The sequence below is a fragment of the Seriola aureovittata genome, chromosome 15, assembly GCF_021018895.1.
Source record: "Seriola aureovittata isolate HTS-2021-v1 ecotype China chromosome 15, ASM2101889v1, whole genome shotgun sequence".
Lineage (NCBI taxonomy): Eukaryota > Metazoa > Chordata > Actinopteri > Carangiformes > Carangidae > Seriola > Seriola aureovittata.
The window spans coordinates 20,923,082-20,991,841 of NC_079378.1; the positions used below are offsets into that span (position 1 = coordinate 20,923,082).

The 68,760-nt window shown below is 40.3% G+C and overlaps 1 protein-coding gene and 1 long non-coding RNA gene across 2 annotated transcripts; one reads left to right on the forward strand and one right to left on the reverse strand.

Moving 5' to 3' along the window:
• The first annotated feature begins 29,166 nt into the window (after positions 1-29,166).
• On the forward strand, positions 29,167-45,976 carry wscd1b (WSC domain containing 1b). The gene is made up of 9 exons (XM_056398125.1): positions 29,167-29,421; positions 30,753-31,391; positions 36,763-36,877; positions 38,034-38,218; positions 41,202-41,323; positions 41,947-42,136; positions 42,566-42,730; positions 42,837-43,037; positions 44,918-45,976. Exons 2-9 carry the CDS (start codon positions 31,001-31,003, stop codon positions 45,268-45,270), a joined length of 1,722 nt encoding a protein of 573 aa, XP_056254100.1. The 5' UTR covers positions 29,167-29,421; positions 30,753-31,000; the 3' UTR covers positions 45,271-45,976.
• Positions 36,871-54,880, reverse strand: LOC130182918 (uncharacterized). The gene is made up of 4 exons (XR_008829761.1): positions 54,728-54,880; positions 53,245-53,356; positions 38,041-38,199; positions 36,871-37,080 (listed from the first exon to the last, which is right to left on the reverse strand). It is a non-coding gene; the product is annotated as an uncharacterized LOC130182918 (long non-coding RNA).
• Positions 54,881-68,760: the final 13,880 nt, after the last annotated feature.

The window sequence follows — 68,760 nt, forward strand, 5'->3', positions numbered from 1 at the left end:
TCGACTGTGGTACTGTCTAAATCTGGAGAATGATCTGATCCACCCTATAGTTCTAGATCCAAAGCATGTACTGAATTAGTTGCTCATCCAACAGGTGGACAGTGACCTGAAAAACCCAGGTGCAGAGCAGCTCTTCCTGGGCTGAGGAGGAAATTCTGGATTTATCGTGGCGTGGAGGCCGTAAGAAGGGAACAGCATGCCTGCCCGGAGTGTCAAAGATGGAGAGCCCAACCTGTCAACCGCATAATGGCAGACCTGCCATCTGCTCGGCTTCAGCTACACCAGCCAACCTTCTCAACAGGGATTGACTGCTTTGGTCCAATGTAGGTCAAAGTTTGACATCGAGGTGAGAAGCTCTAGGGCTTGCTCTTCAAATGTGTAACTACAGTGGAGTGGTCCATATTGAAGTGCTGTCCAGCATCAATACATACTCATTCCTAATGGTGCTAAGGAGATTCATCTCCCATCGCGGGAAACCAGCAGAGTTGCTGTCTGACCAGTGCATCAATTTCGGAGGTGGGGACAGGGACTTGCAAGAAACTTTTAAGGCCTCACATTCTTCACTACGAGCTCAACTAGCAAAGCATCACATAAAGTTCCACTTCAACCCACCCAGTGCTCCCCACTTTGGAAGCTCCTGGGAGTGGGAGATCAGGTCTATTAAAGCTGCTCTGACTGCCACTCTGGGTTCACAAGTTATCAGTGGAAAAGTGCTGACCACTATCCTGGTAGAGATTGAGAGCGTTCTCAATTCCAAGCCCTTTGGTTATGTTTCATCTGACGTGGCAGACCCAGATCCAGTTACACCCAATTTGCTTCTCATGGGGCAGCCAGCCTTCATTACCACTGTGTACCATGATTCAGAGTTGCTTGGTCGTCGTTGCTGGAGAAACCTGTCAAGTGCTGGCTGATCATTCCTGGGTCACTGTTTGCCCACACTTCAGTTTTAGTTCAGTTGGTGTAAGTTGAGTATTATTCAGTTAATTGTCCATCATCCACCACTTGTGTTCCTGTGTGTGCTTCCAGAGAAGTTTATGTTTACTGATTACTCACAAGTAATATTAATATGCGGCATGTAACGATGCGGTCGGCACGGTGTTATTCAGCCACGTGTCACCAGACAGATTGTTTGCAATGTGCATTTAGTGACGCTGATGCTGCATATGGTTTAAGTTGGTTTTTATGTTTATTGAAGAATCTCTGAGATATTACAGTGTTATAGCTAATTGTGAGCTATTGGATACTTGTATAATAGGTGTTTATTACTGCTGTTCAGTGAGTTGTTACTCATAAGTATTCTGTATTGCTTATCTTGCAGAACCACACACACTTTGTCATACTTTAGCAGGTGTTAACATGTCTTTCTGTCTGTGGACAGATTTTGTCACTGCGATAGCGTCCAAACTGTGAAAGATGCAGTAACAAAAGTTCACAGGTGTGTAGTTGAGATCAAAATGAAGGGCAATTTTTAATATAGGTGTAGTCCAACCCATGAATTACTGAGTATTTGTGAAATAATGTAGTAATGAGCAGGGTTGTGCATGAACAGGCTAAAAGAACGTTTATTGAACATGCTCATGTTTTTGGTGAACTGAGAGCTAACACCATTCACGCACTAGTAAGTTGCAATAACGCACCAAAAAGCTGTTTGCCAACTGCCCAAAAACGAAAATCAGAAGAAGAAGACCTGTGTTTACATAACTGTGCACCTGATAATTTGTGGTGCCTGGCATGCAAACAGAAATCATAGCACATCAACTAGTGACTGCAATGAAGCCAGTGGTGGATCATGGACCATCTATCTTGTTTTTGAATTGCTACAGGCTAAATGAAGTTTCCATTGCATCTACAGTAAACCTTTACTGCACCTCTCTTGTCACTGTCTGCATAATAACAAAATGTATACAGAGCTGAGTTACATTTGGTCTGTTTTGAGTTGTCCTGCTTTATGACCCATTCGGTCGTTTGCATTTTCCTATGCCGATTTTCTAGATATTTGTGCTCCTTCCAAAAGCTTGGACGGACATATAATTTAATTTGTGTAGCACTTCTTAAATGTTACAAATTGCTTCACATAAAACAGACAATAAATAACTATTAGAGAAAAATTAAAAGAGAATCTCCAATAAGGCTATATAAGAATAAGAAAGAATAAGAAACGCAAACCTCTCGTTATGTTGCATGTTGCTTTCATAATGAACACTGCAGCCCCAAGGAGCTGCTACAGTGAGGTTTTAGACTTCTATTACTTTCCAATTATATAAAATCTTTAGACCCATAATTTAATGTGTCATGAAAAAGCAAAGATTCTTACCTGACCTATCAGAATTTTTGATCAACTAGAATCACATCTGAAATAAAACATCTTTTTAAATTAAAGACTGACTGAAGATTGATTAAAGATGATTTGTTAATTAATGTCCTGGACATAAAACAGAGAAACAGCACTTTGTTATCAGATAAGCATTCATCTTAATCTCAGTTAAGGGCAACTATACCCTTCATTTACTTTTGAAATAGGTATTTAATCGTCTTGTTAATTATGTCTTTTAATCTAATGATATTCCCCTTATATTAATACTTCAAATTTGAAATTCTAATATAATCTAATCTAATTCTATATAATATATCTAAATTCAGATACACTGTAACCTTTTCATGGCACCACATCAGGATTTTCTCTTCTGGCCTTTACTAAACCTTTTCTGAATACACCACTGATTGCAGTCAGTGACATTCTCACAAGAGGTCTGTGGTTCATAATCAGAACAAGTGTGGAGGCTTGAGTGGGGCTTAACAAGCTAATGGTATATAATGGAAGGAGAAAAAAGTCACAGACTTTACACTTAAAAGCTTATATCACTTCATGTGAATCGTAAACCGGTTAGAACAGTTAAATATGCACACCTCTAATGGGCATCAGTGTCACTTGACAGGTTTTAATGTTAATTTGATAAATGATCACTCATCAACACTGTATACTTGTCATAACTTCTCATAATGGTGAGGAATTTGGAAAGATTTTAGGATATAACAATGAAATTGACTGAACATGACATACAAGTACATTAAAGAGGCTATTTGAAAGTTTTCTCTGCCGCCGAACATGGTTTCTTGCCGGGGGCAGGTGGTGATGATTGATGCTTGACGAGCTTCAGCCATCATAGCGTTTACAAGACAAGCTTAGCAGCACTACTTCTTTGGGGCAGATTGGAGGCTACAGTGAGTCAGAAAGTGACGAGATGGGCCGGGGCTAGCTGGTTAGCGTGCAAACTTCAAGGACAAGAAGATGAGAGAGAGAAAATAGTTGACACTGACGTTGCTTTCCACCTCTGGAGACAGCTCTTGGTGTGAGTAAAGGAAAGTTTGATGTTGACCTTGCAACATTCCTTCTAGACTGGTAAGTAAACAGCTGTTAATGCTAACTTTGGCTGTGTAGCAATAGCAAGACTTACAAATAGCTCTTTTAAAATCGTTTTGAGATTGATAGGGAGGAAGAATCTGCAGCTCACTGCTATATATTGTTTGCAGATTAAGCTGAGTCAGCTTTAACTGCACAGCAGAGAGGCAGAGTTGTCTTTGTGTGAACATGTAAATGTGGATGTATTGTGGTCTTTGCTGCAGTATATGTTTTTAAATTGTTTTTTTTATTAAGATGGTATTAATAAAACTGCATTAAGAAGCATTTCATAAACCTGTATGAGAGAAAAATTATCAACATTTATAACTGAGCAGATTTCCTACTTGGTATACTTTACATAGCCATGAAGATAATAAGAGGCTAGTAAAATTTAAAGTTTACCTTTTCTCACAGTGTACAGTCTTGTACTAATAAAGTGGTTTTATAGGAATAGATTTTGTCTGGATATTTCATAGATCAGACAAGATAAAGTATCTGCTGTTTCACTTGCACTGTAGTACACTAGTGCCTCAAGAAACAGCATTTCTGTAGCAATTGTTTGGCTTTTGTTTGAAAATAAAAATGACCAATTAGACCAGAATTATGAGGGAGTAAATAAGACTTTCTTTTCTGTTTTGTATCTGTTTTTGTCACTCACTAATGAGGAAAGTACTTAGTACTAAGAGGGGATTTATCCATTGTAGAGGTACCTTTTATTTTGAACATTTATGCTGCAAAAGCTGTACTGCAGGAGGTTTTTAGTTTTTTCAAATAATGTGTAAAAAGACATTGTAACACAAAAGTTCAGTTTTTTTTTTTTTACTGAAAAACACTCAATTTGTGAGTCCGTCTAGACAACTGTCTATGCAAAGACAAAGAGATTACTGTAAGCATGATACGTACAGTAAGTCCTATTTTCAGTGAAACACAGCCGGCGGATGTCTACAAGTATCAGTGCTCACCACCAACACAAAAACAGCTTTTCATTGACTTTCACCAAGCAGTTTATTGATTTAACACAGATGTGTTTTTTTCTTCTTTTATCACCCAGTGCTTGTGAGATGGATTTACTGTGAGATTTATTGGAGGCTGCGGCTCCTCAGAACACAGAAAGTGAATTAGACACAATAATCACAGGTTACAGTAATTATGTAGAGTTTGTCCTCTTACTTGTCCTCTGTTCTAACAAGATACCATGGGAAGAAAACATCCTGAAACATCAGCCTCTGATATAAAGCACTATTTAAAGAAGAGGAAAGTGGCTGGGTGGGGGGGAGCAGAAAAAAGGAATAATGGCACTTGTCATATGCTCTGAATCAAGGTGCACGCCAAAATCACAAAGCGTATGGAAGAAATACAGTTTTAATAAACTCCCCTTCCCACATAATCAGATGTGTTTTATTAAATACCACCTGGGACCCATTGAAGTTATTTATGACGGTGAAGATGACATTAAAACAGAATTGAGTTTGTGTGCTGAGGGCATGGAGAGTGAGCTCTGCGTCTGCACTGCTTGCTTGTTTACTTACCCTGATGAGTAGACGAAGAGACTCAGATGACTGTGGGCCAGTGGAGATTGCTGTCTGAGAGCCTATCCATTAGTTGACATTTAGTTCAGCCCAACAACAATGCTCATTAGAGGATAGGTTTCAAATTGAAAGCATGCTCCAAAAGTGGGTTCCCTCTTGTTCCCCTTATCTAGTGATGCTTATCGTGGAGCAGACAGACAAAGAGCATGGTATATCCAGGGGATGTAACTTTATTTAATTTGCCACTAACGCAAAAAATAACCAGCGCACTTGTGCTTTCACTGGCACAAAACATCATTAATGGACCTTTTCCATGACAACAGTGAAAGGTGTTCTTGTTTGAGGTACAGATTTCATCATCAATGTGTGTGACTGATTCAAGCCACACTATTCTATTTATACATATGAGACATTTGCTTACTTCTATAATTAAAGTATCTGTACACATTCCTTTTTAATTTAAAAGGTCACATAACTATCTGTGTTCCCCGTTGGCAAGATATTAAGCTATATCTAGTCAATGAAAACTTTGACATTTGCAAGTGCTGCAATTGTACACGGTGAGCAAAAAACTCTGATGCACAGGAGTCAGTTTTATGATCATGATTTACTTGGAATAAATAAAAGAACTGCTGCTCTCTCTGCATGAGTTACAACAAGACTAGTTTCAGTCCTCATCTGTTTGCTTCTCTCCTCCTCTCTGTGCTCACATATACAGTATTTTAATAAAGCTGAATTCCCAACAAAGCTACAGGTTAACCAGTAGTCCAAGCTGCTGCTCTGCACTGCTGAACTCATGATTTTAAAAAACAATAACATCATCTGACAAAATCACCCAGGCATGTGCAGAATGTGAACCTTAACTGTGCACACACCAGCCTTTTTGTGTGTGATTTGTTAAGTAATTTTTCCGTTTGTGTGTATGGCATGATGTGAGGCAGTACTTTATCACAACCACACAACAATGAAAAAAGAAGTGATAGAAAAAGAAGCAAAACAAGAGTTAACATTGTTGTTGTTTGCTTGTCGCAAAGTTAGCAAGTAAACAGCTGTTAATGCTAACATTTGCTATGTAGCAATAACAAAAATAAAAATACTTTTTATGGCTTATCCTTTTATATAGAGCGGCTGGAACCAATACCAGCTGACATTGGGCGAGAACGGGGTACACTGTGGACAGGTCACATAGAGACAAACAACCATTCACATTGCAGGCAATTTGGAGTCACCAATTAACCTGCATGACTTTGGACTGTGGGAGGAAGCCGGAGTACCTGGAAGAAACCTTCCTTAAGCCTTAAATAAGCATCATTAAAAAAGTGACAACAGGATCACACCAGCCACAAGCCCATCAACATGTTGACATCCTGACCCCTTAGTACTCAGTGGTCATGCCTACATTATTGCAGGAGGACTAAGTAAGTACTTACGGGTCAGACCCAACCCATATTTGAACTTGGTCTTAACTTTGAAGTCAACTACACATCTGCAAAGTTTCTCAACTGTATCTTGCACAGTTGTGATGCTATAGCTGTGACAAAACAGATATATTAACAACTTCCAAGGTAATCAAACCACCTCTGTAGTGGTTCAAGCTAGAGTAGATGTCTCCAGGACCACATTGTGTCATAATGAGCAGACTCACAAGGTGAAAACAATACCAGCAATGCTGCCGTGGCTGGTAATCACAGATCAACCAGGCATCACACACAGCAGAGCCTGAGGCTGAGTGAACAACCTGACCCTGGCCATAGTTTTTAAGGTTTTAAAGTAATGTTTCTAGTTGAGTCATATATAGAGCATTTTATTTCCCTGAAAACTCTCCAAGGCAGCTGCTGTCTACAAGCAGAACTAAAGTAAAGAGCTATCATTTAACAATAGGGTGCAGCTTTTGTGAAAATAAAATGATATAAAATGAATAACATTAGGATGCCTTGAAAATACAAGGTGGAATTTTATTTGCCATTTGCCGTTTTTTCAATGAATGATAGAAGAGCAATAAAAATACAAAATTAGGCAAACATCTGGTATATAAAACAACTTCACCAGCTTGAAGATTGAAATGTGGAGTTTCACACATGCTCTTTTTCATCATAATTCTAACTGTAGGCCTAGTATAATTCAGCAATTATGAACATTTTAAATGAGTAAGACCCTTTTACACCCTCAAGTATTACTTGATGGTACACTGTTTCATCATTAGCATTCACCACTCTGCCATTACAAATTGGGCCTTAAAGGCTCTCTATTAAAAGAAAACTTTTAAAAGAAAAGCAGCAGTAATGTCATTCAGGCTGATTTCATCTCTTTGTTTCTTGGATGTATGTTTCCTTTTGTCTAACATTGTCAGAGAATGCCATTAAGGAAAAAGCTGAGGCCACTTCACAGAGCAGGTCCAGGACCATTTGCCTCCCAGTGGATTGTAGTCACTTAGCTCACCATTTATCACTTCAGAAATTAGCTTGGCCTCCTGTCATTACATTGAACTCGTGAAAGGTAATCAATCTGTGGGCGATGCCCAAGGAAAGGGAGGGCTGAGTGATTGATGCAGGAATGAAACAAGACATTACAAAAGGTGGAATTGGATGAGTGCAAATAAACATGTGAGCCAAGGAAGGTGTTCTGTGGGAGGCCGGAAAGCAAGAACTGGACTCACCACTGCTCCTTAAAAGGATGAAATCAGTGCATTTCTCATCTCAAGTCTGCGTGAAAGAACAAAGGGAACAGAGTACATGCAGTGTTTGGCTGTCATGTATGACAGCACAGAAGGCAGGATGAGACTGGGAGAGATAAGCCTATTGTGTGATTTGGAATTGAAACCACCCAAACAGACATGCACACAGTCTGCACGGCTCCATCTCCAAAACTGGCCCTCTGAGACTTGTCTTTGAAGCTGGCAGGTGGAACGGGAGCTTCAGCAGCACAGCGTTGCATTCACTGCCATCGCTACACGGCACAAATAATAAGTGTTGACATAGGCGAGCAGACTGATTCTGAGTATAAGAAAATGGTTGTGAAAACAAGTTAGGGTCTTCAATAAAAGTGTAAAATGTTTCATAATGCTCCAGAAATGGGTGAGTGTTGGTTCAGTCCAGCGATATTTCTTTGCTAAAAACATCACTTTGTAGCAACCACACCGCTATTATGCTTTAAGAGCAGTCAGCCTCCAAATTGCATGCCCTTAAGATCCGCTATTACTACCAGCAATCTCACTCTTTTTCTCCCCCACATCAATAACTGCAAACTGGAAAGATTGCACCCTGAAAAGAATGACCCTGGAATTAAAAATTAAAACATATAATCAGACTTAATAGTTCCTTGCTTTTTATTTAGCTATGTATTGTACTTTGCCCTATTTTTGTATCAACTACAGAGGAAGTGCATTGGATGTATTTATCTCCATCCTGGACAAACAAATAAAGTGCCCATGAGCAAGGCACTGAGTACTGTTCGGATTGGCATTGTGGTCAAGTCAGTGGGAACGCGCAGTAAATGATAAAATGTTCTACCGCAGTGAAACATCTCTTTAAATGCACCTGGGAGACCAGATTAGATAAGTTTTCCTGCAGTCTTTGTATTCCGATGAGTGAATGCGACGCTGGTGAAGGGATGACCTTTGATGGTGCCAGCAGGAGCAGTAGATGGTGAGTCATTATACCCTTGAATGACAAGAAACGCACTGCGTTTGCACAGGCGGATTCAGCCCAACGATGAAGAAAACACTGCATGAATAGATGAAAGAAAATGTCTGTGAATTACATCAAGGCCTTTTCTTCATGACACTGCCCACAGTAACAAGAATGTCCCCATCATAATTTAGAACTGAATTCTTCAGCTTCCATACAGGATCTTTTGAATCGTGTATCGGCTTTCATGTAGTCACGGCAACAGGACAGCAAACTTATACAAGGTGGCTCCTCAGTAACACCCCGTTTGTCTCTGATACTCTGAAATGATGAAGTGATGGAGGCAAACTTAAACAGTGAGCACCTTACCCTACGCCCATCCCTCCTCCTGTGCACTGGAGCCTGACTGATTAATTGAAATGTCTATTGGAGGAAAAAAGCTGCTGTAGGCCAAGATCATAGGCTGATTTAGCGACAGCCATAAAATCCAGCCTCGGTCATAAAAATAGACTTTTGTCTTGCCCACTCCTTCACATTGCTGTTTTTTTCCTATCCTCATAGTAGTAATTGTTCCTCTCTAACCTTTGTGTTTAATCTTTTGTCCTTCCAACAAAGGAAAACCTTAACTGGCCATTTTGAGGTGCACATGGTGTCAAAATAAAAGAGGAAAAACATGCTGAGCCGCTCTTTCTGGCTGTTTCTGAAACTGAAAACAATTTATATATTAGCTAGCTTCTATGTGTTACATGCCAATATTACACTTATCTGACCCTCTGCTTACAAGTTGTGGTCACCCACCTTTGTTTTGAAAGAATCTGCTTTCCTTGTAACTATTTCCTGTCTCACTCCTGTTTTGCTATTAGTAAAAAAAAAAAAGAAGACATAATCAAAGTTCACCTTAGTCCTCAGGAGAATCAGTGCAGGAGCCACAAACCAAATATTTTTGTCCACACTACAGCTTACTGATAATGCTAATAACAGATGTCCTTATTAAGTCTTTCTGGCCTTGATTCCAGTCTGAGTCCTTTAATATTGGGCACCTGTCGAGTCCTGAAATTGATGTGAAGTGATCAGCTGGCAACTCTGTTGGTGTTGTGGAAACAAGAGAAACACTCAGTCCACTGGAGGTTACGCTCTCACAAACGATCTTTGGCTGAGTTCAGGCATCGGCGGCAGATGGCACAATATCCAGATGATACACAAGTTTCATTTTGTTCTGTCATTTACATTAATTAGCTACAGCATTTATCACCTGCCACCGGTGGATTGTGTCATTTCAACTGATGAAAACAAAGGACAGTAGCAGCTAATGAACAGTTGCGCTTTGTGAATAAGTACACGGACAACTGCGGACAACGTGGACACATAATTGTTTCCTTTTGGAGGACGCGTTCCACACGTATGCAATATTCTGCACATGCCTTCTACACACTACCAAAGTCTGGGACATTTCCCTTAATGAATTACAACACATTTGGTTGTCTTTGCATTCTGTTAAAGATGAGTTGTACAGGTACATCCTCATACATGTTTTCCAGGTCAAGTGCACTTGGTACCCGTGTAGCTTACTGGCTGTAAGAAATTGGTGGGTATGTGGATGTCTGCACCAGAGCCTTGTGTACACACTCTGATGATGAAATTTACATCATGCGGTCCTTCACATACCTGCAGTATAAAACTGACTTAAGAAAGAGATGACATTTTTTTAATCAGCATAGTGTAGTGTACAATCAAGAAAGGCTCAGATTTTGATCTTCATTTTAGCCAATATGAACCATTAAAATATGTCCAGTTTGGTGTGGATTGGACTCCTCAGGATTGGCTTGGGACATCGCCACTAATAATGTAAAATCTATAAACTGTAGATAGAAACAAACTTAAATTTCCAGGCTTCTGGAGGACCGTCCCCCATGTTGGGGCACTGGATCCTTAATTCAATTATTATCCTCACTAAGATGTCCCTGCTCTCATACATGCTGCAAATCTACAAAAGCATGTTTTTTTCCCCACTGTTCAAGAAAAAGAAATTGTTCTATGTCTGCAGCTATTCTCAGGTCAAAAGGTGAAGACAAGAGAAAGAGTGTGGAAGACAGGCTGGAGTACCATCTAATCATCTGAGTTTGTCAATCATCATGCATTGTGTTCTGGCAAAATGCTCACGCTGTGGCCTGTATCATATCCAGAAGCGTGAATCAGACTACTGATATAAAAGACCTTAATAACCCCTCCCATGCTCAGGCCATGGCCCCATCAGATATACCATCTGGTATTCATCACAGGAAGCCTGCAGATAAAAATAGCCACGCTGAAATCATGCATGAGCTCCCCACACAGGTATGAAAGCAATTCTCAAGAGGGCAGCTAATGACAGCCGAAAGTGAGTACATTTTGGGCCCAGTTTCTCCTTACACGTCAAGGGAAATTCAGTCTGTAGTTTTCATAGGCACAATAATACAGAGCTGTCATCAGACTGAGCGGTGAGCGGACTCCTCGGCTCAGCACAAAACACTGACAGCGCTGTGAGTTTATCAAAAAATAACCGTGGATGTTCAGGAAATGAGACTCTGGGACAAATATCCGTTCTTGCACTTATCTGAGTGGATGCTTGCTCTTTAGTTTCAAAGCTGTATGAATTAAAACCTGGTTTCTGCTTTAAAAGGCCTCTGACACCAAAGTATACCCCTGTAACATTTTCAACCACTGAGCACCTCCACAGTCTTTAATTGACCACAAGCCCATTAAAGCAGCATAACAGCATGTTGGGGGAGGAGAGGGTTGAGTCAGATTACGTTTCACCAGCTGAGATCACAGTCAGGCTACTTTGTGTGTTGTCTAATTACTGACACTGATGATGTAAATCGGGACCTGTACTTCCTCATTAAGTTAATAATAATATAGGGGGAGACTGGGGACGGTGGCAACAAGGGATGATTGCAACAAGTCTTATTCCTCCAATCAGAAACGTGCTAAAGTGATGTCACTCATACTGCACATGCTCAGGTAGACCCTTGTTTTGGAGGTGAGAAAGTCATTTTTTCATGAGCTGTATTTTTGTCAAACTGTCCTGATCTTTTGTATGAACCTTATGTAGCAGGTAGTGGGTGATCCCTTCCAGGTCACCATGGGGTTTAGTCACGCCCACTTCCTGGTTTTAATTGTTTGGGGAAGGCTATATATTCATCTTGATGCTGCTGCTCTCTCTGCCTGTGGTGTGCTGTCTCTGCGCTGTTTGTTTTGTTGGTTTAGTTATTGTGTTTTGGTTAACTGTCTGTTTAGTTGTTTCATTGTTTGCACACTGTTGGCCCTGGTATTGGTTTGGTTATTTCCCCCAAGAAATTGTACCTGTCTTGAGTTCTAATACCTGTTCTTTTTCTGCAGTGCTGTAGGTGCGGCAGCGAGCGTGGCCGGCCCGAAGGTGGAGGGTTTGGTGGTAGAATTCCTCACCTGTGCTTATTTTCTACTGTTGTTTTTTTCTCAACTTTAATAAATTGTTGTTGATTTTATATATTGACCTTTTAAATAAATTTGTAATCTTGGGGGAAATCCTTGTCTCAGTCCATCTTTTGTCATCTGTATCAATCAAATAAATTGTGCCTATTTTGAATCAAGGTAGGTCTATGTTGTATGCAAAATAAAACTCAATAACTTTGATAGACATTACCAAATAAATGAATAATACTATAATACTATTGTAAAACAATGTATTTTCAGAATACTATGCTTATTGAGACAAATGGTAAAAGTTAATTAGTGAATTTTAATGTGTTTCTCTATATGTTGAAACCATTCCTGATCTGTGTTGCAACTGACCTAAAACCCTGCAGTCCAGTTGCAACACAGATCTGAATTCTTCCATTCAAATAAATATTGTGAATGATATGTCATATGTAATTATCTTTGGATAATAAGCAGACAGATGTAAGTTAATATATAAAAGTTTGGTTGGTCTAGTCCAAATAGTTTCTGAGAGGAATGTGACTAGTGTTTCAACCGGTCTTTCATCTCTTTTTTTCTATATATATCCTCTAAGAGATTAACAACAACACAAAAGACCATTGACAATGGATGTTTTCTTAGTCTGAAGTGTAGCATTCCCTCTTCATAATAAATATAATCTGGCAACATGCTACTCATCCAAGCAGTTTATTATGTTAATTATTAAATTATATAACATGTGAGAATTAAAGAATGGTGCATTTGGGAGAGCGCTACGAATTTTTTCCATTAGAGGTCTTGTTTAGCTCTCTGCAACAGGGATTGCAATTAATGACAGTGTACCGGTAAACAAACATGTCAGATAGAACAGACATGATGAGTCATGTCACACTTGAAACCATGTGAATAATGGTTTCTGTGCATAAGCCAGATACAGAAAGTCTATGGCTCCGTCAGGTATTTTTAGTTATAGTAAGCATGGATATGAAGCACAGTGACAGGAGAAGAATACAAATAGTCAGCAGACATAACCAGATATGGGACCTCAACAGGTGAGTGCATATTGCTACCCTGGAGGAAAATTTTTGTCACATATCTCTCAAATGCCAGAGGGATAAATGGCATTTTTTTTTTAGGGTACTTTCAGTATGACTATGCTTGACACAGTGTGCGTTTTATACAAAAGAATCACGCATAGTGTGACAGTTTGAATTAATTTTTTTTATTTTAAAGCTTTTGTGAGACAAATCACTGTTGAAGAAAACAATTTAAAACTGATCTGTATTGATACACATGAGACAAGCTCTCACAGCTGCAACTGCCTAACATAAATCAAAGATAAATATGCATGTGTTTGGGTGTGAGTAAGTAAGATAAGTCTGTATGTCTAAGTGAAAATATTACCATTGCACTTGATGTAATTTCTGAGGTTTAAGACATAATAATTTAATCCTTTTTAAGTACAGAAATGTAAGACAGTATTTTCAGTTGGTGAAAGAATTTCAATCTATTACACCAGCAAGATCCCCCCAAAGATACGCCTACTCACTGTAGAATAATCTAACATTTTCCTCTTTAAATCTTACTAACAAAATGGATTAATGCGAACAAAAATCACATGACAAATGCAGTGTGCTTTGCTCTATTTCATCTTGGGAAAGAGGAAAAGTGAGATAAAATCTAACGACTTAAGACTTAAAGCTACAATGTTGATGAAGTTTGCACAAAAACAGAGAGTTAGATTCCTGAGAAATAAACTGTAATGACTTGTTGATAAAAGACTAGTCTTACTTAATGGTCCTTGAGGTAGAAGATTTTCATAATGCACTCTTCATCAGTAGTCTAAAGGCCTGTATAATGGAAAGCTATTAGGTAAGTGAAAATAATTTCTGTTTACATTGTAATGGATACTTATTATCAAATGTAGTACAGACAGATCAATTACAGCAGTATGCCCAGGGAGAAGAAATAAAAAAATGAACATGCACAAGTTTACAGCCTAGCAGCTGTGTGGTTGTACCTATGCACAGAAGTTCTTTGAGCTAAATCCACTGATGTTAAACAGTTATGTTTACCATGGCCACCATTAATTAAGCTTGTTAGCATGCTAAGATTGACTAAATACTAAACACAAAGTACAGCCGAAGCTAATGGGGGTGTAATAAGTCATGCGATCAACAAAGATACTACAGTTCATCAATCATTCGCAATCCACCCAATAGTTGTTGAGATAGACCTAAAAGTGATTATTGTCTGCCAGAAACTGATTACCTCCCAGTTCCAAAAGTCATGACGTGCAAATACATATAACTTTATGTCCGTCTGTACGAAGAACAAAGGTATGTCTTTGTGAAACTGTAATTGTAACTGAATAATCAAAGCCACAGAAGCATTTAGAGTTTACAGCTTAATCAGACATGACATTTATGTGACCATGGGCAATACTACAATATTGTTTGTTTCCAATGTTTATATGTGTTTTGTATGTCTAATGTCCTTGTTTTGGCTTCCTTTTTTTGGAAACTACACTTAAATTAACATTATTTACAGATGGGTTGTACATAAAATAACACCAGTAACAGTAATGAAAAAATGGTGTGTTATGGATCCTGAGCGATCCTGAGAGTGCAAAATATTGAACTGAAGGTGCAATGCATGCTCTTGCACCCCTGTAGAACATTGGGCCTGGACCAACAGAGCAACAGTAATAGAACCATGAAGCATGTAATGTGAAGAAAAAGAATTAAGTAGTATAAACAAATAGAGTCCTTTTTTATGGCCATGCCAGATCTCAATAAGACCACCAAGTTCATTTATTTTCCCTTAACTTACAAGTTCTCACACACGCACACATACACACACACACACACACACGTTAGAGAAGACAGAGCAGCTGAAGTGATACAGACGGCAGAGAGCCACGCTCACGCAGTGGGAGTCCTGAAGATGAATAAAGAGCAGCCTCTTCATGTATAAGTCATGCAGTATGACACGTAAACACTGGAGGCTATCGTTGCAGCTCGGGAGAGCATGAGAGACGGGCTGAGGAGGATAGTGAGGCAAGGATGAAAGAGCAAAGAGAGATGTAACCTCGTGCTTCAAAACATGTCCTTCAGCATTTATCCCGAGCGGTCAAGGCATGACTCTGAAAGCCAACTAGGTCCCTCTGTCATCACTCCAGAAAGAGGGCTGTTTAAAGGCTCCAATGGGATAAATTGTGCCTTTCAGAAGACTGATTTACTTCAGTTTTACTTGAACAACTTAAAGTCCTGTATGTTGCCCAAACTACTGGTTTTATGTGCTACTGTTGTATCTCTTTGTTGCATAATAATTTACCTTCTATAATTTACCAAGAATTGTTTCCTTCAAGGATAATAACATTAATCAAACTCAAAATTATTCAAGGTGTACACACTTCCCGTTTATTTTTACACTGGGTGTTTGAGATTGATTACAGTGAGATTACAAACTTGAGTTTGGTTGGTTGGTTGAAGACTCTGAAGAGTACTGTCAATATTCCCATATTCAAAATGGTAATAATCAAGCCTAAGAAGCAGCAGACCATTAACTCTCCCCTAACACCACAACTGATTAAAGTCTAAGAGAGCTCTTCCTCCTGAGTGTCAAACTCATAAATAGCTACAGTGCATTTTTATGTGTGTTCAGTTTAAAAAATATTGAATGTGAGATTCACTTATAGCACAGTTACTGGATGTCTACCCAAAAGGTACCAAAAAAAACAAACAAAAACAAAATCATTTAGTAAATCGAGTGAAATCTCAGGGTCTAAACACGCATGTATCAGGATGTTAACATGCTTACAGTGATAATGCTGATGCTTAGCTGAGATGTTAGCCATGTTCAAATGTAACATGTTAGCATGCAAATATTTGCTAATTAGACGTAGCTCTACACACAAGTAAGGCTGATGTGAATGTAGTTATTATGCAGGTATTTGGTCATAAACCAAATTATAAAGTATACACAAATTATTACAATTAATTCTGAGGGGAACATGAATGTCTGCACCAAATTTCATGGCATTTTTCTCAGGTCCCAATCAGAATAAATAGCAAAGAGAAATTAAAAATGCATGCAAGAGTTCGGGTCTTAGGAGGTTAACTAATGGAAATTAGATCACTTAATTCTGTAGGATCCATCCTCTGGCGACCATGAATCTTTGTACTAAAATATGGTGAGACATTTCAATCTGTGGACCATCTGACAGACTGACATTGCCATCCACAGAGCCATGCCACTTTCATAGCTTAACAACGTGGAAATGTCATGTCATAATTAGGGCTGGGTAAGTAACTTCAAAATCTATGTCTACAAAATTGTCTGAAAACTGGCAATTACCAAAAGCTGGCATCAAGTATCTGGCCAGATCTGTAATGTTTATTTATTCCTTGATCAGTCTCTGATTTAATTGAAAAAAATGCCTATTTCAGACCCTTTTCAGGCAAACTGTCGTATGCTTGTCTATAAATAACATTTACTTCTTGGCAGATTGTTTTGTTTTAAGTAGTAAAAGGGTTTTCAGGGAAACAAATATTTATGTTTCTCAAATTAAGGTATTGTTGAGGTATAAGTGCAGAAATTCAGCTCTCATATCAGCACTAGTATCAAAACTGATCATCCTGGTCAGGATATACAGACTACTTTAATGCAGCTGCTATCATATTTGTGCTGAACCTCATGACAGTTCCATTATGTCTGACACCCTAAATGATATTGCAGCCATGTATCTATATATGAGCATTATTGCATAGCTGGTCTATATTGTGCGTCCAAACATGTTTGACATGAACAGTGGAATTTTGACACTTGTGAGCAACAGAGAAGAAAAATGGGTCACCGCTGAGAAGAAAGAAATTTCCAGCACGCAAACAAGGACAGATGAATGAGCCATAGGGGCGTCCTGAAGTTGTATGAACATGCCTCTGTACTTTTGATGACTGCTTTATACTTGGTGGGCAAACCAACTGGATTCCCCCTTGGGAATTTACAAGCTAATTACATTCAGACAACAGTAAAGCTAGCGCTGTGCCAAGCCGTGAAAGTGGGTGAGCATCTAAGTAAACATTGCCACAGCATGAATTTTGCATATAGGCTTTTTTTTTTTTTTTACGTTTTCATTCATGTTGTACAGAAATAACCATGACCCCTCTTTGATTAGAATTTGAAGCTCTCTAAAAAAATTAATTAATGAAAAGGTATTTTACAAAAGTATTCAGAAGAATACATTGAGCAGTATGAATTAATCTTACACTCACCACCGAAAACTGTAGTGGTTCAAATATTCCAACAATGTAATGATCCATGCATGATGTAAAATCACACTTCAAGACTCCCAGCAGATCTGGTTTATGCAGTATTTACATACAGACAACAAGGTTTTGAAGGTGGTATCTTATTACCTTTTATATTTATATGAGTGCCACATTTTGGGTGTTGTTGTTCTGATGTTTAAGGTTTATATCTACTCAGTATCATTATGCAAACTGAGCAGAACAGATGTGAATCCTCACACAGATGCACATGAAGCCCATAAGAGACTTATTACAAGGATCATATCTTTTGCTGTCGCCTCTGCGTTTGATTTGCAAAGAGGATGGGGGTTTCCATTTGTGCCATGATTGCTTGTGGATGATTGAAAGAGGCAAGGCATGTAGAGACATGCTGATTGTGTTTGCCATCTCTAAAGCTTTAACTGTGCGGCCCTCCCAATACCTTAATCCAGTTTATCCCTCTGAGGCAGAGACAGCGAGCTCGCTCATAGTCAATCTCTTGATTGTTCAGTGACCTTGAGCAAGCAAATAATAAGAGTGCTCGGTTAGCACAGACCATTGTTTGGCAGAGCCATGTCAAAGAGATGGACACCTGAGGAAAAAAAATGACTCCCTCATTAAAACTAAAACCTGCAGATTAAATCAGAGAGGAGGCAGACAGGAGCAGGAGCCTTCAGAAGGCAAAACAGATGGAAAACGAACTGCAGCAAATTAGTACAAAGGAACATATTAATTAGCTTGTTGATGTGTGTAGAGTCTGCTGTTTCATAGTTTTAGCCATGTTTGCAGGAGGGCACTACAGCAATTTCTGTCTGTTGGTCAGTGGGTCAGTTCACCACTTTGGTCCAGACTGAAATGCTGTATTTTAACAAATATTGGCTATTGTCTTGAAATCTGTACAGACATTCACAGCCCCCAGAGGATGAATCCCAATCCCTTTGTTGATCCACTGACCTCTCCTTTAGTGCCACCATCAGGTTGACATTTGCAGCATTGAAATGTTACGCCTATGGCTAAACAGCAAAACTTAGCCTCAGCTGTACTTTGTGTTCAGTGTTATTTAGCATATGTTAGCTTGCTCACAGGCTACATGGTAAACCTGCTAAGCATCAACATGATATAATTGTGATTGTTAACATGTTAGCATACTGAGGTTAGCATTTATCTCAAAGCACTGCTGTGCGTACGCCTCACACTCATGAGCGGGGCTGTAGACATGTAGTTGCCAGCATAATCTACCAACAGCAAATGATAAAATAGGCTTCACTGCACTGATGCACTCTTAACCTGAATCTGAACAAAGAGCTACCTGAACAATGGATGCATAAAGACACAGCTTGATTTACAGAGAAATATGCCGATAAACGTGATTTATTAATTAGGGCCCCTCTTATTTCCAGGGTACGGTGAAGCACGAGGAAGAGCTAGTAAATGTGTCCTAAATGAGAGGAATGCTTGTTCAGTTGTTGAACAAAATGGTGAGAAAATCAAAATGCATTCCTTCTTCAATGACTCATTCTCCATCAAAGCAACGGAGAGCTATTGGAATATTTAATAACACAGTCAACAGTGGAAAGATGGAGGAGCCATCTGCATGAAGAACTTGCCAAAGCTGGTTTAGCTTTACAGAGGCACATTGTGCCCACACACAAGAATGCCAAAGCAAGTTGTAGTGGAGAGGCTTAAATGAGTTGTTGGCATAGCAAATAGGTGGGAACATAAAACGCAGTGTTACTGCAAAGTGTTTCATCTCTTAAATTAGGGTGCTCTGCACAGTAATAAGAGTTTGTCTTTTCTGCTAAACACTATACACTGTGAGAGTAGCTACCGATGCAACATACCATCTTAACATAAGCAGATGTGTAGAATAAAAAACGAAAAGCAAAAGTGTTCTTTGAACGATGACTTCATTTAGAGTCCATTTGAAGCTGTGAAATTTGTTCTCTGATATATTTAACTTTAACACAGAGTTTTGCTAGCTGAAGTACTGCTGAGGGATAATTATTCTACAATTAGTCCACATTCTTTAAAAAGCATGCCCCTCCACTATTCATTCTCTCTTGTCGTTTCAGGCTTCACCGCCCCTCTGTCTCCCTGCTGTGACCAGTCTGGGGTCCCTGAAGGGGAGAAGGATAGACAGACACAACCCTGAACAGACTAGGTCTTAGCCATCATTCAGTCATTGAACACACTAGCTTCTGCATGCAGTGTGTGGGTGCTACAACAGAAGTGTTACTGGAGCCATGAAAGAAACGTGCTTTACTTCTGGAAATCACTGTGGTAATAAAAATGACCATCACGTTAAAAGGAACAGGTATTTAGGGATTTTGGGAAATATGCAATTCACTTTTTGTCAAGAGTCAGATTGACACCACTCTCTGCCTGTGTCACCAATATGAAGCTAAAGCCAGCAGCTAGTTAGCTTAACATTAAGACTGAAATCAGGGGGAAACAGTCTGGCTCTGTCCAAAGGTAGAAAGAAGTCTGCCTACCAGATAGCAAAATGAAACTTCTGGCCCAACATATGCCTGGGTCCTCTGCCCAAGCCTGGCCCATATACTTCCACATCTGGGCAGATTCTGGCTGTTATCCTCTGGTATTGGCTGACAGCCTAAAGATATTCTGTGTGTATGTCAGAATTAGTCCAGATGTGGAAGTAGCATCTGACAATCCCGCTGTATATGGGCCAGTTTCGGGCCATGGAACCAGGTGTATAGTGTACAGTATAATATGGGATGGATTTATTTTGCTATCTGTGTTGTATATCTTGCTTGTTTAATTCAAAGGGTCCAGGTTTAGTTTTAGAAGAACCCCTGACACATGAAATCAGAGGTTCTTTAACAACAACAGTTTATTATTAATAATACATCAGTGCATTATTTTCTTCAGTTATATGAATTTATATAATCTAGAAAATAGTAAATTATGATTAAACAGATCATCATGTTTTCCATAATAATATTAGTATACCAAGAACAAGCAACATAAATTGCTGCATTATAATGGTAACCCAATAATCAATTGACCCAACTGACAGAGACCTGATACTTTAAGATAATAATGTTAACATAATAATGTTGGACAAGAAAAAATTCAAACTGGTTATGAACCTGAGCACTCAGTGAATAATGTTTCATTTCTATCATTACCAGAGCTCTGCCTCTCACTGCATTATCTTTGATTGATTATCATTTCTAGCATCTTTTTAGAGGAATGATCTGTAAATAAAAACAAATCCATTATTATTTTTTACCTTAAAACGCAAAGGAGTCAAATGATTCCTTTACATACAATATCATCAGCAGATGGACTGATTAAGAGCAAATTAACATATTGGAGTTTCTGTTAAGTAATTAGCTTTGTTCTAAATATAGGAACAAATGAAAATTCTTGTCAGATAGTGGTATTGACTGCAACATTTATATTGTACATTGTGTTGTATGGGTGTATGAGCTTATGGAGTATTCTGTTTCACTTGACAGGGTGCAGCACTGTGTAGCCACTACTGCCCTAGATGCATACCAAATGCGCACACCCAATTCCTGAATATTTGTCTAAAAATACCTTTCTACTTTGATATATTATGTCAGTCATTTTAAAATCAATCATCTAAGCTTGTCAGCCACACTCAAATAAAAATGCTTGTCTAATAAATTTATAAAAGATTAAGGATTGTGTGATATGACAAATTATGTGGGGGGAAAAAAAGTTGTATTTATGGCTCAAAAATAACATTTTTTACAGCTTTTGACTTTGGAATTGATGCTTCATGTAGCAATTATTCTTTACACATACCTCATCTTGCTTTTGGCTATGGTCTGATTCAGCGTAACTGCTCTCTTGTAGGGTGTGCTGAATATATTGGCAGGTCAATAATTGATTCAACATCCAGCAGGAAGTCAGCCAGCTCAAACTGTAACCATGCTGTGTTTCGTGTCACAGGTTCTTCCAACTGAGCTAATTCTGCTTTCTGGATCCTTTGGAAAGGTAAAACAGCAAACTGGGATCAGTAGAATTAAACATGAGGAATATTTCATGTGTTCATTTTGATTACGAAATGAAACAATATGGGCTATTAGAGTTGTTTTAAATATGTACTGGGCGTTATTAGCATTTCTCAAGGTAATTATTACAATAGGCTTAGGCCTCTACGGCCATAGTATATGATTTGCATTGGTGTATAGTGAGGAAACCTTTAGATTCTTATATGTTTTCTTATATGTTACACTGACAGTCTTTAGTTTGTTTCAAGTCCCACATTAATCAGCCACGGAAACAAATCTATAATAATTGAAGTGCAAGCTCTGGCTGCTGTGGAAACCAGATACATCACATTTAAAGCTGGAGCTCAACCCACACATTGGTAATCATGCACTTTGACTTCATGTATCAAGATTATTGGCAAAGAAATGTAGGAGAGAAAAAAAAAAGTCATGCATGAAAGGTTTCTGAAGCAAAAAGAGCGAGATCTGATGAAAGTACACAGGTAAGATGGGGGAGGGGGGGTGGATGTGAAATGTTTTGGCTGGATAGAGTTTTCAGTGCAGGCTTGGAGACAGGGAGTGACTGTATAGTTCTGTCAGGGGTGAGGAGGTCATCGCACCACGGGGAACACAAGGAGAAGAGAGCTGAGGTTTTGAATTCAAAATGAGGAGCAGGAGAGCTGGTGAGAGGGAGATGAAATGGAAGAATTTAGTGCAGACGAAAATGAGACGGGCCTCTTGCACGAGATGTAGAGGCAGAAGAGGAGGAGGTCTGCTGGGAGCGCAGCCTGCAGGGAGCTGTAGTGGTACAGGCAGAGAGCGATGAGTAGAATTTGGACTCGAAAAGAGGAAGCAGAGCAGGTGATGGCTGAGGTTGCATTGTGTGTGAATTCACAGCAAGATTCTTGGTTGTGTCAGCAGCAGACACTGTGGAATTGTCAGTGAGACCAAGGGTGTCTACAAGAGGTAAGATTTGCAGAAGAAGGAAGTAAAATGTTGAGATTGATGTGTCTGGCAGGAAACCTGCTGCAGATGTCAGCTCAGCAGAGGTGGAAGCCTCAATATGTTTGTGGGTAGGAGAAAAGAAGGGCTTAGTGTTGTCAGTATTAACGACGGTAGAGCAACTTGTAGGACGTGATAGCGGAATGGAGGCGTAGCAGTGCAGTGACAGTGGAGACTCTGGTGAGGGCAGAACTTAATATCAGTTAAGAGATGAATCACAAGAGATTCTTTGGTGAGCAAACATGGTTCATAGGGTTCAAAGCAAAAAAACTGCCTCTGTAGAGGTAATGTCTGCAAGCCAGATCTCACACAATGGACGGATGAATATTGATTTTTTTTCAAATGACATTTTCTCCAGACCTGTATGAACCTGATAAGCTGGAAACATCACAGTAAAGTAGGGTGAATCAATCAATAAATCAACTGATTTATCTATTACTAATGTTACTACCAACGTACGCCACCACTCCCCTAAACAAGTCAGCAAGCACTGCGTCTTTTTGTGGCTTGTTATCTACAGGATGGTGGTCAGACAGCACCTGCTAGCTTCAGAGACCTTTCAATCAGCAACATATCACTGGTTTAAAAATATTATTTAGTATAATGACAATGAAACTGTTGTGTGTTGGACATATAAAAGTGCCATGTGGTGTACTATCCCCAAAACCTTCAGCCATTTCGCTTTAATTATGACTCTGTTTCAGACCACCCTCTAACAGAACAAATGAGCTGCACAGACCCCCCCCCCCATGTCCCACAGTTTGTTAATGAAGGTGTAACGGCTGCACACACACTTGACTGGCCTCCTCAGAGGTCTGTCATTTGGAAATGAAGTCATTTAACAATCTCACGTAGTTATTGCACCAATCGCAAAAACTCAGTCAGAACCAAAATTTCACACCCACTGAAAAACACCAATGTGTCACTGCAGAAATAGAAATAAATTATATGTATATGTTTTGTCTTTAAAAGCAGCTACAGAAGTGGTACATTTTTCTTTTTTGGACAAAGCAATGTTTTTTTTTAAAAATGGGTTAAGGTATCATTTTCCAGAGAAGAGGAGGAGGAAGAGATCCAGGAAACTTTAAGGCTGATTTTATGTCACCTCATACTGAGGGGGAGTTGATAGTGCAGGATGATGGAGAGTGAGCTGATGAGCAGCGACAGTCTGAAGGGCTGGATGAGGTCAAGAGAGGACCTGTCCCATGATGGCGGAGAAAGATTTCTAAGCCTCAAAGTAGAAGACAAAAGAATGAGAATGTAACTTATAATGTAGAATCAGTGGAGTCAGAGGAGGATATGAGGAGGGAGCAGAGGGCAGTGGCTTGTTGGGAGGAGGAACCTCAGATGTACAATAGATGTACGTGACATTTTGATAAAAGCAGAGTGTGTGGATGCAGAGGCAGAGGCTGAAAAGACAGAGGCTAGTCTCCACTGAAAAGCTGTGATTTCAGTTAATTGTTTTTGCTGAATATACGGCTGAAACTGATGCAAGAAAAAAAAAAGAAAGAGGGGAAATTGAAAGTGCAAGACAAAATTAAACAAAACAGCTTTTTATACCACTTTCTGTCAGCAGCAGGGAGGATTTTACAATTAATTTTGCAGGGTTTTCAGACAGCCGAGCTGCAGGAGGAAATCATGAAAGCGAAGGTCAAAAGAAAAACATTAGACGGCTGCTGCAGGAGCAGTGCAGCCTGTGAAGTAAGGGAAGAAGACTGCAGACTGCAGACTCTGCTACGCAGCGATAGTGTGAAGTGAAACCAAATTACAAGGGTTAGTTGAGATACTGTAGGAATATGGAGGGTGATGTATGCAATATTAATAGAGTTAAACAAGGATGGAAATTGAAAGAATTCAACTCCTTTGTGGTGATGATGAGATCAACAAAGACCCACCACATTTGTCAGAGGCCACTAAGAGGACCTGAGGAGCGAGGGGACAATACTCTATGGAGAGGCAGGGTGTACTCTGGTATAATGTATTAGCTACAAACATAAAACGTTTACATAAAACATTACATTTCCTGTCCTAAATTCGCCAAATAACCGTTTGTTACTAAAAAGCAACTCAAGTGTTTTATACTGAAACATCCAGAAGAACTCATCAGGAATGGACATCAGAAACCTGCAGCCCTTAGATCATTATATAATCAACAATAAAACATGAAATGGACTTCAGCCTCAGTGTTATTTAGCAAACAAAGTATTTTCTCTTCAGGGAGACCAGTAAAACACTTTTATTATTTCTCATGGACATCATTAAAGCTATTTCCATTGCGGGAGAGGCCTAAGTTTACCGTAATAACTGTGTTGAGGCAGGCTAACAGAGACCCAGTCTGCACACAGAGATCCTAGATATTTGGTGAAATCCTGCTTCACATAAGACTCTTCACTGTAGTTGACGGTGTCTTTCATAATGTTTTTCATAATTCATAATCCAGGTCCATGTCCATGCAAAAATATACCAGTAAAAGATCTTTCTAGTGGGCTGCTGCTCGGTCTGTCTGCCCAGAAAGTTCCAGAAACAAGTGAATTAACTGTGGTACAATGTGTATGTTGACAGATCCCAAAATGCCCAAAGCATCATGGGAAACTGGACACACCTGGGACTTAAACAGCTAATGCAGAGCTCAGGATCCTTCCAGCATTTGACTTTGCTCAGCACTGATCACACTGCTCAGCCTGCTGAATAACTAAAACACTGTTATCCTCCTTTAAAGTCAGATGTTTCTCCAAAAATGAAACCTGAATATTCATTATGTGTGTGCACTGTTTATCCTGTTTTTAGGAAGAGCTGATTAAAAAAATATTTGCATTTAAAATATTGCTGCTTCCCAGCAAGTCTGTGTCTCAAGCGTAAGTAACACATCCAGGGACTCCATGATCATAAGCCAGTTATAAGTCTGGCTTGTCGCTGCTCCCTAATTGAGAGAGAAGAAGAATGACAATACTGTGGGAGAGATGAGCAGAAACAGGGATCGAGGAGAGACTGAGGCATTGCGCTGCATACAGACAGCAGCAAGTGTTTCTGTCTTGTCTGAGGTGATCAACGTGTGGGAGGCAGCAGAGAAAGGCAGAGACAGGAGAGATGAGCTTCGGTGTCTGGACTGCTGACTGACAGCTCAAGCATCCTGCCTCTACAATGGTCTGAGTGCGAGCTGGCCCGAAGGGTTGAGCAAGCTTAAATTGAGTGCATTGTTGGGGACAGATGGCCCACGTCCTCTAACAAAGCAAGCAGGGGTGAGAGATGAGGATACTGTGAAAGGAAGAGTAATAAAAGCCAATAAGCAGACTGGCATGGATTTACTCCGTCCCTCCTCTGCAGGCTCCTGTGGATAAGCTGCCATGTTTTTGTGCAGCTGTTTTGCAAAGAGGGCGTTACACAAGGCTGCAACTCCATAGTACAACCACAAGAGAAAAAGCTGGGAAACAGTGATATTAATGCTGACTGGAATAATAAGAGCAGAGTTAAGCTCAGTGGAGGAGGCAGTTTCGCTCTTTATAAACTGGATATGAAACAAACCCTACAGCAAGACACCTGTCAGCTGAGGGTGACAGCAACATAACAGCTAACTGCAGCTCACTCCCATGAGGCAACAGACCCAGACCAGACAACACACAATAGTTTTAAGGCAAGGCGAGGGAATTGGTATTATATAGCACGTTTCATTAGACTGAAACTCACTGTACTTACATTAAAGTGCATACAACAAGAGGTGTGAGAATATGCCAATAAAAGACAAGAACAAACAACAGTGACAACCACCTCACTCCAAAAGACACTAACAAACCACGCAACCATCCCACACACATACACTCAGACTTGGCTCTAACTAATAGTCAGACTTAAGGTAATCGTTTAAATTCATCTCCTGCCCAAGGCTGTCTTCATTATTTTAATGAATAATTTGCCATGAATTCTGGGTAAATTAAGATTTGTTTTTTCAAAGTAAAAAACATGTCTGACAGAGCTACGACTTCAAATAGCTCAGCTCCGTTCTCTCCTGCAAGAAAATGTTTTCCTTCTGGAACAATTCAACAGCTAGAGGACATTTTACTGTGTGTAACAGTACAAAACACTTACAGTGGCATAAAATCTCAGTGCCGTGCAGAGCTGTAGCAGAGTTGAGCTGCTGTGACTTCTCAACATGGCAGGACGGAATACTTTTGCCAACTCATCAGTCAGGTCAGACGGAAGAAATTGACTGACAGTCTCCTCACTACTGTAGATTTCCTACAGGTTACTGCACTCTCTAAAATCTCTTTCCCTTCTCATTACTCACTCCACAACATCGTTCGCAAGCCACAGATTAGGAGCCATGCTTTACTCTTTTTTGTTTGCCATTTGGTGTTACCGGTCAGCAGGTGTCACCGATCGTTGCCATGGAGATACTGGTTAGCAGGTGTCACTAATTTGCTACTATGGAAACATGGCTCTGAGTTTCGAGTCAGCCATAAATCCCTTCAAATTAAATTCCAGAATATATTGCATGTAATGTACATTGACCACACCGTATGCATTTTCTGTGTACTCAAGAAGTAGGAGTGTGTCGTGTTGTGTGGGCGTTGGCTGCCTGTGATCACTTTGGACCTACATTTTTTTTTTCAAATATCTGACCAGTTTTATTATATGACATCCAGTATGAGCTGGAAGGAAGAGAATGTGGTCAGAAAGATATATAGTGGGGAGCCAGACCATTCATTGATTAAAGACTATAGGTTGAACTGTATTGGACCTGGAGCCAATGAAGTGATTTAAGTACTGGAGTAATGTGCTAGTTTCTGGGTGTATGCATAGGGACTCTGGGTGATGCATTGTGAATGATCTGGAGCCTCCCTGTTGTCTGTTTGCATTACAGTAGTCTAACATGTCTGACATGAATGCATGAACCAGCTTCTTCTAACTTTTGATATGTCCTGGTTAAGTTACTGAAGTGAGTATAAATGTTCAGATCTCAGAGGTTGCTAACTTACTCACTGTCCTCCAGACACTAATTCCTCCTGCCTCCATTTTTGTTTTACTTGTTCTAAGTATCTAGTGATATAGTTTTGTTTCTATTCAGCTGTAAAAACTATCTTGACATTCAACATTTTACCAATTCATAGGTCTAAGAACATAAGAAGTTAAAGAAATGTACAGCGGTATGTCATCTGCATATGAGTGATAGGATGTGTGTCTTTATAATGTTGCAAAGTGGGAGCATGCAGTAATTAAGATGCAAGGGTCCAAGAATTGACGCTTGTGAAGCCACTGAGACAATCTGAGTTTGAGCAGATTTAAAATCTCTGAGGACACACAGGATGCCCCACCACTGACAACAGTGACATTAAGCCAAAGTAAAATAGAAATTCATTGGGAATCATTAAAGTCACCGATTACGCTAATAAGGGCTGCTTCAGTACTGTGGTTAGATCTGAAACCTGACATGAGCACATTATAAACACATATTCAACATTTTGCCACATTTTTTCAAACCTTCCAGTCAGCAAGGGGGTGTTGATAATGTTCAAACAGCATGTGGGTATTACAGACAGACACAACTTAGCTGTCAAGCAGGGAAACAGACCTGAAACATTTGGTGAAAAGTAAACACTTGATAGTCTTTACCAGCTGGAGCGGCAGGTTGCATATTTTCTAGTATGGATCTACAGTACAAGTAAACTATTCTTAGTATTCTAAAAATAAATGCCCTCTGACATCCTCAAGTCCCAATGAGATGGAAGACTGGAGGTAGTTATATTGGCATGGAGGCTAGAAAACAAGGATGAAAAAATAGGCTACGTGTTATATCCTTACTGTATACAGTATGTTTTGAAATCTTGATCATTTCCCCCCTCAACATCTCATCTTCCTCACATTTAAAAACTTCTTCAAACCACTTTTGGTTATATTAGAAAAAATGAAGTGGATTTCCCAGATTCTTTCAGATGCTTGATGAAATGGAACTTTTTAACAGTTTGAGACTCCAGATCAGATCATATTTAAGACTCTACACTAAATGAAAAGACTGGTGATGCATTTTCTTTTGGCACTATGCACCCTTGAACACACCAGTACTTGTATACAGGGCCATGTGCGGTGTACGTGGAGGCCTCATTTTGAAGGCCAATCACATAAAGCGGTTTGTTATGCGCTGTTAATTTTCCTCGTGGCGCGAGCGCGCGGGCGAGGCGCTGTTCTTGGTGCTGAAATGCAGGGACGTCCACTCGGTCGTGAGCCACGGCTGACTGATGCTTCATTTATGACTCACGGCAAAGTCCATTCATTTAGTAGCTACTCAGTCTAATCTACCGTTCAAGGCTAAATCAAGTGAACAGCTATAGACGTGGGCAATACGTTGTTCAATGATTTGAGGTCTGGATCTGGATCTTTAGTCGTGATGGGACCTCGGACATATAGCTGCCAAACTGGTCGCTGCTCTCGATTTTATAGGACAGCAGGACCTTTAAGGGTCGGTTCTGGTCACACTCAAACAGCCACCTGTCCCTCAAATGACTGATGGGTCATTTAGGCTACACTTGCCCCCGAAACTCATGTTAAGAAAACTGCTACACTGCTGCAAGCTCTGGGTCCAATAGTGCACGATGATAGAGGCGCTGTGGATGTGAAGCTCGGTGTCGGATGATATGATATGATATGATATGATAAGATATGATATGATATGATGTATAAGGTGAAGCCGCTGTTTATTATAATGTGCAGTGCGAGCTGGACACGATTCCCCCGTTTGCACAGTGGAGGAGCTGTGACGCGTTTAGATCACCAATGCAAATGACACTGACCAGCCCTCCTCCCCACCCCCCCACCCCCTCTCTCACGAACTGACTCACACACACACACACACACACACACACACACACACACACACACACACACACACACACACACACACAGCCTGTGCTTGATATCGCCGTGCCAGCCTTTCAGAGCGACGGAGAGCAGCACTGGCTGGCTGAGAGAGAGAGAGAGCGAGAAAGAGAGAGAGAGAGAGAGACAGAGAGAGAGAGCTTATATAACACCAGCTCTGGGAAATGCTGGAGAGCCGGGGGAACGTTTACTGGACAACAAGCCGGGAAAACAGCGATCACATCGGCCATAAACCGATGAGTGATCGCACGGTACGTGGTGGCCGTGCGTCCCGCTCCACTGCTGAAGGTAAGCCTCCAGCTCACACATCCTCTACTGTAAATGGTGGAGGCACAGTGAGGGGCTTTTAAGATGGAAGACCTCGGCTTCTTAAATAGGTGATACGTGTTTACTCTCGCTGCTCATTCATTCATCTCTCACCCTCCCATCCATCCCACTAAACCAAACCAGACCGCTGTGGATATTTTAGGATTAAAAGCGTGTGGCGAGTTATTTAGGGCGTACATAAATGGAGTTGAACATAACTTAGGCACTCCGACTTGATTCGAGACTGTTCATTGTGCAAACTGTTGCTTCAATCCTCGAGAGCACTACCGCACCCCTACTTTTTTGGGGGGGTTGCTGGGGGGTGTAGGCTACAGCGTGTGGAGTCCGCTCCACAGGCGATAATACGAGAGGCCTGAGATGAAAAGTGGAGCTGAAGGGCATGACGGTGTGTGACGGCCACCGAAACGACGAGGCATTAAGGGATATCATCGGATGTGAAGGAGGAGAGTCTCTCAGTCTGTGTGGCATCTGTTGAGGGGTGTGCAAACACAGGTTGCCGGCTGGTGTTACATGGGAACTTCTATAGGGCTGCAAGTATCTGCTGAATCAAAGAGGGGGAGACCATCGCTACAGAAACGGGGAAAACACACACACATGCGCGGGTCAGGGATGCACTTTACTGCCCCTGTCTCAGGCTTGGTGTGAATACCACGGTGCTTTACATCCTAATTATTCTGAAACCTTCAACGTCTCATGTTTGCATGTTTTACTCACCACTTATCCATCCAGCCAGAGATGGTCTGCATAGAGTGCTATGATAATCCCCATTTCATAATGCGCTCTCCAGACAGTTTTTATCACATGATGTCATTTCACTGTGATAAGTGAGACTTAAATTGTAAAGCTGGGAGATATTGCCAGTGTTAAATTGAATATAATCTGACAGTGCTGGAATTAAATGAAATCTCTGCACTCAAAGAGAATCCATTTCAAACGTCCTTTTAGTAAAGGTTAATCTAATTTTCAAAAAAAAAAAAAATAAAATAAAAGACTGATTAATGTGACAGGAGAGCAGAATCCCAGCTCACAGATGAAACAGGAATTGCAGGAATTGCAGAAGACAACTCCAGGCAGGGTTTTGAATGAAAGAAAAATGACACAAACGAAAGCAACGAAGCAGCAGACACCAAGGGATGCGTTGCACGATGCTGCAAGACAGAAACATAAGTCCGTATGTCAACATTAGCTGTGTATCTAATCCGCCAGACATATACTTCCCTTCCTTTTGGCTGTGCTCACAGAGAAATACAGTTGTGCTTTAAATCCATCTGCTTGTGTTTTTGTGCCTCAAGGATCACCCTGGAGTCAGTGACCACAGCCTTGGATATTACATCCCTCTCTGTCCTAACACACTCATTGTTCCACTGCTGCTACTGGACATTGTGGCAATGAAGGAGCAAGACACAATGTCTCCACCGTTGCCAGATGCTGCCGGACTTCCCAAGATTACGAAGTTGTAAGTAGGTTACAGATCCATCCTCTTGCTCGTAATCCATGAAATGGACTTCCAGTGAGGTGAGAGACAGGAAACAGTGTGGGAATGGTGGCGCCTCTTTACAAGCTGCACTGCCTCTTGAAGCGGGCTCACATGCTGCTTCTCTGCCTGGGCATCGCCTATCTGATGGCAGGCAGCATCCTTCTCCTGCAGCGCTCCAGTATCCGAGTCGCCCAGCCAAACCTCGCCAGCCTGCCGCCCATGCTGTCCCTCGCAGCGCCTCCTGCCGCCCTCAGGACTGCAGGCCTGGGCGTGAGGGCACGCTCCAGATGGGCCGCCATTCAGTCTGTGTCCGGAGGGGGAGCCAAGGCAGGGCGACACTGGCCCACTTCCCGGAGCCTTGGGGTCCAGCACTTGCATCGCCGCTGGTTTCACAGTTTGCTGCCAGAGAGCCCGGAGCAGAGAGTCTCTCTCCACAGGAGCAGCAGACACAAAGGTAAATAACTATGCAGACTAGCTATAGGTGTCTCTGTGAGTACATCCAATAAAAACACTCAATAGTCAGTCTAAAGAGTTAGATTTTCACCCACATTGAGTTGACAGTGTTCTATGTTTAGCCCATGTTTCTGCTCTTCATCACTGTAGCTTTCCTTATTACTAGCCAGCAGGCAAACAAAGCAAAGCAATCAGTTGCTGTGACCACTGCACCCTGCTTGCCCTAATTACATTAATTAGAATACAAGTTAGATGTAAACAAGATGAAAGTGATAGTTAACCAGATACTACAGTATTCTAAACAAGCTGGTCAGTATTATGTGAATAGAAAATTAATATTGCTCACCACAAACTGCACAGAAATAAACCCAGTACAATAAATTCTCTTGAGTCTTTAAAGTTCTGATTTAACTAATTTGATCGGCAACTTTATTGTCTGCTTTACCAAAACTAATAAACCTCCGATCTGACCTGACGGGCCTCCTCACAAAATCTGATGTGGTTTTGCCAATAATTAGCTGACCTTGTACTGTACCGTGTATCTGCAGCCAAGGCTGTGCAGCTCTGTTGCCATGAAAGCGAGGCACATATTGCAAAATGAGAGAAAAAGCTCTCAGCTATCACGCTATAGAGCATTGGAAGAGGGTATGTGAGACTGAAATATCCGGATGAAGATGTGTTGACTGGTGAATAATATATGAAGGAGCAAATATACACGTTTATATTCTATTCTGTGATTTACTTTTTTAGCTCAGATGGCCTTGGGGCAAGGTAATAAGCTCTGCACGGGGCTTCCATAGCGCGCTCACATCAGGTTTCATTCTACATTCATGAACAGATAATCATGACCTTAGAACATTTAGAGAAGCTTCATTATACATTTATATGACATTTTACGTGTGGGTGCTTCAGATCTTGTAGATGAAAACTAGTGCTCACTGATCCTCTCAAAGCCAGAGAGCATAAAGGCAGGCAAACACCAAAGTAGTTTCTAGAAAATAAATTAGTAATTACAAAGATAAAAATCACATAATTCCCTACTTGCTCTCTCTGTTAAGGAGCCTTCACTATTACTTGAGTACTCTAAGATACCCCCGGAGATTTACTCTGTTGTTTAATGGTGCCCGTCAGTGTTTTTGCCATTTTGCTAAAATGATAAATACAATGGAATTACTTCCAGTGGAACATTTGTTCCTCCAGCTCATTCTTGAAAAGCATCCTACAAGAGCCCCTTAATCCTTTTTTTAAACTGACACTACATAACCACTCAGTCACTAAGCAGGGTAATGCAGATGAAAAACGGTGGAGGGGGGAATGAGATCAGTTTCAGTAACAGGCGTCTGCCAAAGGTTCCTTTTAAAAAGTATTACCCAGGACACACAATTAAATTACCCAGGTCTGTTGTGTCACATGTCCTGGAACTGAAGGTTTCAGAGAAATAACACAGGCCCCATATGTGATATCACTCACAAACCCTCTAGAACAAGTAGACTATGTGCATTTATCACTTTCAGTTAGTAATTCGATTGATTCATTGGTTGAGAGAAAATTGATTGTTAACTATTCTGATAATCAGTTGAAAAATCTACCTCTTAAAGCTCGCTAATTAAAATGTTATGTCTCGTTTAAGCCTATTTAATGGATAAATTGGAGCCTTGTCATTGTTGTGAGGTTACCATAGCAACCAGCGGAGACTTCAGTCTCTGCTCCACAGCAAGAAATAGTCCAGCACCTAACTTTTTTACCAACCAACATTTTTATCTTTTGGTTTTAGTATGGATCAAACAAACAAGATGTATCATGTTAGCTTTGCTAATGCTAATGATGCTGCTTTGGACTGAGCCAGGCTAGCTGGTTCCCCAGTTTCCAGTTTTTATGCTAAGCTAGGCTAACAGTCTGCTAGCTGTAACTTCATATTTACATCAGTATAGAGATGAGAGAGTGATATCAATCTTTTCATCAAACTCGGGAATAAAGATAACAATTGTATTTCCCATAATGTCAAACTATTCCTATTAGTTATTTTTTGTGTTTTGTGTGATTGCACATTGAACGACCTTTATTTTGGACAACAGGTCGAACTAAAGAAACAATCTGAAGACATAAGCTTGAGCTCTGAGAAACTCTAATAGGCATTTTTCCCTTTTGACTAAATGACTAAAAGACAAATAGAAGAGAACTTAATGAAATGGAGTTAAAGAAACAATCTTTAGCTGCAGACACAGTTCCAATGTAACACCAGTGTCACATATCACTTCTGTCTTTGTAAAATGGTTTACGAAGCACTTTCTTACTCAGCAGAATAAAGGCAGGGAAATGGCAAGGACAGTTACTGGTAAAATGTTTCCACTTGAAGTAAAAATGATAAGGTGTTACATCCGGACTCTCATGATGTGCTCCAAGGTTTGCAGCCACCAAACAGCTCTCATCAATCACTGACAGAGACTCCAGATTGGAGTTCAAAGAAAACCAGATGTTTAAGGCAGATAGTGATATGATATATGAAGTTAGAAAAATTTAAAATCCCGCATTTTACAGTGTAAAAATAAACTCCTCAGAGCTCTCTGGTGGATAAACAATGTAATGGTTACCGTGTTTATTAATTACCTTAAACCTATCTTTGGTATTTCTACAATTACTCAGTATTTACTGGCTGAGACATGTCAGTACCTACAGTATTTGTTATATGCCAGTGTATCTGTCAGGCTAAACTCTGGACTGCCGAAAGATGAACTGAAAAAAAGGGTGAAAAAAAAATGGATATATAGACATAGAAATATGCAAGATGTGCTGCAGTTCTAATCACAAGTCTATTCCTTCTCTGCGCCTATAATATTATATCTTTAGGTCGTTGGTTTGTTATTAAATTGTTTTTTTCGCTATTTTATTTTCTATATTTGATTATTCCATTCTTATTCACTGACTAATCTCATACACAGCACATGGCAGTATTAACATTACACAGCTGGGTGCAAAAGTTTGCAAAAGCATTGTCAGTCTCAGATATTCATAGAGTCAGGAGCTTGCCTACCTATTCAAACATTTTATAATAAAAGTGGGAGATGCATAATACGTTGTGTCTGCTGCTGGAAAACTTTGTACCTGTCAGGGAGGAGTCACAAATTCCTTGATATGTAAAGTATATATCAGATGTATCACACGACCAGATGTGCGGAGAAATCCGAAGTAAGAAGTATTACAGGGGTTGCACAGTAGCAGCTACACGCTGTATGTTGATCCTTCATGATATTTGATTGTGATAATGACGTTTGTGTTGATTCACCTGTAAAGTCTTCAGCAAGGGAAGCCGATTATGTTGCACATCTTCTGATGGGTTTTTCAGTATCAGACATCCTGTTGAGATGATCCCCTCTGACCCCACCATTGGTCAGTCAACCATATGTTGAGACCCTGTCTGCTGTGGTTTTGATGACTCTCCTCCCATCTGTGAGGATATTATAGACCCAGCAGAGAAACTGTGAACCTTCTTCAACCCACTCTAATGAACACACACAGTGCACATCTTCCCCGTGGCAGTGGCACTCACTCGGCCATTCTGTCATTAGCCTCCTCCATCCAATCCTGTGGGGAAGAATCAGCTCCAGTGCAGCCATCTGTCTTGGTGTTTAAGAAAGCACCACAGTGTCAGCCCCAAGTGCGGTCATTTCTGTCATGTCTTGGAATTCAAGCTGCTTCCCTCCATTAACCCCCAGCTGCTGCTGCTGCCTGGGGTTTCTCCTTCACTTTGATTACAACAATGACCTGCCCTGCTTGGTGAAGGGAGTGGGGGGCGAGGGGCCTCTAGGTGATGCCTCTTGAGATGCTTCCTGCCATAGGACTTTGGCAGCATCGTCCTCTTTGAGCTTTCAGGCAGCAACTGCTGGTGTTCTCCAGCATTTGTCTCCTGAGGCACAGGCGACTGGTGACTCAGCCTCGTCCCAGCACAACAGGCTGGACGGGCTTCAGAGGACATCGCAGACTGACTCAATCACAAATTCGATATGGTGATGCTTGGCCTGCCAGAGATTTCACGGTCCATCGCTTGCTTCCATCTTGTATGTGAACCTTGCTGCCACATCTCTACAGTTTTCATTCCTCTCCTTGACCGGTTGGCATCAGTCTATTTTTATACTATAAGTAAACATAAGAAAACACAAGCTGAATGCTCGGTCTCCTTGAAACCTTTAAAACAACTATGAATACAAATTCATTCCAGCATTTGTGAAATAAACCTAAAAGCCAACATTGGGAAATTATATTAGACTTTAACCTGTTCGCAGCAGAATGAGTAAAAACATCCAGCATATAACCCAAAAATATTCCGGTCTCAGACCCAAGAGGCAAGATGTAAATGAAGTCAGCCCACAAAAGAAATGCATATGCTAGCCTCCACACAGAGACTGGTATTTCTAAAGAAGACTTTTATGTGTCAGCTGAGCTGAGTTTGATGTAGCAATGTAGCAAAGACAAGGATAACATCAAAGACTGAATTTGGGTGACATTTTATATGGAGCCTTGATCTTGTCAGCACATCATAATAGTCTGTTGTAGCCTATTATGCGTTACGCTCTTCTTTCTGCAGAGTGGATTTTTATTCTAGTGCAAGTACATTGGTTCAGAATAACAATAATCTATATCAGATGATAAATTAGGCCTAGTTAAATTTATATTATGACTATATTATGCAAAGGCTGCTTCGGCACTGGTAGAGGATAGTACCCGTGTCAGACTAAAGACAGAGGGAGACAGAGACAGAGGTTTATCAAGTTAAAAGAGGAGTGTGTTAACCTTCATACATGGCTGATTAAGGTTATGTGTATTATTCTCAAGCATATGCACTCAAAGGGCATTCAGAATAATTATTATAATTATAGTGATTTATTTTTGAGTTTTTAGAATAAAAAAAATATTTTAAAAATTACAATTTTAAACTTTTTTTTGTGAAATTGTGCACAGAATCAATCTTTGAGAACAAACCTGAGAAACAGTTTTATATTTGGTGTAATTCATGTTATTGGAGCTACAAAATATCATTTAGCCAATAAAATTTTACCTTCAAATTGCTTTATTTTTTCCAACCAGCAATTCAAAACCCAAAGACATTTCATTTACAATAATACTGTATGAAAAGAAACAGCCCCTCACATTTCAGACACTGGAAAGAAAGACTGTTTAGTATTTTTGCTTAATTAATTATTTAACTTATAAAAATGACTGCTAATTAATCATTTCAGCACAAAATGTACAGACACACACTTTTCTATCAACTACCTCCATTTTGTGAGGACACTTGCTAAAATGCCTCTATGGGGGATTTTTCAGATTGAAGGTTTTCTTTGTTGACTTGTATTTGTTTTTCTTGACACACGCAGGAACCTACATCGGCTGCTTTCTACACAATGCCAGTGATCGAGCCCTGGGAGGAACCATGCTTTATGACCTGCGCAAAATGACCAGTTCTCTGTGTCAGGACACCTGCTCGGAAAGGTAATGCGTTCACGGCATGCCCCTGTGAAGGGACCACAGAGGGCCTGCTGTTTGAGTAAACGCTTTGGATCTCAGTCGCCTCCATGAATGCCTCCTGTGTGTGGAGCCAGCGGAGAGCCAGGTGGCTGGATGACAGTAAAAGATGAGGGGGTTGGTGGTGAGAGAGGGGAGAGTGAAGAGCAGGCCAGGACAGAAGGCTTGATCTGTTGCAGAAGAAGGAAGGAGGGAGGTGTGTATGTGTTAGAAAGCTTAATGAGCTGACTACAGCAGTTGGTGAATAAATCAGTGGTTAGAGATGTGCTTTCAAGTGTCCGCCGTGTGAAAATCTGCGGGTCAGTGTGAGCTGAGTTAGCAGTGCTGAAGTAACTCTCCAAACCTTCGAGACAATGTGGAGAGACAGGTGGGTTTTTCAAAGCAAAACTCAAAGACTGACCTGCCTGAATTATTCCTTTTAATATCTTAGCTATAATGAAGCAGTGTAGCCCTGCTGAAACAGAACAGCAGAGGACAGATGGATGCAGTCAGACTGAGAGCTGGTGCTCACATCTCAAGCCCACTGAGCCTTCTCACCCACTTCCCCACCCCTGAATCCCCACTCCCCTCACCCTTCCACATGGAAAGCAGTCTTGCTCGTTACCTGAACAGGCCAATTACCGCAATGAGAAAAAGGAAAAAGTCAAAGCAATTTATGAGGAAGCTTCAAAGGACATATATGAAAAGGTCAACTTTGATGAGGTCTCTCTCTTTCCCAAGGAGGCAGGATGAAGAGAGAGGGGAAGAGAGATGAGTCACAACAGCCTTGATATGTAAAGTACAGATCAGAGGTGACCGCAGTTCAGCCAGAAAAAAGGCATTACACAGTCAGATGAGTGCAGAGGGAAGAGCACTGACAAATATCACAGGGGATGGACCAGACTGTATGTAATGCGGCAAAGTTTGAGTTAAATGATAAGTTTGAAATGTTAACTAATGTCCTGTGGGATGGCGTAGCCAGAGGGCAATAGCTTGAGGTTATGGATTGCCCTCTGCTGCGGCAATGACAGTGCGTCTATCTGTGTGTGTGTGTGTGTGTGTGTGTGTGTGTGTGTGTGTGTGTGTGTGTGTGTGTGTGTGTGTGTGTGTGTGTGTGTGTGTGTGTGTGTGTGTGTGTGATTAGTGGGTACCAGTTTGCAGGTCTAGAGTATGGAGCTGAATGCCACTGCGGGAACCGGATCAGTAGCCCACAGGCTCCCGAGGAGGACTGTAGTCTGGTCTGTCGGGGCGAGAGAGGGTCTCCATGTGGCGGCGTTGGCCGACTCTCCATTTACAAGGTGGAGGAGCAGCTGCCGGGGCACAGGAAATGTAAGTCAGCTTCCCTCGGGGAACGAACACGACTGTTTGCTATTTATTCTCTGCACAAGCTGCACTGTGGGCGACTTCACAGACGAGTGGAGAAACAAGTGAACTTTTTAAACTTCAATTCTCCAAAAAAATAACAGTCAGTAGAGTGTGATATCAGTAAAGATTGTGGACTGCTCACACCTGTATAAGATGTATCACAATCTAAACCAGACCAGAACCAATATTGAATGAATACTTCTAACAAATATAACCTGTGTAACCAAAGCCTTGTAAATCTCATCCCCCTGAGCTGCATTGTTCCCCAAAAACAAACAAAGAAAAAAATCAAATGCCACATCAATGAGTCACACTGTTGCACTGAGCAACACGTTCTTTCATTACAATGACCTTGGGCATTGTAGTTTATTTTGACAAAATCCACACATACACTGTCCTGTTTCCTGAAACACTCAGTAAAGCAGGCGTTACCAAACATTTTGAAACCTCCTTTTTTTTTTTTTTTTTTTATTGTATTTATCCTTGTTTTACTGATTTATTGCAAACTCTTGGTTTTTATATAAAGCACTTTGTGTGCACTTTGTGATCTAGTTGTTTCCACCCTATGGCGATATTCCCCAATATGGCAGATACTAAACAGTGAATAAAAATTAAGTATGCTGTTTTTGTTAAAAGTATTTTGTTCTGCTGTGGGACAGCTACAGTAACTTTCCAAAAAGCTATGAGACAAATTTTCACCACACAGTCTGATTTTATTTCTGTTTGTTATCAAATGTTTTTAGTTTCAATTTTAACACAGTGATGTACAGCCAATCAGTAAAGCATAACATCAACACAAAGCACCCTATCCATAGACATTAGAGACAGACAATAACAATGAAAAAGAAAAGGGAAAAAAGGAGAAAAAAAACAGAACAAAAAACCTTGTGGAACAGATTATACATGAACCTGCTGGATTTGACGTGGGCTGTGACAGATAACAAATCTTGAGATATAAAGAAAGTCACAGTAGGGCTTTCATTGCCTCAGCTGCTGAGAGACACATATTTACATTTTCCTCTTTAGCTACGAGCCGTTGATAACTCCATATGAATAACATCAAGGAAGGTCATTCCCCACTGTGTGTATACTCTGATATAAATGCCGTCAGCTTAGAGGCTACACTTTGCCAAAATTGAACAGGGGGACACTCCCATGTCATGTGAAGAAATGTGCCATTAGTCTTTGATGTGCACGAGGTGCACGGGTCGTCATTAATAACTTTAATGAGACACATCTTTCGGGGTGTCAGGTACATCCTGCGTACAAAGTTGTAATGAATGTGTTGATAGTCTGGATTCCTCAAAGCTAGCTTAATGTTGCTCCATACTGTGCTCCAATCAAACCCGTGTGCTAGTTCAGGGAAGTCTCCCCACCATGTCTAATGGGAGCTCTTTGTAGGAGGCTTCACTTATGTCTCTTGGGACGCTTTTTGTAACAATCAGCTCGTGATGTGGGTGTGTGGGAAATGAATGCTGCCAAGGTACGCCATGCGCCTTGAGGGCCACCCTAAGTTTAAGTAAAAAGAAAAGAATGATGTGGCTTGTAGATTGATCTGATTTTACTTCTTTTGGGTGTCTCAGTGTGTGTTGAGGCCGAGATGTATCAGCATTTCTTCAACCTGTACACACCAACAAATCACTGCTGACAGTCGTCACAGCTCTTGCAGGAAAGCAGGTTGCATAACTGTGACAAATGACAACTGTGCTGTTGTCAGCAGTCTTACAGTAGCTGTGGCGTAACTGCACTCTTGAAAGGGTTTTGAAAATGTATCATGAAAATGTAGTCAGTGTCAAATTTTTTTTTAACATGATGAAACGTGAGAAATGAACAGTGAAGATATGGAAACCTGTGGAGCCACACCTTTGGCCTGTCCTCAAAGCACCCCAGGCTGACGTTATATCCACTGTGAGAACGACTGGAGCACTGAATGTGCATTAATCTTAGAATGATAATAGTCCCCAACAAATGCATTAAAACTACAGCGCTCACCTGTTTTGGGACATAACAGAGCCGTTCTTTGTTTTCAGTATTAAGGAATGGACACAGGCCTGAATAACCTTAAATGTAAAATCATTTGGCCAAAGAGTATCGAATGGAGTTGTCCAACTAAGCGACTCCCCGCTTTGCTGCGTTCCCACGTCATGGTTCAGGCTGATTAAACGGGTGTATTTTTGCATGAAATCCTTGAAGACTGGTGACATTTGTTGAACAATTTTCAGGGAGGATTAATCTTTGAGGAGTGAATTCAGTGTGTCAGAGGACAGGCAACGTCTGCTTCTTTATTTTGCACAGAGACAACAGATATGACTGTGATGCACCATCACATAAGATACTGCATATTTGATCTGCTTTTGTGTTATATTAGTATTTTAATGTTTTACTGTTAAGCACTTTGTTACTTACTCTGGTTGAGTTCCATTTAAATATGTTTTATTCATTTATTACTAGTATGGAATGATGATTATTAAGATTTCAAAATAGCTTCATGCTAATTCAACAACGCTGATTATCCCTGAACTTTTCTCATGTACAACTGTTTTCTGTTCTTTAAAAGATATGCATCCCCTTCTTGTTGCTGGCAAGGTCACATCTATTATATAAGGACTTTATATCATATACAGTATTAATATTCATGATTGGATGGTTCAGTGTCTCTGGAGGTTTGCAGCTGAACTGTGAATGTGTTATATACCAGAATCCAATCAAGTGTAGGGATACAATGAAGGCAGAAATACTTAGGAGTGGTTGGTCATTTAAATTCTACCCTGAAACCAGATTAGACTTATTTTGGAAAATCTTCTTGATAAGCCCTTTCTTTGCCTTGTCAGTGGATAAATAAAAATACTTCCTCATGCTGGCCAATGCAGGTGAATCCTAGCAAATAAATTACTGTTATCCAGCCACTAGCGAGCAACTATCGGCTCATGTATTTTTCTCTTTCCAGTCAGAAACGTTCACTACCGCGGCTGCTTCAGGTTGCCGAAGAGCACAATCAGCACCTTCCCTGTCTACTCCTTTCAGCCCAACCTAACAACACAGTCCTGCATTGAGACCTGCACTGATAAGGTTTGAATTGCTCCTCTGAAATTACAGACCTGATGATCAGTTTACTGCACATGGCTCTCTGTAGTGTACCAGCAGTTCTCCACTCTCAGGAGAGGAGGCTCTCAAGCTCAGAGAGCCGTCTCCACTCCCAGGAGATCACATGTGGGAGCACAGAGCTCCTTGAATTTTGCTGAATATTTAAGGTTTAATGTGCCTCTAATGATAAGTAGTCTGGATCCTGCACTGAGATCTTACGGGATGCAGCTGTGCCTCCTCTGAAAACAGAAATGGCTGATAGAAATACTGCACTTCATCTGGTCGTGAGTGCAATATGATTAATTCTCACTGTGCTGTGTGTATGTGTATGTGTGTGTATGTGTGTCCGTGTCTGTGTGTGATTATGCATACATTTTCAAATATTTTTACTGCAGTGTCTGTCCTTGTGCTTTGACATTGAGCGTTCCGACCTTCAGTAACCAGCAAAGTGAGAAAAAAATAACAAACAAAACCAAAGCGAGGAGTGAGGATGTGATGTTTCCCATTGAACTGAGCTGACGCATCAGCCTTGGATAGAATATAAAGAAAAATAAAAATGATGAGTCATAAAAAAAACCTGGAGACCATTTGTGCTTTTTGGTTTGTAGGAGCTGCCACTGGCTGTGTTCAAGACACTGCACTGTTTCTGTACGTGGACATCGTCTCTTTTCAGTCTCAACCAGCAGTCTGACCAGCAGCAGTGTGCAGGCAACCCGGCTCTGAACCACACCAGCAATTCCACGACCACAGCACCCACTGACCATGACCACTACCAGGTGTATCACACCCCTGTGCTGGGTGAGATATTTGCCATACAGATACAACCATGTGTCATTCATGTCATGTTTAAAATTCCAATCACATGAAGCCTTGTTCTGATTGGTTTTAAGCAGGGAGAGTGGACGATGTAATAATTACCAGACCGTGTCTGTATTTTAATCCATTCTGCTCTGTCAGTCATTTTAGAGCCTCACTTTGCTCCTGTAAAAAATAACCTAGTCTGAACTCTTCATTTCCTGGACACGTCTGTGATTATTGTGTTGTTTTCTTGATCCATTTCTTTGCTCTTGCAGCCTTTCTGCAATTTGTGCCACAAATAACTTGTTATGTGTTACATTTGTCCTGAAAATGAAACCATCCTGGGTTCTATGAATCCAGACTTTCTGATTATTCAGATCTTGTGCAGCTCTACAACTAACACTGACAATAACAGCTCTGTCCCTCCAGACTCCAGGTGCAAAGAGAGGATGTTTCTGCCTCAGAGATCCAGCTCCCTGGTGGCTCTGTCTAGTTTTCCTGGTGCAGGCAACACCTGGGTACGGCACCTGATTGAGCTCGTGACGGGCTACTACACTGGCAGCTTCTATTTTGATGGCACGCTATACAACAGAGGTGGGAAGGGCACAGTGCCACTCTTCAAATGAGCGTTTGAGTGAGTGCACTGTGAAATATTGCCCTGCAGCTGACCATTATCCATTCATTTATTCATTGGTACCAGGTTTCAAAGGAGAGAAGGACTACTGGAAGAGTGGCCGCAGCATCTGCGTGAAGACCCATGAGAGTGGTCAGAAAGAGATTGAGATGTTCGACTCTGCCATCCTGCTGATTCGAAACCCTTACCGCTCCCTCATGGCCGAATTCAACCGCAAGTGCGCCGGACATTTAGGACACGCCACAGATACACAGTGGAAAAGTAAAGGTAATACAGTCCAGTCCACACAGACATAACAGTCGAGTGCTTTATGGCTCTGCTGAAGGGTTCTGTACTTACTGCTGCATAATGTCCTGCTGTTGACGTTACAGCAACAATGGAGCAGAGGGCATTCTGTGATTGTGACTGTGAGTGCTGAGACAAGCTGTTTAGATTTCATATATACAGTGAAGACTGCACTCCAGAGTATTACCATGTTTCTGTAACACACAGCACATAGGTATAAGTCATTTAAACACTCAAGTCAGCATTTGTAACAAGGAAAGATCACAGCATGCATACTGAACAATGTCCTTATTGAGTTGTTGTTATACAGACATTGTCATTATTATGCAGTACATTACACAACATAAGCCCCCCCCCCCCCCCTCCAAAAAAAATAGATAAATAAAATAAATGACTAAATCAACACGTAGTATATGTCTGGACCACCTATGATCAAATCCTGATTTTATAACGGCAACGTCATCTGACAAATTTACCAAACATATAAATGAAAGTTAAAGAAAAGAGAAAGTTAGAAGAGACAGACTATCTTTCTTTTGTTTGTTACAATCGTAATGATCGGACTCGAACCTGGACCGCGGGGCAAAGGCTCCCAAATGGCACACACTCCACCAGGTGAGCCACCGGGGCACCCGCCAACCCACCCCAGCTCACAGCCTCCGTCTGGGATACACAATAGTTTAGCCTTTATTTACTTCCAACTCCAGAATGTAACAGACTTTTATTAGAGGCAGGCCTTTATGTCTAACACCCTCTGTTTGATATGTAGAGTTGACCATAGCGGTTAGTACGAAGCCTCGTTACCGATGACTTCTCTCTCCCTCTCTCTCTTGCTCTCTCTGCTCAATGTCTCTTATGTTAAGTTATTCGTCTGCCTCCTTTAGTAATAATGATAAATGTAATGGACGTAGTTTATTTGCTGTAATGGAGGCAAGGCTCAGTGTAGTGGAAGCACTCCTCCTCTTCACTGCAGTTCCCGAGTAGCCGGGAAGCCAGAGCGGCTCGGTAGACTGCAGCTCGGCAATCCGCTGACCAGTGGTGGATTTATCATCGTCCGTCAGTCAGTCAGTGTCAGTCATACAATTTGACAGTACATCTAACAAAATAAAGATATACATAAACAACATAAACAGCCATTGCAATACATTTTAAAACATGCCTCCACCCCCTTCTGGGGTTTACCATTATTTTGATTCTTTTAGTTCTCAAGTTCTCCTCCTGCAGAAGCTCTCCTACATCTCCATGTTGTATTAAATCATTAAATGATTTTCAGATTTTCTCGTAAGCATCCAATTTACACACAAAAAATGTGTGTTTTAAAAAAACAGGCACTAGAAACAGTGTTGCATTAACCCTGGATATAGTCACTGTAATTAGTCTTTAGAGCAACTTTCTACCAAAGAAATAATCCCTATGAAAACCTCTGGGGTGCTCTGGAGGTGTAGGATACAGACCATGAACCACAAAATGTAAAAAGCAAAGTGATGATAGTGTGTTCTGTAGATTATCCAAAGTATGAGGACATAGTTGAGAAATGTGTCTTTGTTATTATGTTTATTTTGTAGCAGTAATAGTTTGAGTTAACTGACCCTTTTATGTGCATCCCTTCAGACCTGGCATAATTTCTCCCTGTTAATTAATTATCTGTGCTGTGAAGCTGTAACTTTCTTTCATTTTGTTTCCAGATTAACCTCATCAACACTGAGCTGCTCAGAATGAAAATCTGAATATGAACTTTCTATTACGCATAAGGCCATATACATACATACATCAGAAGGAATACTGTCACCCTGTTCAACAGTTCAACAATCACATCCTCCCTGGATGAAAAATAACTCAGCTGTGTTCTCTTTCACTTGCAGAATGGCCAGAATTTGTCGCCAGCTACGCCCCCTGGTGGGCATCCCATGCTCTGAGCTGGCTGAAATTTGGTCGCCGCCTGCTGGTGGTGCACTACGAGGAGCTGCAGAGAGCTCTCCTCCCTCAGCTCCGTCTCATCACAGGCTTTCTGAATGTCAGTATGACTGAGGAGAGGCTGCTTTGCGCCCAGAGCAACCAGGATGGGCATTTCAAGCGCTCAGTGGCCCAGCAGTCCTCCTTTGACCCCTTCACCCCTGACATGAAACAGATGATTGACTCCTTCATTCACACTGTCGACCAGGCCCTGCAGAGCAGGAACTTTAGCGGACTTCCACAGGAATACCTGCCCAGATGATGATCTTGAAAAGGTCACAAATGCCTGGTCGAGCAGGGGTTTGTGAGAGGGAAGTTATTCACCGAGCGCTCAGTGGGGAACAGACACACACTGGCTGATGTAAGTGGACCACCTGACTCTTTAATAAGCCAGACGCTCTATGAATGGCTTAGAGTCATGGAAACACAGTGGAGGTCACTGGAGAAAACATGACAATTCTTGTGAAATCCAATGGTGAAGCGTGATGAAAGCCTCAGGGTCGAGGACTGCCTCTCTGAGAGCAGCAGACATGACGAATACTCAGAGGATTTGACATGATTTGTTGGCCTGCAGCGTTGAGATTATCCAGCAAACTGCACAAATATGAGCGTGTAAATCCAGGATGGACTAATTTTGGTTAAAGAGGGTTTTTTTCTGTGACTCTTTATGATTTCACTTTAGTACTTATATTGTGTTTCGAGCATACACCCATGTTAATAAAAATGTCATACTAACAGAGATGAAGCATTACCCAGATTATAGTGTTTCTGTGGGAATCCGCTGGTTGCTACATGTCGCGATCGTGATGGATAAAAGCCTTAAAGCTGCTTCATGTGGGTGGACAGATTCTTCTGACTGTACATGAACAAAGACACATGTTGATTACAGTGAAACTGCTTTAAACTGTAAATGAAACCAGCTGTTTCATTCATGAGCATTTTATTTTATTAAATGCCTTCAGTTTGAACGGAGTGAAGTCAGTTTGTTTACACTTGCACTACCTGAGATTGTTTTTCACTTTAATGGACCGAGGTGAGGCACACGGCACTATCTCAGCTGGTTTGTGTATATAGCTGTCAGCAGTCTGTCACCGCACTTCAAGTTTAAAAGGAGGATGTTGAAATGGTTTGTGAAACCAGTGTTTTGTCCGTAACCACAAACAAGATAAAAGAAAGAAAACATTCATATTCACTATACAAACCTGAACTCTCGCATGTTCAGATGATCTATTTTAACCAATTTAATTAACCCTGATATTGACAGGAAGAATAGTGCCACCTCATGGTTGAATCGCTGATACTGCAGTAAAACAAGCTTTAACATTTTAGACTGAGGCATAAACACCTCACTCTGCTTTTATTAATTCTACTTGATAGAAAAAAAATATGATAAAATGACTAATTTCTTGAAATCCATAAAGCTGTGACCAGACTTAAGTGCTGCTGTTTGAACAATTCGGTTTAGTTTGCAATAACAGAGACCAATAAGAGCTGTGTGTCACTGTATGAAGAGAGACAATGTCAAGAACACAAACTAATGCAGTTCAGTGCAGTAGTCTGAGACAACTGTCTGCATTTTTTAAGTACAGATTTTAAAACTGTCTTTCAGACTGGTTTCTTGTATCAGGTTTTCTTATACAAAATATAAAGGCTGCTTGACTATAATAAATTCCAGAAGAAGGAGAAGAAGAAGATCATAAACTCTGGTCTCAAAATTTACCACATAGTTAAATTAACGTCTGCGAGTGTCACTGAACATTAAAGTTTCACAGAGGCTGGACAGCAGAGACACAACAAACCAATGACTCCATCTACAAGCCACAAGGTTAAAGTCCTTCCTGAGCTACTAGTGTCAAGATTGGATGTCAGACCAAAAATCAATCCCCAAGTCCTGGATTGACAAGCTGGTTCTCAACCCCGCTGTGAGCTACATTCTCATAACACACATGCTATCGTATGCACGCAGGTCTGTGCTGGACCCCCTTCTTTCCACACCTGCCTGAAACACCTGAAACATCCAGACATCTTTTCTCATGGAGATGATTTTGCAAAAGCAAAAGGCCACATATCCAAGTGACAATGAGGTTGAACACAAGGGTGGACACAGTGCTGCCAGCTCCTCTGGCTGACAGGGTAACATGGTTGTGATCAGTGCTTCTTAGTGTCATGAGCAGTTCCACGCAGGAGGCAACATCATCCTGAAGTGCTTTATCTTCTCAGTACTGTGCTCACACAGGGACACCATAGCACCATATGATACATTCTCAAACAACATCCTACTCACAACAAAAACTGTGAGTTTCTACTTAAGTTCATTAATCACGTCCATCCCATCCATGACAGGAGCTCAAACAACACTACAGAAATAGGGGTTTTAATTAGCTTAGATACTTGGTCTGCACAAGAAACACCAAAGAAGTGTGATCACACTTCAAATACAAGTTCATGTTACAATACGTCCCAGCAAGCATTAGACTGAACCGTTTTATTACAGGAAACACACGGAATAGAAATACCATTCGCTCTTCATCATCATTCTTTATAAGAATACACCACACACACACACACACACACACACACACACACAAACACAGATCCAACATGAGAAAATAATAGGCTGAAAGTGACTGGGATTGTCGATTTACTCTACAAACAGAAAGTAAAGCCATCTGAATAACAGATGCTATAATCACGTATAGATTCTACATGTAGCAGCTTTAAAGTGGCTTTAAACGACTGCAACAGCTGCAAAGTGCTGCCGTAGGAAATGGCAAAATCAGAATAATATGTAATCAGAAATGTTGACATATGGGATAGCTAAATATCAGGATGTTAAAGCAGCTATTATCAATGTATTCATATTAAAATGGATCCAATGATTAGGGGACAAATGAAATTGGCTGCTTAAAGAGATGAATCAACACGCTGTGGTTCCCCTCAGCTCCGCAGAGCGTGATGACAGACAGAGTTAGAAGCTAGCTGGTGAACATAATGGATCATGTCACAGCTTAAGTCTCAGATACTTCCTTCTGGAGTTGACCAACAAAACAGAGCTAAAACAAAAGTGATTATCGGACTTGCATTTGCCACATGGACAGACACATGACTCCAAATTAATAAAAAATGCTGCTTTGTACCTGCTGCATGTGTAAACGTGCTAACAAGTTCACCATATTATCTTTAGAAGATGATATGTCAGAGCTGTGTTTAAAGCAGGTGTAAGTATTTGAGTTGCTGCAGGGCAGAAGGAGAACATTTGCACAAACTGTCTCTGGAGCTTTCCAGTGAAGCTAACTTTCAAAATGAATTGTCTTTGATACGGAAACAACAAACAGTGAGGTATGATCATCAAACACAGAACGTAAACCTGGCAGTGAACGCTGTCAGCTGCTAAAACTGAGAGTAGTTCACTGCAGGCTGGTTGACAGGCATGTAGGCTCATCGTGTTTGAGTTTGAGTTTGAGACTGAGCTTCATTAATGAAACAGTGCCATAAGGCCTCACAGTCAGGTGTCTCTCTTTAACACTGAATAGACTGACAGCTAGTCTCGGTTATAGTAAGACACCTGTCACCATCTGCTTCAACAGTATGTAATGTCGGGAGTGATGTCTCTGCTGGTGTTTTATAGTGTAGTATTCCTACTTTTACTTGAGTGAAGGATGTGAATACACATCCACCGCTGCCTGTGTTCATCAGTCCTACCAGTGACTGGCAGTTGGTGCTCTTCTCAGGTGTCTGGTCTCTTGATTTTTTTGGACGAGTTCTGAAGGTAGAAAATTACTTCATGAGATATGACCATCACATGATTTTCACCATGCAAACCTAAAATGCCTTACCAAAAATTGTTTATCTTAAAAAATTAAATTAAAAAAAAAAAAAAAAAAAAGTGGCTTGTGGGTCTTGTTTTATCTATGGTTGATGTTAGGAAAATTTAAGTACAAAATCTGCAGTTTCATATATAAAATATGTTGAGTGTGAATGGTCTGGTATATTAAATTTGCTATACCTTTCTAACAGTAGTGGGCAGTAGGTGACAGTGCCACCCTGTGGTCATGCCTGGTATTTGTGTTACCAGAATAGCATACTGACTTGAGTCCTTCAGTCTGTCAGTTGAGTGATGGAAACACACTGGACATAAGTTCCACTCCATTAAGTATTCAACATTTCATAGCATCTACATTTTTACATTTCAGTTTCTGTTTGATGAGGAAAAACTTCACTACATTCATTACTTTTATGAAATCCATTCACTTCAGCCCAGTCTGCTCTGACTGCAGGTTTGTATTGTGATTAGTAGTTTTCACATTTCTCACCAGCAGTGAGCCTGGAGTCCTCTGCTCTCAGAAAATCAGAGTCAGTGCATGCTGGGAGAAAACAGATACCAGCTGCTGATGCCTTGAATGAGAACTAGATGTTATTTGGAATCACAAAGGACTAGTGTTAGTCCGTCTCACTGTTCATCAGCTGAAAGTGATTCATTCATTTTGACAGAAAAGCCTCTCTATTTCTATTCTTTACAATCATATAATAACACAGTTTACAAAACCCATAATGGCAACAACTATCACTCAGATTCTATTATTGTTTGTCATTTGGTTGCATTTGAAACGCTTTGTAATCATGGATAATGAGTGAGGGGGAAAGCCTGGCGGCTGTCACTGACTACATGAATTCCCATTGCAGTGAACATTAGAGGATGTCTGCAATAATAAAATAACTCTGACGAATGTGTGCTGTAATTAACAATAAAAAAATGAAATATACATTTTAAACAGTAGCCTGTTTGCAGACCAGAAGGGGATTTGATGTATCTTGATATATTGAGGCATCTTATCAGCAGGTTTGTGTTTTTAGCTGGTAACCCACACAGTGAACATACTGTTGTTGGGTCTATGCTCTGCCTCTGTATGTAAGTATACAAGCTGTATATAAGTATGTGGCTTATGGACCACAACAAAATAGGAAATTCTGAAAATGATACTCGTTAGAGAAAATCTGGACACAACAACATAATAATAAAGTCTTCCTCCCAATGGCTACAACAAAATCAAAGAATGTACTTTCAAAACAAAAATCATATCAGAACAAACTTTTCACAAGTTAAACAACTACTTTACAACTAAAACTTTATAATAAAAGGCACAAAACACATTCTTAAAACGGCTACAATCAATGTTTTTAATATTAACAACGAATCAGAATCTCAGAATTTTTCCAGCCTCTGACTTTACTGTTTTTAGTTCACTCTCATCTCTTAAAGCGTCATTTCACCAGCTGTGGACAGTAACTAAGTAGATTTACCTGATTACTGTACTTAAGTACATTTTTCAAATATCTGTACTTTACTTGAGTATTATCATTTTTGAAAACTTCAGACTTTTACTCCACTACACTTAAAAGACAAATATTGTCCTTTTGACTCCACTACATTTCTATGAAGTACTCGTTACTTTGAAGCAGAGCTTTTAGTCAGTGAATTAATTTTCCTTTATTTTCTAAAGTGTGATAGAACATACAGAGAAAGACCAATCACAGTCAACCCCTATGCTGTCAGTCATGTTGTGCTAGTCCATATAGACATAAAGAAAGATTCCTCTCTTTTTAAATGACCAAACTCCATCACTGCCATCCAACTTGAGAAAGCACGTTGCTTATGTAACATTTATTTAATTCCCGAATAAACTTTTAAATGGACAGCTTGTGATAGTTCGCTGTCCTTTTGATGATTCAGTTGTGTTTTATGGCCATGTCTATCGGCTCTGTATCGTACTCTACAAGCTCTTTATTCTACAGGTTCTACAGTCAGTCAGTAGGTTGTTTCACGGTCATTAGTTTCTTTAAATGTGGAACAAAACAACACTGTGTTGACATAAAAAATGTACTTTTGAACACTTAAGTATTTTAAAATCAAGTACTCCAGTACTTTAACTCAAGTAAAAATCTGACTGAACAACTTTCATTGTATTGGAGTAATATTTGACCAGGAGGATCTAGACTTTGACTCTAATGGACTGTGCCCACTTCTGCATTTTACTAGCAGTGACTGTGCTCCAATCTAGCTGCTTAGAATAAATGAAAGTGTTTGTAACTGACAACTTGCATGCTTGCACTGCATGTTGCAATTGTGATCTAACAATAATTACATGATCTATTAAGTGTAAACTGGTCACATACATTAATAGTGAGTTGCTCTTTTCTTAATAGTGAGCAACAAGAAGTCACGATAAACTGCATCAGTTATGCATTACTAATTTTAGTAGGTTGACTCCAGGTATTAGTTCACATATGTACTCAGCTTTGCCAGAATTTTTAATTCCCCACACACAAAGGAATGAATAGCTTTTATGTCAGAAGTGAAGGTGACATTTCTCCATCAAATTGCCTGCACTTAGAAAGTCTGGATCCCTCTGTTCACTCGTGGGAGTTTAATGAGAAAAACCAATCAAACACCAAAATGGGAGATTAAAGAACAGGTTTCTGTGTGTGTTGACCAGCTGGTGAATGAATGGAAACATTAAAAAGGAAGAAGCAGTGACTAATTATTATATTTTCTGAATTCATATGAACCCAGGAACAAAACATGACATTACAGTTAAACTCCATGTCATCGAGATGGATTAGAGCCAACATGATCAATGCAGTTCTCCTGGATGACAGTGGGCTTTAATATGACTGGGCCTGTGGCTCCTCAGGTGATTACAGAATTGAGCAGCACTGAATGCTCTCTCAGAAACTCTGCACAGCTGCAGTGAATCCTTCTACACAATATAAACCCTCTGTGTCTAGACTTTAAGCTCTGCCTCATTGTGCACGTGCTGCTGAGAAACGAGTGGACACTACAAGTCCAGATGAACCAACGTACAAAAGTGGAAAAGGTGCTGATAACTGATCTGTGCCAGTGTGTATAAAGCCATTGTTAAATTTCAAGGACGACCTGCTATATTTGCTCTTATTGTTAGAATTAAGAATGTGTCAAACATAGCTACACATTTCTGAGTGTATTTTTGTAGGTTTTGGAAATGTGTGCAAATAAAGACAAAGTCAGTTCTGTCTGCACTACATACAACATGAAAAAGTTCATGACATGATAGAGTCAACATGAATGCAATCAAATGTTCACGTGCTCCTGTGATTCTTCCTGCTGTTCACATTTACAAAATCTATATAACCTACATTAGAAAATGTGCTACCATCAGCATGCTAACATGCTCACATTGACAACGCTAACAAAATGATGTTAGCTGAGGCTGATGGGAAAGTCGATGGTTGCAGGTATCAGCAAAAAGATCGGCAAAGTCATCATCAGGATTGAGACCATGAATATCTGCAGGAATCCATTCAACTGCTGTCACTAAAAACCAAAAATGTCAACCTGATGGTGGCGCTGGAGAAAAAGTTATGGGATGACTGAATCAGAAGATGATCCATCCAATATCTGTCAGTCTCGATTACTCGCAATTTTTTTTTTTTTTTTTAAAAACCGTAAAAAAATGTATACGGAAGGTGCTTGTCCGACTGGAAACACAAGCGGAATGTTAAGCTTGTGTTTCCAGTCGGACACGGACCTCCCCGAGCCAAGCCTACTGTTTGGCTGTCGGAGAACATGATCTGCAAGTTCAACGCCACATATTTTGAACTGCACCTTATTGTCGTATTTCCCGACATCACTTTCCCTTGTCACGGCGGCCATGGTGCACGTAACGCTACCTGAGTTGGACTAACGTATCCAAAAACAACGTGCGAAGGTGCGCGAGTAGTGAAACGCTACTCGAATAATGACGTCAAAAACGAGTACTCAAGTACTCGTAGCCATCCTTAAATTATAGATAATGGAAATGATGTTGGAGTGCTTGATTGAGGGTAGGTAGGAGGGTATCACTTAGACTTCACAAAAATTATTTAGCTTCTTAAATACAACTTTCCTACTTTTTTCTGATATTATTTTGACCCATAACTCAAGGTTTAGGATCGTTCTCATGTTAATTTCTTATACAGTGCATTCTGGCAATGTCAAAATGTTAGATCAACAGTCTGGTTATAGGGATATCAAATCATGGTTTGAATTCCAACCAAACACATCACACTGACTCCTCTGATCTGCTTCTCTAAGCTGCTTAAAGATGATTTATTATTATCAGTGTTTGGTTGGAACAAACAGCTGCAGCGGCCACTGTCCTAGATTGTAGAAGCGACACGGAGCTAGCCCTGAAGGAGGTGAAGTATTAACAAGTTGTACCTGTAGTCTGGTGAAGGTAGCAAACAGCAGCCATCTCCTGTGCTTCTCACTGAACGCTCCCTCTCCTCTCATCAACAGGAGCTCCACTATTAACTTTCCATCTGCTCCTACTCTGTGGACACATGAAGTTCACACATACTTTGATGAAAATGAAAACACTGCTCATCAAACGTACATAAAACACAACGGTCGTGGTTATGTTGGTGTCTGTCTTGGCTGGCTACTGTTCAGATATATGAGCCTCATTGTAAAATGCATGATAACCAGCAGCGGAGTCAGGCTTTAGGACAAATGGAGCCAGAGGCTGTTGAGAGATGATGCTGCGTTGTTTGTTGCCACTCTAACCCCAGCTATCCAGCTTTTCTTTTTATTGTTTCTTTTATGCTGTGAAGATAAATCAGCAGGTGCTACAGGAGGGATAAGCCACAAAAAAGGAAAAAAAAAAACGAACTCATAAATCCTTCAGATACTGACTATATCCTAGCAGTTGCAGCTTCAAGTATCATCTCCCAGCTGGACTGGTAATATCATACTTTATGATAACATGTCTGGGTGGGCACTGAGCTAGACTCCTCTTCCTGTGAGCTGAATATCAGTGCTGTCGTGGTCACTTTGATTTATCATTTCACTCACTCATAAAAAGAAAAAAAAAGAAAAAAAAAAAAGAAGGAAGACACAAGTCCTCCTATTCAAAGGCCAAATCCCTTATTGGTCTTTTCCTGGCCATTCCCTTCAGTCTTCAAAATCATCCAGCAAGAGTAAATTGTTAAGAACTCCTGCATGGGCAAAGTGAAGCACTTAGCATGAATAGAAGAACGTTACCTAAAAAACAGAAATATACACAGTACTAAGTGTTTCATTTCCCTATGGCTGACAGGTGTCACCTAAAATTACTTTTATGCATAATTTCTCATTAATATAAAAACTAACTTCATATCACAAAGCCCCACTTTCCTGCAGTCTGACTTTTAAAGGTTGTTAGAAGTGACCCTTCTCCTGGAGGAGTTATTGAAAGGTCCTTTACAAATTGCTCCACAGCCACCACAGATGCTGCTGGTAATATCTGGCATGTTCCCCAAGAAAGTAAAAGAATAATTATTCACTTTAATACTAATGACAGTGATGTATTGCTCAAATTCATCAAACTTGGCACATATTCCAGTTGCTGTTTAATGATCTGTGAAGAGATAGATGCCCTATGTTTCTGTTGTTTATTAAAAATAAATAACTGATGCAATATTGTTGTGAAACAAATGTACAACACTGCACACACGATCAACACTGTGTGTGACACTGAGTGTCGTCACCTGGAGGGCAGCACTGTAGGTCAACAACAAGACTCAGAAGTCTTCAGCCATGCTAGCAGCTCTGTGAGACAGTACTTAACCACAGCAATTATTTAAGCTAAATGCTCAAATTAGCACGTTAATATGCTCCCGGTGAAAATGCTAATATGCTAATATTAAGCAGGTATAATGTTTACCTTGTTAACCAGCGTCCTCCAGGCTCTTTGGGCGACGAGCGGGCTACAGTTTTCTTTTAGCTGTTGTCTATTGTCACCAACACGTCAGGTTAAGTTGACGGAACTTAATTCTGTCTTCTCAGCATTTATATGTTTGTGCCTCCCAAAAGACTGTCACATTCACACCTGTCCCCCGTAAACAACGCCAGGTGGGAACCAGAAGTGCTCCACACTAAAGGAGGTTGTAAGTAACCAACTAAACCGGTACATCTATATTATATTTAAGATAATAAAATGCTGCAACTGATAATGAAATTATATAATAGACTCAATGGAGTAATACTAAATAATATAATAAACTCAGATAATGTTTAATGAACTTAATAAACAACATAAATTAATATGGTAAACTTATAATTAAAATAATCCAAATGTGTACAATAACTAAGGTTACACTAGTTTAGCATGTTAGCATGCTAGCATTTTCTCTGTCACAAAGTACAGCTGAAGTTATTTGGGGTGTCATTGGAGTAATGCTAGTTAGCCTACTCTTAGCATTAACTATAAACTTGATAGTGACTTTAAACCACTAATGCGATTATATAAACCATTGATCTTGAAAATAAATCCTTACAAAAATAAATCTCATCTTACATCAGTTTTGTGAGTATTTAGTCATAAACCGAACCTTTCATCGGATGGCACCAGATAAAAAGTTCAGGGATCACCAAAGTTGTTACAGTTCATCTTGAGGAGGGCACGAGTGTTTGTGCCAGTTACCAATCCAGGCCAGTCTAGCTGATAGTTGTTGAGACATTTCACTTCAAATCACTGATGTCAACCTCATGGTGGCACTTACAGGGCATCACCAAAGTCAGTGGGACTTATCATCTGGTTATCATGAATTACTGGATAAATCTGTTGTGTCAATCCAAACAATACCTGTGAAGAAATGTGAAAACTTTAACACAAGATAAAATGCTAGGGGATCATCAGTCTTTCAAATCAATCCTTAAGCAACTATGACATAAGGTGGCAAAGGTCGCAATAAATCCAATAGTCTTTGAGATATTTCACACGACACTGTCGTCTCCAGAGCGGCCAATAGTGGTTAAAAAAATGTTGTGCAGGTGATGTAGTCGGTTCTTATACCTACAGTACATATTGAAGTTGTTGCTTTACAAAGCTCTTTGTCTTTTTCCTTTTGGTAAATACTCAGTAATCAGTGAAGTGATGGTGCACACATCATTCTCTCTTTGTTCAATGGGGCTGTGTTGATTACATACTGATTCCCAGCGAATCCTGGTGCCGGCTGCTCTTGGAAGTGATGAACCACCAAGTTAATGGGATACATCATCATGAGAGTATACACTCCGCATCAGGCTGAGCATGGGCTCTTCAGGGGGTATTTGCATAAAACAACTTACTAAACTCGGCTGCAGTGACAAAAAAAAACCCTAAAAACCCTGCAGTCTGTCAAGATACAAAAAGGTACATTAGTGTCACCTGCTGGGTAAGAGCTTGTGCTTCTTCTAAACACTCCTACATTTAACACAGTGTTGCATATTTTCTGTATGGCAGTCACAAAAAATCAACAGGAGCTTCACAATAACAAAAAAAATTGTTTACTGTGTGATAATGTAACTTGATTTTTATGAGAGAAAACAGACAATCTGTCAGCACTGCAGTGTTAGCTGATACTATGGAAGGAGGAGCAGGGCTGACATTTTTCACTGACTAACATATCACAGAGAAACACAAAAACCTCCAGTGTTTTGTAGCCACACAGAAAGTTTTAGTGCAAACAATGCAGCACAGCATCAGACAATTACATTTAAAAACCCCCACATGTGTTTTCACTTACACTGTGCCTAGTTAGTTCTCCCTCTCCACCAGCTGCAACAGTAACAGCAACTTCCATATTGATGCATCAGTATTAACAATCAAATAAAGTCATTTATAATTATAGCTCAGTCCCAGGGAGCTTTGTTCTTTGATCTGACTGGGCTTACTTCTTGTATCACTGTTCTCAGGACTGTGTGGGTGTGTTAGTTACTATCTGTTTGTTTATAACTGTATCATCTTAATAAGTTTTAGTTCATCACTTCTACTGTGTCTTACCTTTTCTTTTATTGTTCTGTATCATTTGTTGACACTTTTCTTTGCCTGATTTTATTTAATTATAATCCTTAAATGTTTCAAACTTGATAATCAGTGTAAAGCACCTGCTAACTTTGTTTTTTGAAGCTGCTGCATAAATAAAGTTGATCATTTGATCACATTTATTGTTATATTATTAATACATACAATTTGGTGATGTCAAGTCACTACTACAGGAGCAGAGGTCTAATTAGGATGAATGAAAACACCTGTGTGAGGGCGTGGCTTACAATCACCATTCAACAGCAGCATCTCTGTCCAGACTCAGCATCAGTAAATCTGTCACATTGACATCGTTAATGTTGTTAGTGACACCTGTATTTTTCCTGCAATGACAAGTTATACAGTGATCATTAGAACTGCTTTCTACCTTATAAATAGTCCCAATAAAGACTGCTGATAGGTCAAAGTAATGAAAAAGGACATTCTTAAAACATAATATATAAAAATAATTATTTCACCCCTCGGAAACTTTCTTTTAAATGTTAGATGAACTTACAATTTCTGTGCCACAGTTCTCTATCTTCTGTCATGAAAACAAAACAGTTTGTCGTTTTGATTATTTGGCTTCTTCCTGAGACTTCGATGATACAACTGTCGCAAGTGGCTGTTGCTTCATATTTAACAGACACAAATGAGAGTGTTATTGATATTCTCATCCAACTCTCACTGAGAAAATTAATAAGTGTATATACCTAATTGTCCACCTACTATTTTAAACAGGAGAATGATATGTTTTGTGATTTGTAAAAAGAATTTTACCTTCAAGAAAAAAAAAAAAGATGAATGTTTTCTCATTCTTGGTAATTTGGGATTACACAGTAAATTCTGTGGAAAACTGCAGAATGAGTCTCTACTAATGGTGTGTAATGGTGGTTAGACTGTCATGATGTAGATGATAGAAAATGTGGGATTTACTGTTGATGTCCTCAACTCTACCACAAGATGGCACCAGAGCACTCTCTGGTTATAAGGGAGCATGCAGGCCTCTCATCCAATCATCAGACAGTGTGGTCTGCTGGAGCACCAGACCTGAGGAGTTTGGACCACAGATAAAATACTACTGACTCATTGTTACTGTGATATTTGTTATCAGATAAAGCTGAGTAATATCTGGACACTGAATGTGGTCAACTGTCTTGTTCAGAATGTATTTTCAGAGGTGTATACATGTGTTTAGTTATTATATGAGGAGCTGTCAGTCACTTTCCCAACCTATAATATTTCCATCTGTACGCTTGGACTTGAACTATCTCCTCACAGATGATACACTGGCTCTGTAACACACAGCAGCTCTGTCTTCTATGTTCTAGCAGTCTGTCCTCTCCAGTCATTTACATCACTGTGAGAAGGCTGTATCCTCTGCACTGACGGATGTCTGTCTGACAGGCCTGTGCGGCTGCGGCGGCGGCAGTGCTGTATGTTTGCTGTCTCGTGTGCAGGCACCGATGAGCCTGTGAGGGACGGAGACATCTGTATATTCAGGTTTTCTCCTCCTGCAATGCACTGCTCACTGTGCATGGCAGAACACGAGGAGGTACACGCTCGTCTGGCTGTGTGGTGAGCCATGGCTGCCATCATTGGTGTGTAAGACTGTCTATAAATATATATATTTATATAGCCTACTGCATGTGTGTGTATGTGTGTGTGTGTGGAGGCCTATAGGCAGTTTATTGTTATTTATTGTAAAACATTTGAGCAAATTTCATCATTTCATATTGATGTTAAGTCTTTTTCTGCCACTACAGAGAATGGTGTAAGAAGGGACGACTATATATGTATAAACACAAAGAAAACAAATATAATGTGTATAATGTGTAAGTAAAAACTAACAGTCATAGGTAAATCTTAATTCACTGATACACATGTAACAGTCTGCCCTGTGTCGGCCTATGCTGCTTGGGTGTGGGGATTTAAAGCCCACCAAGGATGTGAGCAGGTTCACAATAAAGTCATGAGATACTTTTTTGGGAATAAATAAATATGCTCCAGCAATAGCTGTGACAGGGGACGTGATGAGAACCCTGTGAGTACCCTGGGCTGCTTGTATGAGAATGAGTGGGACAGACTGGTATGAGTGAACAACAGAAGACTTCATTTCATTAAGGGTGTGATGGTCTCTATTTTGAAAGAAAGTTGAAACTGCTTTGATTCAAGATTTTGGAGAAAATGGCTGCTGAGATCTGGAAGAAGCCCAAACAGAAGATATTGGTCAACCAGTACATTATGTTAGTACTGATGGAACAAGAATGGGTATGTGAGTTTAATTATAACATAACAAAATAACATGTAGCCTATTTTATTTTCTGTTGCCATTTGACTCATGATCTAAGAATGAGGTTACTGAACCAAAAAATTTTTTTTTTTGAGAATATACTGAAACAAAGCAAAGCCTCCATAAGACTCTGTAAACATGTCTGGCTATTAAGAATTAAGACTAAAATTCAGTTTATGGTGCTGTGCTAACATCAGCATGCTAACATGCTCACACTGAGAATGCTAAAATGCTGATGCCAAGCAGGTATGACTGTATCTGCTTTAGCATATTAGCATGTCAACATAAGCTATTCAGCACTAAAAAAGTACAGCTGAGGCTGATGGGAATGTCATTAGCTTTGAAGGTGTTTAGTCATAAACCAAGTATTGGACAAACTGTAGTTTTGATGATGGTGCTAGATTTATAAATGTTAGGCTACAGATTATCCTGGAGGGACAGGAGTGAGTGTACAGCATCTCATGATAATCCACTCAATGGCTGTTGAGACATTTAATTAGAAACAACATGTGTCAAACCGCATGGTGGAAAAATCAGGGGATCACTAAAGTCATTAGGATCCAAACTCTGTGGACCATGAATGAATTCGCAGGACTGCTAGCATGTATGGCTAAATCAGCTTTACATCTAGCTTTTATATAGTTTTTCTGAAGCATGTTTTACCTTCTCACCACTAGTGCTTGTGATCTGCAGCAATGATTTGTTTTCCTTTGGAATATGTCAATAGCTGGAGCTCTTTGTTTATCTGGTGCTAGCATGTGCTCCATGTGTTATGGACCATTTGGTATGAAATGAAAAAACAGTAATTATAATTCAAATTATATTTCAACAATATATGCATATCATTTTCTTTTGCATATAAATATTAAAACATACAAACTGCAAAATGCATACATCCATGTGCTGATAAGTTTACTGCTGAAACCGCACACACACTCGCATTAAGTTTGTGGACTGTAAACAAACACACACGTACTGTCAGCCATAGTGGCAGCTGAGATGATGTGTTTTCAAGCCTCATTTGCAACATTTGAGAAGCTTGTATTTTTTTTTTTGTTTTGTTTTTGCAATGTGAGATTCCCGGAGGCCACTTAACAGAGATGTAGTCAGCAGATTCTGATAACATGTACAAGCATGATGTTTATTTTACTCATCAGAAATCAAAGTGGTCTTTGTGCTGAGCAGGGGTTGGCTTCCCAGGCTTCAGAGACGTCTCTTTGAGCTCAGCGCAGAGTTTCCAGGCTGCGGCTGAATCACAGGCACAGGGATTTCATCAAGGAGCAGTCGTATTTTAGTCCTGACTTGTTAGTATTTGCTTTAGATTTCTGTTCATTTATTAGCTGCTGTTTACTATAGATATATATTTATAATTTTCTCAAAAAGGCAAAAACACACAGAATGAACCACCTTGATAATTGTTTTGATTATTTGTCTCTTTGACATGTTGGCATGAAAACACCAGCTCATCCACAGTTATTCTTGTGTAATAAAGCTCACAAACAAAATGGTCACACTGTGTTCATGTCATGCGGGAATAATTAAAGAAATTACTTCTCAGTAAAAGGCAAACGAGTGGAAGTGTTCATTTTTGATGCACTTTGAAAACCGTAATGACACTGTGATTGCTGCTGTGTGTAGATATCCGTTTCTCCACATAAGCTTTTTCACATGTGCACTTGGTTATGGGGTTCATGTTTTACAGCAAGCCAAACATAGATATGTAAACCACAAATGGCAAACCCAGCGAGTCGTATGCTTGTGTGATATTTTTACATGTCAGCAAAAAAAAAAAAAAACCCCGACTGAGGTCATGCAGTTCGTTTGGTTTATTTAAAGGTGAATTGTGTCATCTTGTGCTTTTCTCGTTGGTGACACCAGAATGGAGGAAGAGAATCAAAGAGCAGGACTGAAACTCGTTTCTGGCGACTTGAAAGCTGCTGAATGGTATTTTTAACAACTGCAGGAGGCTCTGATTTACCTTTTAACCCTGATGTATCATTGCTGTAAAGGATTTCACAGTACTGTTTTTGACCAGGGACCCTCCTAAAGACAGCACATTTTAAATTTAATACTTTACCTCAACCCCTATTTAGCATTTATATATTAAAAATTAATTAATTGCCTATAAGACACGATAATATAAAAAGTATATGGACACTCCTGATTTATGGTCAGTTCCGCTCCAAACCACAGTTTTATATTTTGCCACAAAATTAAAAGCCTTTTCAGCCACTTCCCCAATATAGAGGAAATCCCACTGGAGCCAGATCCTAAGGAGATTACACTGGGAACATCAGGGGCTGTCACTAAACTGACTGCTTCTCAGCAACACTTCATCTCCTATGGGCAAAGAGCAGCTAAAAAAAAACCTTCTGGAAAAAAACCTGAGGAAGAATAAACGGAAACATTACATATAGAGAGAATTAGGTTTTATCTCGAATGATAAATTTGAATCAATTTTTTTAAAAATATGGTCGCCAGTTATTTCTTTTCTTGAACAACAAACAAATTGAACACGAGCTCAAGAATTAGCAGTAGTGCTGAGCGGGCAGGTGGACGGTTAGTAGATCAGGTATACCCCACTTTTTCCCTTTTCTTCTTCTTTTCTCTTTGTCTTCCTTCTCTTTTTTATTTTATGTTGTTTGTGAATTAGTGTAAAAATTGAAGCAGTTCCTTGATCTGCATTCATGTCTAAATCTTTTGCACAAATGCTTCCAGTAAAAACAATGGAAAGATTTACTGAATGATGATTTCACACAAATCCTATTGCATTATGAAAACGTATTAACTGTGAACACGTGTGTACAATCATCCACAGGCAAGTTTGAAACTGTTTATAAATGGGTTCAGAGCTCATGAAAACACAATGATCATGAATGTTCTGTTTTGGCAAAAAAGCAACACTTACTAGATTTCCCCTGGAGCTTTCAGCTGCATCTGGTGGCCTTCATCAGCAGATGGAGTTTGCTCAGATGTCATAAATACATTATTGTGAGTTACATTCTGCTTATGAGTTCTAAATGGTGCAGATAAAATAAAGTGCTACAATGACGACATGATAACATTGTCTTGTGGGAGTTCAGTCACTGATTGCACTTCATCCTTACACATATTCACTTTACACATTCACAGCATTAACAGCCGTACGTGTTCGTGTTGTTCAGCGGATTGTTATTCCTTTTGCTTTAATGTAGACGTATTAAACTGAAGAGTGTAATTCTTCTGTGCACGTACAGTGTTTGATCCCACTGGTGTGTTGGACTGATTCGATAACAATGATCAAAGATCTAAAGCAGGCCTTGTCCACACAGCTTTGATCATTCATTCATGGGTTTTAAAGCCCTGACAGCAGTTGTTCTCACATCAGCCCTAATCTGGGACAAAACGAGGCCCTCTGTTGTAATGACTGAATGAAAAGTGTTCAACTGTTTCGAATGTTACATTGTTTGTCACCATCGTGATGCATCTTGTCATTATATTTAGACTCTTGGATTCAAGCAGATCAACATTATTTATGACAACAGAAAATCGTTACGGTCAAATCTGCTTTATTCAAAAGATGCTACCTCTGTATGTTAAAACAGCTCGAGCCACACAGCTTCATCACTACCTGCGTTTATCGCCAACCAAACGTGGAAAAAACATAAATGGACCTTTGTGTTCGTAATAGCTCTATTGCTGTTTGTAAGAGGAAAATCAATTCATCTTTTGATTCATTATATTGTCCGATTCTTTGGTCTGACTATTTCGAACAATCACCTTCCTCACAATGAACGAATGTTTGTAAAGCTGTATTTGGGAGCAGGATTCAAGAGCTGACACTGATATGAAAAGCTTCATTCATCATAAATGTATTCAACTAAATTTAAAGGGTGTGTGTCTGTACGCATTTCTGTTACAGTTAGTCAATTAATTGTTTTGTTGATAAACCTAAAATTGACAGGCAATTATTTTGATCGTTGATGAATCATTTTCCATTCAAAGAATGCCAAAAATGACCGGTTTCACCTTCTGCAGTGTCATCATTTATTTACAATGTAGTCTAATGAAATGAATCTTTGGCCTTTTGACTGTTGGTTGGATGAAACCAAGCATTTGATGACAGGACCTTGGTCTTTGGTAACTGTGACTGACACCAGACAACCATGTAAAGCTTATTATCGTTATTATTATAATTATTGTTGTTATTATTATTATTATCATTATAATGTTTTTACTGTTTTCCGATACCTTATGAACCAAAGTATTTTTGGAGAGAAAAATCAGCAGATCCATTGATAAAAAAATTTGTTAAAAATGTAAAATAATTTCCATGTAATTTAAGACCAAATATACTGTTGTAAATTGAGAATATTTCTATTTCACATATATTTGATTATATACTATATTACCTCTACTGGGAATACTTATTCACACATGTATCCTTATTGATTTATTTAAGATATTTATCCACTATTATATATTGTGTTATACTGTAATAAACCCTCATGAAAACTTGTCAACAATTCATGTTAATTACACTTGAAAATTTGTGCATTTTAGATTTCATGTCAATGTGAGAACAGGATGACTTTAAGTTTTTTAATTTCCTTACTTTAGTCAAACTATAAAACCTCAACAACTTAAATCAGCAAAAATGTTCACGATTTCTGGTTTATAGCACAACTGTAAAAGTCTGTGTATGAACTTTGTAACAGCTACACAACAATTTATTGAGTGCTAATTTACTCCAGGATAAATCCAACATTTGTGTGATGCCTGGAACCAGAGGCAGAAAAAAAAACAACCTGAGTGATGGGAAATCAAACGCGCCTGTGTATATAACAAAAGCTGTAGAACGTCTGACAACAGCTTTATAACACAATTAGTCATGGCTAAGCAGACAGCATGTAATCCACTTACTGCAGCTATTGCAAGGAGGACTTTTATTTAAAAAAAAAAGAAAAGAAAAGATTCTTCACAAATGAAATCACTGCAATGTCATCAAGTCCGAATATGACCTCTAAATTAGATCTGACTTAAGAAATGATCTAATTTTGAGGAGTTCCTCGATATGTCCAGTTTCCTCCGCGAGATGTCATGAATGTTTTATCAAGTGCCGTTCATGCAAAGTGTTGCTGCTCAGAGTTGTGGCTGGTGGATGATGGGAGCTGATATGACTCTCAGCCAGTGGTGGCCCGGACTGAGCTCTGTGCTTTGTTCTCGGATCGCGGGGTTAATGGTTTTCCGTACTGGGTGGCGAGGGAGGAGCAGCGCAGGTTTTTCAGGCGTCCTGTGTTGGAAAATTAGGATGCAGCCTCTGTTGTCAGAGCCGGGGAGCTGTCTGCCACTTTCCCAGCAGCCCCTGGGCCAGTGACAGGGAGATGGATGATATCTGCAGCCTGGCCGCACTGCTCCCCCATAGCACACAAACACATACACACACACACACACACACACACACACACACACACACACACACACACACACATACGCACACAAACACAGTCTGCCTCTAGTTCTAACACACACACACAAACACAGCAAACAAAAACACACCTACACATAGACTCCCTTTCTTTCCCTCTACTTGTATTCTCTTTTCCTCCAACACACAAACACACACACTTACAGAGAGTATGAGCATTTGTCTAATACACCTCTCTCTTTGTTGCCTTTGGCAACAAAACCAATATCCTACATATCAAGGGGAATGAAAACCTCACAAGTGGAAACAATGAAAATGTTTTGAGGGGAAACTGCAGGATTCCTTCATTGTTTGCTTACATGGAATAAAACATTATATTTTGAAATAACCAAACACACAGAACATACTCAACAGAGACATTTATTGAAATCACTATTTACATAATGAAAAGTAGAAACTGTAACATCTACAATTATTACATTTTCTATTATGACATAAAACGCAGGGAGAAAATTAAGTCAATGCATTTTGGAGACAAATACAGAACATTTTATTAACACAGATAAAATTAGTAGTAGTAGTTATTGTAATTAAATGCAACAGACTTATATTGTCCTTAACTGTTCGGCTTTGGGAGGGAGGCTGGACTTGAACCTGAACATGTGTGTGTGTGTGCTTGCATTACAGCAGCGTTAAGTGTGCAAGTGTGTGTTGCATCCGTTCCTCGCCTCTCTCGTCCCCCCCCCTACCCGTCTCCATATCTCTCTACTGTTCTCCTCCCTCCTGTTCTCATTGTCCTTACCTGCTATCCTGCTCTCTGCTGTGCTGCTGATGTTCCTGCAGTTGGGACCGAATCCAGCGGCCATGTCACCTGAGCAACAGCCACTGCATACTAATGAGGAGCTGCGGGGAGGGAGTGCGTGGGGGTGGTGGGGGGTGGGGGTGGGGTAGCCTCAGTCTGCTCTGCACTGACAGGAAACGCCTCCTCCACTTCACTTCAACCCCCCACCCCCTCCACCTTTCTCCTTCCTCTTCCTTCCTCCTCATCGCGCTGAAAAAGCATCGTAGAAAAACAAGGAGAGGAGGAGAGGGGACAAATAAGAGAGTGGTGTTGGAGCGGTGCAGAGAAGAGGAAGGGAGGGGAAAATGGTGAGATGAGAGGGAGGGAGGGAGGGCGAGGGGAAAAGGAGAACGAGGGCTGGTAGGGAGCAGGGTGTTAAGGGAAACATCCATCACTGTTTTAAGTGACTGCAGTGGGACGGAGCTGAGTAAAAGGTCATCTGGTCTCTTTCTGTGCACAGTGGGCACCTGGGCAGAGCTGAGCAGCTTCCAAATGACTCCGGGCTAATTATCTTGCGCAGGCCGTCTGTTACGGCAGTCTGACACTTTTACTGACTCACTCGTCTGGTGCAAGTGCACAAGCAAAACAAGGCAGTCAAACACCCAAACAATATCTCCCTCTCTTGTCTGCTAACAAAATGGATCACATTGAAAATGATTTTGTTACTGTATTGCAAATGCAGGTTGTGATTAGTCTTACCTCTGACCGCGGGGAAACACGGACAACTGCCAGGGCTCCTAGACAAAAAGAGATAATGATAACCATTTAGCATAAATGTGGAAAAATAGAAAACAGAGAAAGGTTGAGCATTTTCACTGCCTCAGGAAAACTTGAAACAAAATGTTGCAGAATTTATGAAAATTCAACTTCCTTGTGTGTCCACAAGGGAATCCACAGCTGCGTGGATTCACTCGTGGACACACAAGGAATTTGTGGTCATAACTAGTTCCAGCAGGGACACAAAGCAAACCAGTGTGTGACTAGGCTACTTGAACATGTGTGTATGTGTAGGCTCATGTGTGTGTGTTGTGTGGGAAGTTTAACCAGAAGTCGACTCATTTGAATCTTTACAGCACAATTGACTGTGGCACTAATGCAGCGTCGGCGTATAAAAGGAAGAGTCACACGGTGGCTGAAAGTGTGAACTGTGATTGGACATCTCTGCTTAAGTTACAACAGTCAAACTGTCTGGCGGCCAACGGGTTAAAAGCTTTTGCTGGTGGCGACAATACTCGACCAGCTATAGGTCACAGTCAAGTCCCAGCCACTGGATAGCCAACCTGCAAGACAGAGCATAATTATCCCAGCCAGTTACAGTTCAATAACTCCATCAAGCTGCTAGCCAGATACCAGGTTTCCCTGGCAACGCCTCCGAAGTGAATCGCAGATCAGAAAGAGAATGGGAGATAACACGGGACCCGGGGAGGGAGCGGGGCCAGGAGGACCGAGGGGGGATACACCCTCAAATACTGTGGACCTTTAGACAATATAAACACACATACACGTACACATACACACACACACGCACACTCACAACAAACCAGGTCTGAGAGCATTCCAGTTGGCTGTGCTGAGACCTCTGGCCTGCCAGGCCGTCAATCTGCTCCCTTTGAGCTTTGTTGTTTGGTTTTCAATCATCAGCCTCACTTTCCAGACTCCTGCTCTGTGCCCACAGGCCCACCGTGAAAATCCTCCAGACTCAGCGCAGCTCCACTGTCCTTTCAACTGACACCCCCACCTCCCACAGCACTTACTGTAATCTGAAAAAGTTAATGGAGTTTATCTCTCATCCCGTCGCCCTGAGAATAATAGAGAAACTTTTGCGCTTTCGATGCACAGGGATAATTACATTACAAGAGGCAACACGATTTATACCCTTGATTGAATTAAAAACAAAATTGATTTAGCGTTAGTGCAGACTTTAAGGGGTGTGTGTCTGTGTGTGTGTGGGGGGGCTTGTATAAAATGTGTGTCTTGCATGGTTGCATGTGTGCAGTGTCATTGGCACACTTTCATGTGAGTGTGTGTGTGTTCAGGTGACTGTCTGGCCTCCTGCCGCAGTGTCTGGAAACTCAGACGCCCCCCGCCCCCCTCCATTCCAAGCTGCTCCACTATCAGGCTCACCTGACCCCCCCCACACTCCCCCCCACCCACCCACCCACACACACGTACACACACACACACACACCCCGCTGCGATAAGAGATCCACTGAACACTGAGCTGCTTCAGCAGACAACACAACCTGACAATCAATGCAAAAAAACAAACAAAAAAAAAAAACGTCTAATTCACTGAATCCATCTGATTTCCATGTCAGCTCCAGCCCAAATCCAAAAGTGGCAGATAAATGTTAATCTGCTCTTATTACTTTTATCGGGGAGCGATGTGGCGGCGCAGTGTGTTACATGACCACCTCTGAACAATGGAGTGTAATCTCTCACACACACTCGGGTCCATCAGCTGGAGCCTTTGGTTTATCTACACCTATTCAAGGTCTGAATCAATCTCTGCCGCAGGAACTTGAAGACCAGCTGAGTATAGAAACATACCGCAGACCGGATTCTGTTTATTTAGCACAAGTACTACACCGTGTATATGCTCGGCATTTTGCTGAAGCACTGCTCGAGTTACTTGTGCAAAAAAATAAAGGAAAAGCTGGATTTCTGCTTTTTTTTTTTTTTTTTAAATCGGTTTCATTATTCAGTTTTTAGGCATCTCACTGGCTAAATTGTCACTGATAATTCTTAGTTTAATAAAACTGGTGTGATTGGGCCTGTGATGTTTATGTGTAAACACAGCACACAAATGCTTCAATTGAGAAACAAAAAAAAGATAATATGGCACCCTGCTGTTAAGTAACTTGACCTTGAAAACGACATTTACTCTGATTGCATTATAATATCAGAATTGAAAGATAAAATGAGTGAGTCAGAAGCAGTGCTCTTCCTTTAAATGAACTCACACTTATGTCAAATATATTCATATTACATACACTTCACTAATTCAAGGCCAACTGACATTAATAAAATGAATCAGGTTTCTCATTCTGCATTTCCTCAGAAAATCTTAATCATCAGCTCAGTGGGAAAGTGACAACATGTTTCATAAACATCATATTCAAAAGGTCAGAGATGCAGGAGTCAATTAATCTGCCTTTTTTTTTCAAGTCGATATAAAAAGCAGCTTTTACAGAAAAAAAAAAAAAGCATTTCCCTGAAGGAGATTTTCTCTTTTCCCCCCTGTTCTGTTTAGATGGCACAAAAGAGATCAATTTAGCAGTTGCTCATTGAGAACTAGTTTGACTTTGAACAAAGTTTGTATTCCCCGTTCAGTCAAGTCACAAACTAGCCGGGAGCTGATTTTTACGGGG

Excerpts from the sequence above, each read along its gene's own strand:
- wscd1b (XM_056398125.1), top strand. The coding sequence starts at position 31,001 with ATGGTGGCGCCTCTTTACAAGCTGCACTGCCTCTTGAAGCGGGCTCAC. Across the intron at positions 41,324-41,946 it reads TTGAGACCTGCACTGATAAG|GAGCTGCCACTGGCTGTGTT; the intron begins GTTTGAATTGCT and ends TTTGGTTTGTAG. Across the intron at positions 43,038-44,917 it reads TACACAGTGGAAAAGTAAAG|AATGGCCAGAATTTGTCGCC; the intron begins GTAATACAGTCC and ends TTTCACTTGCAG.